This window comes from Carassius auratus, unplaced genomic scaffold (genome assembly GCF_003368295.1).
Source record: "Carassius auratus strain Wakin unplaced genomic scaffold, ASM336829v1 scaf_tig00001591, whole genome shotgun sequence".
Taxonomy (NCBI): Eukaryota; Metazoa; Chordata; class Actinopteri; order Cypriniformes; family Cyprinidae; genus Carassius; species Carassius auratus.
In genome coordinates this window covers 2793375-2865463 of record NW_020523372.1, presented here as the reverse complement: position 1 = coordinate 2865463, position 72089 = coordinate 2793375, and the positions used below count along the sequence as shown (strand labels likewise).

The following is a 72089-nucleotide window of genomic DNA, read 5'->3' as shown; positions in this document are numbered from 1 at the left end:
AACATTACTGATTCAATGTACTGACACTATTGGATGAGAACTAAACAGAGCTCAGCTTTTGCAGAGCTGTTCTAGAGATAACTGTAACTTACACAGTTAATCAACTGAAATCAGTCAACAATGAACCGACTTTAACTGAAAAATGTCTTGTTTGGTATTGTCCTCTTTTTTATTATTATTTTTTTTTTTACTACAGCAAAATTGAATCTTGTTTGCATCATTGAAACCATGTAAACTGTGAATGAATGAATGAATATTATTGAAGAATTTAATGCAATTAAATATTAGTATATGTTTTTCTTTGTTTAATAAGCTGGATAAAATTAGCTATTTGATGCTGTCTTTCACACGTGTGTATAATAATAATGAGTGTGTGCTGCTTCAGTGACACTGATGTGAACATGATCTCTTTACAGGTCAGCACTTTCCCAGATTCACCCTCCACCTGCTCCTTTGAGCCCCTGATGGAGGATCATTGAGCATGTGGCGGTCCACATCCCTCATTGTCTGTCTGAGCTCTTCCATTGGCTACAAACTGTGAGAAACTCCAACAAGCTCAAGCCTCACACATTCATATGGAGATTTGGGAGTATAAATAGAGGATCTGCAGCCGGTGCAGACCAGACTCACTCTGAACAGAGAGATCTACAGCACAGAGATCCAGACATGACACCTACAATCATCTCAGAGGAGCAGCTCCCTCTCAACAACAAGGTACATTCACATCCTACTGACAGCAGCATTACTGCAGCAGCTTTCACTGCTCTTCTTAAATATCATCTTATCTGAAGGACACTTTCCTAATGCTCCTCTGTCTTCATCTGCAGCTGAGAAAGCCAAGGCTGGAGAAGATGCTCAGAGATTGTGTCAACTCAAGCTCAAGTGTCTTCTGGCTCCAGAGTTCATCAAGCAGCAGCTGGATTCAAATCTGGAGAAAGCAGAGATCCTGGAGATGACACTCATCTTCCTGCAGCTCCACAGATCCAGTTCACATGCTGTCAGTCAATGCTTCTCCAGATGTGTCCAAAGATGAGATGAAGACAGAGAGCCAGAGAAGACTGCTGAAGCACTTCCAGAAGCTGCAGACTTCATGTAACAGAAGGGAACACCAGAACACCTTCAGCAAAGAGATGAATATCAACAAGAGCATCATCTGGAGACGCTGGTAGAGCCTTAAACACTCAGACTGAACGTCTGCTCTAGACTCAGTGGACTATTACACTTTCAGTTTCTCTTTTTGAGTCATGGGTTTCATGAGTTCCAGTTCGGAAGAGATATTTGCACTGTTAAGTGCCCTGATGATTCAATCTTCTATGAAGACTTTTCTCTTGTTGAGAAAATGTCCTTTAACTATTTTTTTGTTAAATTACCATGATGGTACACTGTGTTTTAGAAGTGTGTATTAGTCTACAAAGTGCATGAAATTGCAATTTTCACATCCTTTGGGTGTAATTCCTCACCTTTGAGGTGATTCATAATATGACCGTAAAGTCCGATCTGCTTTCTTTTTTGTTTCATGTTGAAACTTATTACATTTTTTTGCAAGTGGCGAAAAGCAATTATAGATTTTTTTTTAATCATATTTGTTGTTTTGAAGAATGATGCATGTCTTATAATAAGTATGACAATTTCTTTAAAATTTGAAAGATTATTATCTAATCTGAACAACATGTTAATCATGTTTTATAAGTGTGGCCAAGATTTGGTCAGTATTTGTAATTAATATTGATGATTGTTTTCAATCGTACTGAGATTTTTATTAAACCCAGCTGGGCTTGTTTTGTGTTTCTGAGGAAATAATATCTAGTTTATGTCTGAAAAGATCTGAAAAGATCATAGATGTATTTTTAAGAGGTTATACCTCATCTTTCTGTCAGTACCATGTACTGTGTTTTTCAACTGCCTTTTGTAAGGGTATTTATTTCTTAAACCGTTGTGAAAATGTTTTCACTGTGTAAGTGAAATGTTGTTTCCTTATGTGAAGGAATGAACTTTTTTAAAATATGAAACTAAAAGGCCATTGAATGTATTTCAGACAATCTGTGGCGAAATAAAACAATCAAAAAAAGTTATTTAGTCTGTTTTCATTATGCATTCATGATTTGGTTATTGGTTATTTGGGGTTTGTTTATCAGGCTGGCCATTACAGCATTCCTGAGTTGTTTTTAACAAGTAAAGAGTTAAAATATCCCCTTTGTAATATTTCCAAAAATATAATTGTTTTTGCTGGAAAAAGAACACCTCAGGTTATCCAAGATGTAGATGAGTTTGTTTCTTCATGAAAACATTTGAAGAAATGTAGTATTACATCACTTGCTCACCAGTGGATCCTCTGCAATGAATTGGTTCCCGTCAGAATGAGAGTATAGACAGCTGATAAAAACATCACAATAATCCACAAGTAATCCACACCACTCCAGTTTTATGAAGTGAAAAGCTGTGTATTTGCAAAAAACAAATGCATCATTAAGTAAGTTTTCACTTTAAAGTGTTGCATCCAGCCTGAGCCTCTATCCATAACATTGCAATCTTTAGTAAAAGTCATCTTGTCTGAATCAGGAGAGAAATATGCACTGATCAAGCTCTACTGGCAACTAAAAACAGACCAAAACAATTCCAAACAATATGTTTGTGGATTTTGATGTGAGACGACAACAGGAGATTTGGCTTGGATTTGGCGACAACTTTTTGACTGTAGCATTATTGTGGGTTATTTATATATATATATTTTTTTTTCTTACAAACTTTTCACTTCATAAGATTTTAATAGATGGACTGGACCCTGTGAACTACTTGTGATGCACATTTTTGACAAATATTCATTTTTGGATGAACTAAGTCCTCCGGGTGTTCATTTTTGAGAGTGAACTTGGCATAAATGAAGTGATATGAATGTGGAATTTATGGTATTCGTCCCCAAAAACTGATCTTTACATTTTAAATAGACTTCTGGGATTTTTCTTTTGGCACTTTGGGTAACGTGAACATTTGACTGACTGGTCAGTTTAGAATAAAAAAAAATGGATTGAGTTTTAAAACCTTTGATACGGATGACAACAAGTCTGTTTTCTCTTGTTTCAGAGGGTTTTGGGATGCTAATGACACTGAGCTGTGATTCTGGGTTGCAGAGCTTTCCCACACTGAACAATGGACATGTGCCTATTCAGATGCTAATGACTGCTTGATCCTATAATACACATTCCCTCGGGAGGCTGTTGAATGCTTGTCATCTAATACCAGATAAACCCCCATTGACCACATGTATATGTATGTGCAGATACAGACATTTAAACATGCTTGTGGATCTTGATGTGACACTAATGGAACTGAACAGTTAAAAGCTGTTTTTTACTTTGTGTGTTTGCATGATTTTACAATGATAAAATAAAAAAAAATATTGGACTTTGTCCCATTTTGTAACCAATTTAACTCTATGTGTAATTCTAAAGTTTTTACATTTTAGAGGTTTAAACTCTGTTGTTGATCCTCAGGTGACCTTATTGGAACTGAAGTTAAAAGTCTTTTTAAGTTTGTGTTTGCATGACTTTTCACTGATATACAGCGGGTAAAATAAGTATTGAACATGTCATTTTTCTCAGTAAATATATTTCTAAAGGTGACATGAAAATTTCACCAGATGTTGGTAACAACCCAAGTAATCCATACATACCAAGAAAACAAATAAATAAGTTCAGAAATGAAGTTGTGTGTAATAATGCGGAAAGTATACTTATTTCACCCGCTGTAATGAACAAAATACTGTCTAATGTGTGATGACAAATAACTTATAAATGTAAATATATTTACAAATCTAAACATTTTTTCAATAGAAAAAAAGTATTATTTCATTTTTTGTCATTCATTATCAAATTATAATATATTCATTATGATAAACTCTAATTTATTTAACTTGATCCAAATTGTTGTGCTTTAATTTCAATAAAAACATCAAGCATTAACTTTTTGACATCCAACCTGTAACATTCAACAAGAAAAAGGAAATGTTTAAAAAGATTTTTAATAAAATTTGAGTCTTGAATGTCTAACAAAAAATAAATAAAAAATGGCATGGCAATAGAGCATGATGTTGAAACTCTAAAAGTTTCATAAAAGGTCACTGACCTTTGACCCGTTCTCTGTAGTTGAGTTCTATTGTCTCTGAGGGTTTGTTTCTCACACTCTATTTATTCACTCTGATTGATTACACAACAATAGATGTCTGTCTACTGAACGTCACATTCATTATGTACGTTAAGTAAAGCTTAAATGTGTAAATAAGGGCAATTTGTTTGAACAATTAAATATTAGATACTGACACTTCCTGTAATATTTTGCTGTCTAATGCAATGTCATTCAGAACCAGACATTAAGTGAGATTTCAGTGATTATACACATTGAGGCATCATAAAAAAATAAAAGAAGCCACATATTTGAGTTGAACTCAGTTTATTTTTCTTTCTGTATAGAAACTATTTCTCATACACATGACTTTCACTGTTGAAAGCATTTTTTTTGAATACAAGTGGCTTCATTAAACTGAAGCTCTGAGAGAAAAACGTCCTCTGGAGGACACTGACTGATCACTTCACAAATGTAAATACATTTGCATAACACATGATTTCAGATTTACAATAAAGTAAATGCAGTTAACATATACAGCAGTATATAGAGTGTGCAGATATAGATTTCTATAATGAAACAATGCTTTAGAGAGTTGTACAATAACCTCCACAGAGGGATTTCATATCCTTTTCAGAACTAGAAAAATACAATATTAATTGTAAAATAAATAAAATTCCTCTTAGAGGACAGTGGCTTACTGATACAGGTTTCATTTTTTTTTTAATTTGCAAAACAAAGAAAAGTGTTTCAACATGAAACAAAAAATAAAGCTTTACAGTCACATATTGCATCACCCCAAAGGTGAAGATTATACCAAAATGATATGATGAAAAATGCAGTTTAATGCACTTAGACTTATTAGTCTAAGGACCTGCAGAAAAATGTCATTATGGCATTTGAAATGCAAGTTATATTTCAAACTAAACATAGTTAAATTATGTTTTATATAAAAATAAAAATAAAATAGAAAAGATAAGTCTTTAGAAAAGACTGAATCAGAGTATTTCTAGTACATCACATGCAGATGTATCTTAAAGTCAGCGTTGTCTAATATAGACGTCAGTAAATGTTCCCCTCTGGAACTCTTGACATGAACTCTTCATAGAAGATTGAATCATCAGAAACACTCAGCAGTACAAACATCTTCCAAACTGGAACTCATGAAACACTTCTCCTCAAAAAGAGAAACTGAAAGTGTAATAGTCCACTGAGTCTAGAGCAGACGTTCAGTCTGAGTGTTTAAGGCTCTACCAGCGTCTCCAGATGATGCTCTTGTTGATATTCATCTCTTTGCTGAAGGTGTTCTGGTGTTCCCTTCTGTTACATGAAGTCTGCAGCTTCTGGAAGTGCTTCAGCAGTCTTCTCTGGCTCTCTGTCTTCATCTCATCTTTGGACACATCTGGAGAAGCATTGACTGACAGCATGTGAACTGGATCTGTGGAGCTGCAGGAAGATGAGTGTCATCTCCAGGATCTCTGCTTTCTCCAGCTTTGAATCCGGCTGCTGCTTGATGAACTCTGGAGCCAGAAGACACTTGAGCTTGAGTTGACACAATCTCTGAGCATCTTCTCCAGCCTTGGCTTTCTCAGCTGCAGATGAAGACAGAGGAGCATTAGGAAAGTGTCCTTCAGATAAGATGATATTTAAGAAGAGCAGTGAAAGCTGCTGCAGTAATGCTGCTGTCAGTAGGATGTGAATGTACCTTGTTGTTGAGAGGGAGCTGCTCCTCTGAGATGATTGTAGGTGTCATGTCTGGATCTCTGTGCTGTAGATCTCTCTGTTCAGAGTGAGTCTGGTCTGAACCGGCTGCAGATCCTCTATTTATACTCCCAAATCTCCATATGAATGTGTGAGGCTTGAGCTTGTTGGAGTTTCTCACAGTCTGTAGCCAATGGAAGAGCTCAGACAGACAATGAGGGATGTGGACCGCCACATGCTCAATGAAACACACAGCTGCTTTCCAAGAGATCTTTAAACTGACTGCAGTCACACACTCCTGAAGCTGCTGGAGTCACAGAGACACATGGTTTCACACACGTCTGTACACATCACATTAAATCACTCACATAATAGAAGTGTGTCGGATCTCACAGGACTAACAGTTCCCAAAGACTGAATCTTTTGTGCTGTATTTTGCACATGATACAAGTTTGGATGGACTGTTATTAAAAACAAACAAAAAACAACAACAAAAAACATTAAATTAAAAACATAATAATGATAATAATAATAAATGAAGAGAGTTCAAAATATAAGTCCAAGATTTAAGATAATATCCAAGTACAATATCAAACATAACAATTTAATAATTAAATATTTTTTTAAAGAATTCATTTTTTTAGGTTAAATAAAAATAGTAACAATTTATTTTATAAAAGCCAATTCAGAATAAAAATGTTAAAACAAATCAAGATTAATAAATTAATAAGATCATAAATCAAAGGTCCATTCAAAGAAAGTCCATACCAAAGATGAAAATTAATATTTAAGAATACATTAAAGAAAGAAATACAAAGTTATTGTATTAAGATCCAGAATAAACATAACAGTTTCAGCAATTCAGTGTTTATGTATTATTGATTATTTACAATGATTACAAACAGTGTAAATCTTTATTTATTTATTTATTTATTTATTTATTTTAATTTTAAATGCCATGGGAAACACTTTTACATTAAAACTACTTTAAATCCCTGAGGTTTTAATTTGTCCATCTCATTATCACATGAATAGGCACACTTCTATTGTTGTGTGTGAGAAACCCTGGAGAACAGAGTCACAGTTCCAGTGTCATTAGCATCTTAAACCCCAACATTAGCTCAAGATTTGACTAACACACACTTTTGGATATTTACATGCATGAGCTTGACAAGCTGGTTTGATGATGTCACTGGTGATGTCATCAGCAGCATGAACAGAATTCCAAAAGTGATAAAAGTAAAAAGTGATGTTTTACATTTTCAATAATACTTTTAATATCCATATTTTCATATTCTCATGCATGAGAATAATTGTGATCAGGAAGTGTTTGATGACAAGCCAGGACATGTCTCTGTGCATCGGGACGTTTCCCTCCAGATGGTTGGTGACATCAGGTTGAAGTCTTCACTAAAGCTTCATTCAGGACTCTGAATGCTTTTGTGCTTCATTGATGTGAACACAGAGAGTCAGTGTGGGAACCTCACATGAGATCTACTCACACTGACCAGCACAAACACACACACATCTGCTTCATCTGGAGCCCATAGTGTGTGTGTGTGTGTGTGAGAGAGAGAGAGGGAGAGAGAGAGAGAGAGAGAGAGAGAGAGAGAGAGAGAGAGAAAGATTTCACAGCAGCAATTATAACACTAAATATCTTCTATAAGAAAACTTGTAGAAATGTTGAACTTCATGCAAATCCACATAAAGAAATCCATAATACTGTAACAACGTGTTTGCCCAAAATAAGAAAATACTTAAAACAGTTAGTTTTTTGTTAATTTAACTTGATTTTGTTATTCAGTATTTGACTTTATGATTCCATAATTCTTTGGGTAACACTTTGTTTTGATAGTCCCTTTAGACGATTCTGTTGACGATATGTAATGTTGCACCTGAAAACTAACCTTCATTAGATTATTAGACTGTCTGCTGAACATCTGCTAACTCTTTATTGTGTTAGTCTCCCAACAGACAAACTACTGAGTATAAATAACTTTGCAAGTAAATGCCAACTTATTTTAACCTTAATCCTACCAGTCCACTAATGCTCTACTAATACTTATAGACAAAAAATCATGTTAAACGGACCATCAAAATAAAGTGAAACTATTTCGTTTCCTCCTGTTTTAAAGTTTAAACTTCTTAAATTGTACCACAATTCGGTTCACCTTCTGTTGTTTTTAAATGCACTCAATGACTCAAGTATGATTTGATGTGACCTAAATAGATATTTTACAGAGTTTACATTAAATAAAATATTGATATATTTTGGTTTAATATTAAACTATGGAATTAAAACTAAAACGCTGCTTTGTTTAAAGCACACAGAGTAACTCAGATCGTAATGTGTAAGAATGCCATGACTTTGATATCATGAGATGCTTAAGTTCAGAGTGATGTACACGTCCTCACTGACTCCATGTGTTTAATGATGAGCGTGTGCTGCTTCAGTGACACTGATGTGAACATGATCTCTTTACAGGTCAGCACTTTCCCAGATTCACCCTCCACCTGCTCCTTTGAGCCCCTGATGGAGGATCATTGAGCATGTGGCGGTCCACATCCCTCATTGTCTGTCTGAGCTCTTCCATTGGCTACAAACTGTGAGAAACTCCAACAAGCTCAGGCCTCACACATTCATATGGAGATTTGGGAGTATAAATAGAGGATCTGCAGCCGGTGCAGACCAGACTCACTCTGAACAGAGAGATCTACAGCACAGAGATCCAGACATGACACCTACAATCATCTCAGAGGAGCAGCTCCCTCTCAACAACAAGGTACATTCACATCCTACTGACAGCAGCATTACTGCAGCAGCTTTCACTGCTCTTCTTAAATATCATCTTATCTGAAGGACACTTTCCTAATGCTCCTCTGTCTTCATCTGCAGCTGAGAAAGCCAAGGCTGGAGAAGATGCTCAGAGATTGTGTCAACTCAAGCTCAAGTGTCTTCTGGCTCCAGAGTTCATCAAGCAGCAGCCGGATTCAAAGCTGGAGAAAGCGGAGATCCTGGAGATGACACTCATCTTCCTGCAGCTCCACAGATCCAGTTCACATGCTGTCAGTCAATGCTTCTCCAGATGTGTCCAAAGATGAGATGAAGACAGAGAGCCAGAGAAGACTGCTGAAGCACTTCCAGAAGCTGCAGACTTCATGTAACAGAAGGGAAAGAGTCCTGCCAGACCAGAACACCTTCAGCAAAGAGATGAATATCAACAAGAGCATCATCTGGAGACGCTGGTAGAGCCTTAAACACTCAGACTGAACGTCTGCTCTAGACTCAGTGGACTATTACACTTTCAGTTTCTCCTTTTGAGGAGAAGTGTTTCATGAGTTCCAGTTTGGAAGATGTTTGTACTGCTGAGTGTTTCTGATGATTCAATCTTCTATGAAGAGTTCATGTCAAGAGTTCCAGAGGGGAACATTTACTGGTGTCTATATTAGACAACACTGACTTTAAGATACATCTGCATGTGATGTAAAGAAACACTGTCTTTATTATTTTAAAGGCCCTTTATTATCTGATAACTACTCAGATATTAATGCTTTATCGTAAAAGCTGAAAAAGAGTGCAATTCTTTGATATTAATTTAATGGCGAGAATCTTCCTCCATTAGTTCTGAATAGTTATATAAATAGCTCAAAATGGGCTCATATTTGATTTAATCTGAGATGATAATCATTAATAAAGTTTGATTCATATTTGATGTTTTTGTCTTTGGTCTATAATAGATCATATTCAGATTTACCCTTTTTTAGGGCTTGTAAACATTAGTTGTAATCTTTCATTGTTCCTTCTGTGAAGGTTTATATTCTCATGAAAATGTTGGCATCTTGTCATTTATCTTTTAAATTGATCATGTGATCATTTGTGTCCTTCTGTGAAGGTGACTGACGTTTTAAAAGACTAAAGCAGATCAGTGAATGTATTTCTGCTGCGAAATAAAACAATCAACTGAACTTCTGGCTCTGATTATTGTCATTGTATCTTAAATCCAAATCCCCCTCTGTTTCCCAAAGTTTTTTCCCACAAAAGCCCATCCAGAAATATCCTGGACAGCCTAATTCAGTAGTTACAATCATTTCTGATTGTAGCTACAAAGATATCTGATTATTAGATATAAAGAAAACAAAAAAATGACCAGGAATCTATATTGTGACTCGATCTACTACATTTTGTCAAACTGAGGATAGTATTAATGCAACAGCAAAATAATCAAAAACATTTCTATTCTCTGAGAACATAAAAACAAAATATATACAGGACTGTATAGAAATGTGTTATTGTGAGAACATTTATATTATTTAATTATTTCTACTCCTTTAAAGATCCTAAAAAAAACAAACATATCACATATTTTATATAGAAATTTGACCAATTATGGTGTGGGAAAACTTCATAATACACAAAAAATAAGACACTGGACGGAAATTGCAGTAAAAAAAAAAAATCCTTACATTTTCAATCTTTTGGACCCATTGTCCGTTATATGATTTTAGATTATTGTTGAATCACAATAATCATAACTGAACAACATTTACTCCCATTAACAGAGTTTTGGTTTAAATGTTTTTAAGTGTTTTTAACAAAAAGAAGAATAAAGTATAAATCACTTACGAACACAATTATTTAAAAAAATATATTGAAGTGTAACTGCCAATAATAATTCATACATTTCATAGAACTTAGCATTGGTGATAACAAAAATATAAAGGTATTATTTCATGCAAGAAGGATAAATCAATATTTAAAAAAACATACAATTTACAAAACATATAAAAAGCATTCATAAGAGAAGGGACAGAGTGGTGAAGAATAAAGGTAAAATATGGGATTTTTTTTTTTTTTTTTTTTTGTATAAAGCATTAACAGGTTACACTAATATTCTAACTCCAAAATCAAAAGAACAGGATTAGTTGTTTTATTTAAAAAAAAATCTTCAGTGTCATGTACAAAGTCAATAAATCTTCAGCATCAGAGGCGTGAGAAAGCTTGTAGGGGTCTGTCCTGCATTAAGACTCATTATCACATGAATAGACACACTTCTGTTGTTGTGTGTGAGAAACTCTGGAGAACAGAGTCACAGTTCCAGTGTCATTAGCATCTTAAACCCCAACACTAGCTCAAGATTTGACTAACACACACAAAAAAACATACAATTTTTTTTTTTATGCATATTACATTTCTTTTTGAATATATGCAAAACATCACTTTTATTTGCTGTTTTAGCAGCAAATATGATTTTAATCACATTTGTGAGATATGTTTGTTTAGATGACAAAAAAGCTTTTAGTCATTTTAGAAGCTGGTAGAGCCTTAAACACTCAGACTGAACGTCTGCTCTAGACTCAGTGGACTATTACACTTTCAGTTTCTCTTTTTGAGGAGAAGTGTTTGACGAGTTCCAGTTTGGAAGATGTTTGTCCTGCTGAGTGTTTCTGATGATTCAATCTTCTATGAAGAGTTCATGTCAAGAGTTCCAGATGGAAACATTTACTGACGTCTATATTAGACAACACTGACTTTTATATCCTTCATTTGATGTGAAGTAAACACTTTCTTTATTGTTTTAAAGGCCATTTATAATCTAAAGTCTACTCTGAAACTAAGGTTTTGCTCTAAAAGCTGATAAAGAGTCAATTTACACAGCACATCTAATATGAAATGTTATAATTTCTTGATATAAATATGGCGCAAGAATATTGCCATTATTACTTTAGTGCTGTTTATATAAAGTAACTCAAAATGGTTGATAATGATTAATATTCTTTGAATCGTATTTTATGTTTTCCACTTTGGTCTATAATAGATCATATTCAGAATCTCTCTATTTGAAGGGTTTGTAAAAGTAAAAAAGGTTTGTTCTCTTAATCTTTTCCCGTACTGTATACAGCTGTGATTGTTCCTTCTGTGAACGTTTATATTCTCATGAAAACTTTGTCATCTTGTCATTCATTGTTTTAATTGATCATGTGATCATATGTGTCCTTCTGAGAAGGGGATGGAAGTTATGAAGTTCAGTGAATGGATTTCTGCTGCAAAATAAAACAATCCACTAAACGTCTGACATCTTCTGTGATTATTGTCATTTTATCAATGATATAGCTATCTTTTCCTTTGTCTTGAATGAAAATAATCTAAAATAACAAAAGTCCCCATCCCACTCTTATGTTGTAACTGGACAACACTTACAACATTTTGACTAATATCCTCACAGCCTCATCAGCAGGGTGCAAGTATGCCTTAGAGATCGTGAAGCATATTTTTATAAACACACTTAAATCAATATTGTTAGTGAAAAGGACTCACCAAAGACTTACAAAGACTAATTGGGAGATAGTCAAATTGTGCAGTCCATTTGTACTCGGAAGTCGGAAATCTGAGTTCCCAATAGGAACTGTTTACTGGAACGCAAAGCAGTGCTTAGTGATGCTTCTAAACCTTCGCCAATCATTTCCTTTGAATCAGTGACTCGGAACACTGTCAAACCGCCAAATTAACATGCTTACAATAAACATATATCTAAATTACGAAATATGCTCTCAATGTCAAATGCAGAAATGTTAATCCATGCCTTTATGCTTTATTGGGTGGTTGTTCTGCACGCTTAATAAACAAACTCCAGCTAGTCCAAAATTCAGTAGCTAGAGCTCTTACTAGAACCAGGAAGTATGACCATATTAGCCCGGTTCTGTCAGAAATGCACTAGCTCCCTATCAAACATCATATAGATTTTAAAATCTTGCTTATTACTTATATAACCCTGAATGGTTAAGCACCTCAGTATTTGAATGAGCTCTTTGAACGGCAATTTGAGAATACCTAGAATATCAATATCAACTGCAGGAGGCAGATCCTTTTCCTATTTGGCGACTAAACTCTGGAATAACCTACCTAACATTGTTCGGGAGGCAGACGCACTCTTGCAGTTTAAATCTAGATTAAAGACCCATCTCTTTAACCTGGTTTACACATGACCAGGGACGTAGATTATGACCAGAAAGCCATACCAGGAAATTCCTAATATGGACAAAAGCGTGCTGTATGAAAACAATTGTTCATTCATCAGATTTCTTTATGAATAGAAAGTTCAGATGAACAGCGTTTATCTGAAATAGAAATCATTTTTAAAATGATGTCTTTATCATCACTTTTGATCATTTTAAATAATCTTTGCTAAATAAAAATATTCATTTCTATAATTTATTTTCCAAAAAAAAAATAAAGATTATACGGACTCTAAGCTTTTGAATGATATAGTGTATAATGTTGCAAAAGCTTTTTTTTTTCACATAAATGCTGATATTTGGATCCTTCTATTTATCAAAGAATACTGAATACTCTTTTGTTTTAAATATTGATAATCAGCAAATCAGTATATTATAATTATTTATGAAGGATGTGACACTGAAGCCTGGAGTAATGATGCTGAAAATACAGCTTTGATCATGGGAATAAAATACATTTAAGAAAACAGTTATTTGAAAAAGTAAAAATATTTCACAATATTACTGCTATTGCTGTTCTTTGGATCAAATAAATGCAGGCTTCGTGAGCTGAAGAGACTTCTTTAAAAACATATATGATAAACAGAATAATTATATATGCTCCTAATATCCAAATCCGTTAAAGGATTTTTAGGCTGCATTAATTAGGTAAACGAGAACCGGGAACACTTCCCATAACACACAAGAAGAATGGCATCTACGCTAATATTTGTCTGTTTCTCTCTTGTTCCAAGGTCACCGTGGCCACCAGATCCAGTCTGTATCCAGATCAGAGGATCACTGCAGTCACCCGGATCCAGTACGTATCCAGACCAGATGGTGGATCAGCACCTAGAAAGGACCTCTACAGCCCTGAAAGACAGCGGAGACCAGGACAACTAGAGCCCCAGATACAGATCCCCTGTAAAGACCTTGTCTCAGAGGACCACCAGGACAAGACCACAGGAAACAGATGATTCTTCTGCACAATCTGACTTTGCTGCAGCCTGGAATTGAACTACTGGTCTCGTCTGGTCAGAGGAGAACTGGCCCCCAACTGAGCCTGGTTTCTCCCAAGGTTTCTTCTGCATTCTGTCACCGACGGAGTTTCGGTTCCTTGCCGCTGTCGCCTCTGGCTTCCTTAGTTGGGGACACTTCATCTACAGCGTTATCGTTGACTTGATTGCAAATGATTGCACAGATACTATTTAAACTGAACTGAGCTGACTGATAACTAAATTTAACTATCATTTTGCATTATTGACATTATCGATCACTGTTTTTCTAATTAATGTTGTTCAGTTGCTTTGACACAATCTTTTTTGTTTAAAGCGCTATATAAATAAAGGTGACTTTACTTGACTTGACAAGGCTTCATAACCCATGGATCATGTGAATTCATTGAGAACACCCCCAGTGTTGAACCATTGAACCAGCATCTACGGTTTTTGACTGATCACAGATTCTTTACATCCATTTGTAGATATTTTAATGAGACATTTGTGCAAAAAATATTTATAAGTAGCGTAGTAGTTAGTATTCACTTATTGGCCACTTATTGACAGTTAAACTCATAGCATCACTAACTCAACATGCTCGAATCAACTGCCTTTCGAGAAGACTTGATTTTATACTCATGACCAAATAAAATATAACTTACGTTTAGTTACATTATGTAGAATTATTTATCTACATTACTTACATTCATGTAATGTATGTATTGACATTAGTGAGTTCTATTACATAATAGCACACATACAGCACTCACTCAGATGATCAGAAAAAAGAGGCAGGATGTCCTTTCTTCTTTTTTTTTATGTAATTATCTATGAAGATTCGGGAGGAGCGCGTCAGATACTTAGCCTAATCATCACAGGTGGACCACAATCAAGTAATCAATCCCACAGTATAAATATCGCTGACTTACCTCTATCCATTGACGGTTTATCAGCATGCTGGTTCGCTTCGTCAGTCACCTTATCACAGACCCAATTTTCGTACCAACGAAGAGCGCTAAACAGGGGATTTATAAGACCCGTTGCTTTTGCCGGACCCGAGATCATTTCTACCCAGCCAAACACGGCCGTTGAGCAGCATTAAGCGTCATCGCGACAGCTGCTATCCTCGCCAAGCCACACATCGTGGCCAATAGACCGTGCAACTCCGAGCTCGTCTTGCTCGATACACGATCGTGCCGCCCGAGACCGAGCTCTCGTAGAGCGCTGGATTGCAGCAGAAAGAATCCAACCACGGCTCAGCCTTTCACCACGGCGTTCCGGCCGAGTGGCAGTGTGAGGCCGCTTCCTCTAGCGGCGCAGACTAATACATTTCCAGGCGAAGACGCTAAAAAACAGGTTCTTCTTTTTCTTCATTGGATTTTTACGGCAGTTCGCATTCAAAGTGTTGCATCTAAAAGCAGTTTTGCGGCTAAAGTTTTGTTAAACTACGTCTTGACGTAGTTCTGTCTTCTTCTAGTAGCGTTTTATGGCGGTTTCGGCAAACCAACGTAAAGGTGCATTACCGCCACCCGCTGATCCGGGGTGTGGATCCCGCATAGATTTGGACTACAGATCCACCGTTCCGTCGGATGATGATGCCACCTTTAACCACGAAGCCAAAGGCATTAGGTTAGATTATCGTAATGCCTTGTTCTCAGGCCTTCCAGCTAAATCGTTGAGCAAGCTTCAGTATTCTGCTGCACGCTTGTACTTCTCCTCGCGAACACATTACCGGTTCTTTCACAATTACACGGGCTTCCCGTAAACGTGAGAATTGATTTTAAAATTTCTATCTTAACATACTAGGCACTTCATGGGACTGCACCTGAGCATCTTTGTGAACTCATCAGTCCTTATATTCCATCACGCTCTCTTCGCTCTACTAACTCTTTCACTTCACCAGCCATAATGTGAGCTAAAGACCATGGGGCAAAGAGCCTTTTCATATGAAGCCCCTAAGCTATGGAATGTACTTCTTCTGCACGTCAGATATGCACCTATGTTGGGTCACAAGTCACATTTATTCAAGACTGTCTGTCTTTAATGAATTGTTGTATTGCTTTTGGTGTTCGTTTCTACAAATAAAATGCATTCTTATTATTATTTTACTATTATTGTTACATTCGCCTTACCGCGCACGTTTAAACCTCGCCGAAATGATACAGACATAATTTCAAAAAAAAAAAAAAAAAAAAAAAAAAAAAAAAAACTTAAGTCTCTGTATAAAAGCGCCTGCTAAATGCTTAATTTAATTTTAAAATTTTAATTTCCATGCAAGTCTCCTGGTAGGACCAAATCATTTAGGGACCTATTTTACCATTCACTGGCGTGATCACTCAAAATTAATCTAAAACGCATCTGCCCTCGTGTTTAGATGCAGGATAGCAAGTGTGAGTAAAATTACCATCGCCTTTTAAGGACCGTAATACAAAAAAACCGGAAAGTAAATCTCTTTAGAAACCACTTGGAAGCGAATAGCACATAACTGCTGTTAACCCATTTGCTGCAAGCATCGCCAACGCCCCCAGTCTACGTTTCATTTTTACAGCACGTTAAACATCACTCTCTTACTTGATCTGGATAAACCGCGCACCAATTGAAGTCCAAAGACTTTGGCTTTTATATTTGACCAATATTTCAATAAAACATAATTCCAGTGATTAATTTTCCATCATGTCAGGAAAACTATTCCTATTCCTGAACGGTAAACGTCAAAGTGTTAGCTCATGGACAAATGTTGATCATGGATCTAGTCAGAAAGAATCATGAACAGAAACATCCTTATTTTGGGTATATAATTTCTGCCTCCATGCCAAAAATGGGGGGTGCCTGGTAAGGGGTTAACGTTACTGCTATAATCATGTCTTTCGGTACAACGCCTTAAAAAGACTAAACATGCTCAATCGTTTCCAAAAAGCCTCTGTTTCCACAGTCCATAATACAACGTGAAAACAGCGTTCCAAACGTATCCGCTCGGGAGTCCGTCTAAAGAGCCCGGAGGCCAAATGAGAGGAAAGATGCTTTTCCAACAGGAACATAATAAGGTGGACAAGGCCTGAGGAATTGTCAAATCAGGCAACAAATTGCTAAGCTGGTAACACAGTAGGCTACCCATCCATTTTTAGCTTGCCCCATCAAATATTACTAACACTTTTTACTCTTCCCACAGCCAACATCTACAGCAGCCGAAGCAAGTAGCCTTTTATGTACCTCCTCACTGCCGCAGCAGTGTCTGCTCCCGCAGAAGCCTTTCCTGTACCTCCCCACCGCCACTGCAGTGTCTGCTCCCGCAGGAGCCTTTCCTGCATCTCCCCACCGCCGCTGCAGTGTCTGCTCCCGCAGGAGCCTTTCCTGTATCTCCCCACCGCCGCTGCAGTGTCTGCTCCCGCAGGAGCCTTTCCTGTACCTCCCCACCGCCACTGCAGTGTCTGCTCCTGCAGGAGCCTTTCCTGTATCTCCCCACCACCGCTGCAGTGTCTGCTCCCGCAGGAGCCTTTCCTGTATCTCCCCACTGCCGCTGCAGTGTCTGCTCCCGCAGGAGCCTTTCCCATATCTCCCCACTGCCGCAACAGTATCTGCTCCCGCAGGAGCCTTTCCCGTTCTCCCCACTGCCGCAGCAGTGTCTGCCCCCGCAGGAGCCTTTCCTATACCTCCTCACTGCCGCGCAGTGTCTGCCCCCGCAGGAGCCTTCCTACACCTCCTCAATGCCGCGCAGTATCTGCTCCCGCAGGAGCCTTTCCTATACCTCCTCACTGCCGCGCAGTGTCTGCTCCCGCAGGAGCCTTTCCTACACCTCCTCACTGCCACGCAGTGTCTGCTCCCGCAGGAGCCTTTCCTACACCTAAATATATATATAAAAAAATAAATAAATAAATAAATAAAAATAAATAAATAAATACCACACATCACCTCTGCCTAAAGGCATGCAATGCATCCGAGCTTGCGGTGATAGCATCATGTATCGACAATAGCCAAGACGATATTAGGCCCATTTTCCAACCAACGTTTTTATAATAATCATTAGGCGGCCTACCTTAAATCGGCTATCAAACTGCTCCGTTATCCCATCTCAGCACTGCATTTCCCGCTCGCCCGTGCTCTCAAAGGATGATGTGAGCCCGTAGGTTAAAAAAAAAAAAAAAAAAAATTCACTGGACAAGCGAGATGACCGTAGTGCCGACTACATGACCTAGCAGTATTTAAATATAGTACTTATACTTAATACCAGTGTATCAGTACGTCCGAAAGTATATATTTTTTGATTCTTGGTGATTCCATAGGCTCTTTTCGTGCACCTGCATGGTCAAAATGGTAAATAGTAAGCTCAGAAAGTATAAAGAATCTTTCTCTTACTCCACCCATGCACGATTACATCGTCGATATGTACCATCGATCTCACGTGCTGACAATGACCACATTGCCGATACATGGCACCTATTTGGGGTACACTGGCACAGGAAATCCAATTTATTTTTGCACTCTTAATTTCGGATACTATGACTGCACCAAGATTTTTTCGGACTCATTATCGGAAGCAGCTCATTGGATTTGCTAAACAATTATTCAAGTAAGCCTCACAGCGTCTACCCTCGTAGACAAATAAATCTTTAGTATCGAACTCCCTGCCAGGCCCTGCAAGAGGGCTCCCGGTTGAACCAACCTTTGCCTTCTCCATTCAACTATCAGCAAAGCTTACTCGTTTGACATCGCAAGTATTACAATCCTGCCAGATGCTTTCCCACTTAATCAATCTTGGACTTTCCATCCGACCACCAGCGAAGCTTACCCGATTAAAATAGGCCGATTAACAAAAAAAAAAAAAAAAAAAAAAAAAACGACATTTACCTATCGAACACCAATGAGTACATTGCAGCCCAAACAATTTTCCCTTCGATGGCAAGATGTACCCATCCAATACCGCAAGTTACGCTTTCGCCGAACACTAACGAGCTCTTCGCAGATAAAACAATCTCAATTTTCCCTCCGATGGCTGGAGAGACTACCCATCTGGTGTCACAATTTTAATAAATATAATAAATAAAAATAAAAATAAATATAGAAAATAAATAAATAAATGATAAATAAAAAGACACCGGATGCTGGCCATAGCCTCCCGACCAGATAACCTTACCTTTTTCAATCCTATGGCCGGCAAGGCTTCTCTCTTCGATGCCAAGAGCTTGAGCTCCCATCGGATGCTGACGAGAGCCTCCTGGCCAGACAACCTCACCTTTTCCATTCTGCGGCCAGCAAGGCTTACCCGTTCGTTGCCAGGAGCTCACACTCCCTTCGGACGTAGGTGAAAGCCCCCGGCTACCTGCTTTTCCATTTCTGTCTTTCGTACGGAGAAGTTTACCCGCCCAACGCATGGAGTCAAGGCTCCCATTGAACGTAGGCGAGAGCTTCCCGGCTAGACAACCTTACCTTTTCCGTCCTTTGGCCAGCGAGGCTTAACCGTTCTATCCGGGAGCTAAGCTCCTGTCGGACGAAGGTAAGAGCCTCCCGGCCGGACAACCTTTTCCGTCCTTCAGCCAGAGAGGTTTACCCGTTCGATTCCTGGAGCTAAGCTCCTATCGGACGTCGGTCTGAGCCTCCTGGCTAGACAACCTGACCTTTTCCACCCTTGGCCAGCGAGGCTTACCCGTCCGATGTGAGTGCTCCCATCGGACGCCGGCGACAGCCTCCTGGCCAGCCAACCACGACCCTACTGTGTGTTTCAGGTTACTAACCTACAAGCAAGCTGCTTAAATGCTGCAAGTACCTAACACACAATAAACTCTCCTTCCTTCCTATGGTCACCAAGGCTAAACCGTCTCTTGCCAGGAGTAGCAAACTCCCTTAAACGCCGACGACAGCCTAACGACCACGCAAACTTACCTTTTCCAACCTACGGCCTGCGAGGCTCACCCAGTTTGTCCCCGCCGGACGCTGGCAAGAGCCTCCTGGCCACCTATCGTTACCTTTTCTGTCCGCCATCCGGAGAGGCTTACCCGTTCGATGCGCGTGCTCCCTTCGGACGCCGGCGAGAGCCTCCCGGTTAGACAACCTTACCTTTTCCTTTTCTATGGTCAGCGAGGCTTACCCGTTCGATGTGTGTGCTCCCTTCGGACGCTGGCGAGAGCCTCCTGGTCAGACTTGCTTTACGTTTCCACCCTACGGTCGGCGAGGCTTACCCGTTCGATGTGTGTGCTCCCTTCGAACGTCGGCAACAGTCTCTCGGCCACACAACTTACCTTTCCATTTGACGGTAGGTGAGGCTTAACCGTCCGACGCCACGAGTCTCGTCCTCTCGCCAAATCCTGCAAAAAAAAAAAAAAAAAGCTACCCTCAGCTACTCTCACATCTTTTAACCCCGTCTGGCGAGGCTTACCCGTTCGATGTTCTGAGTTTGAGGCCCCATCGGATGCTGCGAGAGTCCTCCCAGTCGGGTTTTCCTTTCCAACCCTCCCCGTCCGCCGAGGCTTACCCGTCTGTCGCGTGCGCTCCCTTCAGACGTCTGGCGAGAGTCTCCCGGACGGGCCTATGCTTGCCAGCCGCAAGTGAATCTCATCCAGCCGATGCCGTGAGTCGGGATCTCCCTTCGGATGTTGCCAGAGTCCTCCTTGTCGGCTGGCCCAAAAGCTTTTTATCTGCCTAACTGAGAGGACCCAGACGTCCGTCATCCTGAGTCTCAATCTCCTGTCGGAGGCTTCATGGGCCCTCTCGGTCAGCGTTAGGCCCTTCACCCACTGAATAGCAGGGGCTATCAGCCAGTAGGGCCCGTACGCCGACACCGTGACCTATTCCGGTCGAGGCAACTCGGGTCCTCCCGGTCGGGCACCACAACCACGCCGCTCCTCCTCATCGGCCGGCAGGGCTCACCGATCCAACGCCAAAAAACTCCAGTTGAGCATCGGCCCGAGCCCTACCGACCGGGCGCCAACAACCACGTAGTTCACTAGCTGCAGCTGGTAGGGCCTACTCTCTCAACGCCCAAGTCGCTCCCTCCGGAGTACGTAGGCCCTTCCAGCCTGCCAACGAGATAACTTCTCAGAAACCAAATCAGCCCCCGCCAGTACTCTGCTTTTTGGGGGGCATTCTTTAAACTGGCGGCTGTCCTCCTGTACATTTGCCTTTTTGGGGGGTACTCTAGCTTCGGGCAATTCCCGAGCTCGGAGCCCTTCCCCGGACAGCACGCCAAATACGCATACCATACCTCAGCTAATTATATGTAAGCGTGAACTAGTGAAATGTAATTATCTATGAAGATTCGGGAGGAGCGCGTCAGATACTTAGCCTAATCATCACAGGTGGACCACAATCAAGTAATCAATCCCACAGTATAAATATCGCTGACTTACCTCTATCCATTGACGGTTTATCAGCATCCCTCCTCCACCCCATCTCCTCACTTCAAGTTCACTTTACAATATACGGGGAAGGGGGGGTACTCTAGCTTCGGGCAATTCCCGAGCTCGGAGCCCTTCCCCGGACAGCACGCCAAATACGCATACCATACCTCAGCTAATTATATGTAAGCGTGAACTAGTGAAATATCTTTTGAGTGTAATTCGAAGTGTGTTACACACAGGTGAAGGGCCTGTACAAACCACCCGTAGTAACACACTCTCCTCTATGCACACTGGATACTTTTCACACACACTGCTGTGTGTACATAATTCCACAAAAGACTCAGTAATATATGTTTACATACTCATGCACTACAAATCATCTTGCATTGTTCCTGAGCCAGCTGCTTGACTTATGATGTTTCTCTTTGCACATGTGCAGTATTATGTGAAGCGTACATGTAGAATTTTTTTAGTTTATGCATAGTTAAACACTTTATGAGAATAGAAACACAAATTATGAGATGCATTATTTGTATGCTTGACGAAAGAGATGTGTTTTTAATCTAGATTTAAACAGAGAGAGTGTGTCTGAACCCAGAACATTATCAGGAAGGCTATTCCAGAGTTTGGGAGCCAAATGTGAGAAAGCTCTTCCTCCTTTAGTGGACTTTGCTATCCTAGGAACGACCAAAAGTCCAGTGTTTTGTGACCTTAGGGTGCGTGATGGGTTGTAGCGTGGTAGAAGGCTAGTTAGGTACGCAGGAGCTAAACCATTTAGGGCCTTATAGGTAAGTAATGATAATTTGTAACTGATATGGAACTTAATAGGTAGCCAGTGCAGAGACTGTAAAATTGGGGTAATATGATTATATTTTCTTGACCTCGTAAGGACTCTAGCTGCTGCATTTTGGTCTACCTGTAGCTTGTTTATTGACGAAGCAGGACAACCACCTAGAAGTGCATTACAATATTCCAGTCTAGAGGTCATGAATGCATGAACTAGCTTTTCTGCATCAGAAACAGACAACATGTTTCCTAGCTAGGCAATGTTTCTAAGATGGAAGAATTCAGTTTTTGTAACATGGTAAGTATGATTTTAGCTAATTTGCTGTCTAATATAACACCCAGATTTTTTTTGGTCCACACATGTAGCGGAATGACAATAAAGCTCAACTTGATAAAATACCGATGCTTTGGTTTGAAGTCCTTTCTTGTCTTGTATGTTGCTCATGTTGAGTCTCGATGCTGCTCTGGAAAGAAGCTCACCATGACTGATACTGATTCCTGCTGGTCACAGTGTTCAAGTTCAAGCTCAGTTTTGAATGAAGGGTTGTCAGTGTGAAAGGTAGGTCTTTCATCTTCAGCTTCCATTTATACTCGCATATCTCTTCTCATATTTGTCTTCAAACAATGTAAGGAAGTATGCAGATGAGAATAATTATGATTTGAAAAGTGTTCGATGAAACCTCAATCTCTCCCACTCCAACAGCGCCTCCTGCTGGCACAGAATCAATTTGCAGACATATGGTATAAATAAATTCAACTGTATAACAGTTTCACTGCAATTCATGTCGTAATGTTAATATTAAATAACAATAAAACAATACATACGCACTTATCTGTACATGGTAAATGCAGTTATTTTTAAGCAGTTGTAGACATCCTATCTAAAAGGTGATTTAGCCAAAGAAAACAAAATTTTGAAATCCACGTGACTTGCATCTGATCGCTAAAATAATCACATAATACGATCTCAGTTAAAAACTTGGTATTTTAATCGTCTAAGGTACATATACTCATCACAGACAAAAACTAAGTACTATTAAGTGCTCTAGCCTCTATGGTACATATTCGTATTCTGCCACCATGGTATAAACAGCATTTAACTCAAACATTTTAACACAAGTATAAATATTCCCAAAACACCACTCTCCCTTTCAAAATGTTTGAACCCACCTGGTTTTCAGGTGATTTTATGAGTAAATGCAAATGTTGAAAGTCCACATTCATGACAGCTGATGCCTGAGAATCAGCACACACACACACACACACACACACACTTTGGTTATAAACACAAATGCAATAACTGCTCAAGTGTCTCAGGACCCTTGATGGTATATAAAGGTTATTATGTAAACCATAATAACCTTGGTGTAAAGGCTCAATATATAAATACAAAAATGCAAAACTGACAAATATGGCGTGTACAGGTAAGGCATAGCTACAAGTGCATGCTGGCAGATCCTTAATGGAAAAAAAAAGACTAATTACGAAGTACTGTTCTACTCAAATTCAAGTTACAGAATGCTGAGTATAAAAGGTCTACTATCACTCTTCAGTTGTCAGGCAGGATTGGCTGAAGTTAATTAGCAGTCTGCACAAATCAAATGTAAAAGTTGTGCAGTAAGAACAAACAGGTCGCACGGGAATAAATGAACAATAACTGCATATAATTTATGACACATGCAGATTCATACGATGTCATTCTTTTGTAGGAGCCTGAGTTATATGTTTTTGAAAGTGACAATCTGTGGCTTATATAACATCAGAGATGGACGTGCATTTCTAGACCCACTACATTTCATTTTCAAGTCAAGGTGATCAAAAACAATAATTATCAAACCGTTTTCAACCTCTTCTTGAGGTCACACAATCATGTTCCTATTTCTCTACAAGGATGCCATGACAGTAAATGTAAACATTCTGTCTGCAACATGGAAAAAGAATCAATTATAAAGACAGCTGTAGTAACGACATATGCTAATACATGCTCCAAAATGCATTTAAAAATGGAATGAAAGAGATAGTGACACTGAGTACAATAATCTAGTTAGCACAGTCTCTCCTAAAGGCCAAGGCCTGCAGACCAGGTCCAATGACACGATGCCATGTGTAGAGTTCATACTGGCCAGGACAAGGCCGAGGTTTATTTTCAAGGGCAGTGGTGCAGGTTCTGGCTGGATGAGTATCAGTGGCAGGATCCACAGCAGCTCAGCTCAGCTCAGCTGCTCCAGGTAGACAGAGAGCAGAGGCTGCGGCGGGAGGAACTCTTCCTGTTTGTTGACCACCTCAGTCTGCCGAGCACCATCACAGTCAGAGCCTGCAGAAGACCACACACAAAACACTTCATTACACCTGGTTTTCTCCCATTGTAGAAACCAGAGGGGTTTATTTTTTGTACTTTTGGGATACTATTACTTTTTATATTTTGTGTTGTGCTTGCATCATTTTTAGGTTTTCTTTCAAGTCTACATAGTTTTTCTGGTTGCACTTTATTTTACAGTACGTGTACTTACATGTACTTAAAGTGTACTTACAGTGTACTTATCTAAGAAAGTTCTCGTAATGGAAGGTAACTATATGGGGTAAGGTTAGGTTCAGGTAGGTTTAGTGTTCCTGTTGTCAGAGCACTGCGCTATCAAGCGCAGGGTTGGGGGTTCGATTCCCCGGGAAATGTTAATTTAATTTAATTTAGGTTCAGGGTAAGTACCTAGTTATTACATAGTTATTGTAATTACTATAATAAATACCTAGTATGTACATGAGGAACAGGACTGTAAAATAAAGTACTACCGTTTTTCTTAATTCAGTTTTAGTTTGTTTGAAACTCTAAAAACTCAACATAAGTTTGTACATGTAGACCGATTTGAAAATATTGTTAATTAGATGACAAAAGTTAGCATTTTTGTTTTGTACGGTATTAGTGGTAACATCAACGAAAGAAACGTGTGCTAGCAGATTATAAATTAATTTTGATTTTAATTAAACCACAACAAGTTTTAAGTATATAAGTGACAATAACTTTAAATGCTTAAGAACCTTAACAAATCAAAAATTCACAATAGCCTCATGAGAAAAAAAAACATATATGTGACCCTGGACCATAAAACCGAAAAAAAAAAAAAAAAAAATCTTAATAAATAAGCTTTCCATTGATGTGTGGTTTATTAGGATCTGACAATATTTGGCCGAGAGGTGATGTTTGGCATACAAGAAAAATCGATCATTTTAACCCACTCAATGTTTTTTGGCTATTGCTACAAATATACACCAGTCACTTAAGACCGGTTTTGTTGCCCAGGGTCACATATTTCCAATGTTTGAATAATGTATAAGTTCACTCACTAGCAGAGGTCAGGTCCATGTACTGGCAGATGGCATGAAGCAGCAGTCGCTCGTAACTGAAGAAACACAGATACATCTGAATCAAAACGTGCCATTCTATTCATACACTCACACTGCAACTTCTTTCCATTTCTGAACCACCATTTCGAGCATGCATGTATACAGTACTAGTTAGTGGCGGTCTGAATTAGTCTGTGGAAGTGAAAGATGCATTAACTGTGGTAGCCTGTGCACCTGTTGCTGAGTTTGGTTATGTAAATTGAGTGTGGATCTGCCACGAAGAATCCCAGCAGATCCGACTCCAGACCCTCCAACACTCCCTTGAACAGAGGAAATGGATGAACAGATATCAGACAGAAAAAAAGAATAGGACAGGACAGGAGAAAGTGATCTAGAGGGATTACTTGTTACAAGACGAAAGACAAAGATCGAGCAAATGACAAAGAGAGTCACCATGGGAATCTGTCTGCGTCTCAGCGTGGCACGCAGCCGCCGATCGATTCTCTGAAAACACTCCTGAGCACTGAAGGCAGGATTTACTGCACGACGAAAAGGAGAATGACCGTCACTAATATGTCATGTGTAATAAGAAATAATCTGCCCACCATTGAATTAATAAAGATGAAGTTTGTCATTTTTCACATTGACAGACACAAAAACTGTGGCACTAGTGAAACATCTGGAATACTTGATGAAAAGCAATATCGTCTAAACATCATACTATTCTAAAAGTATGATTTATTCATTTGTCAAGCAAGCACTGTAGAGCTTCGGTTAATCATAAATGATGTGCTCTGTGTATGTGTGTGGGTCAGTATTATATAAAGTGATCGTGTCTCTTCAGAAGACTTGGATAAAATGGTTCAATTCATATGGATTACTTCTACGATTTGAATGCATGAAGATTTTGGTTGCACAGACTTTGAAAGAATGGACACAAATGATTAGAGAATATTAAAAAGATCTTCATTTGTGATCCAAAGATAAACGAAAGTCACATGGGTTTGAAATGACATGAGAGTGAGTTTTTGGGTTCAAATGTCAATATGATGAACTGATATTAAATGTAAAAGTGAACATCTTGAAGAACTAAAAGGTGAACTGAAGTGCCTGAGTGCGGTTTAGATCCAAGGGGACTAAAGTAAAAGACCATGTGAAGTAGAAAGGCCTCTCTGGCTTTCTTTTACATCATTAGACGTGTGTTGTTCAACTGTCAGACCTTCTCTTTGGTCTTTATGGCTCTTGTCCGAGTGGGTCCTCTGGGCCTCCTCCTCCAGCAGAGCCAAAAGTCGCTCTTGCTCCTCCCCAGAACGATTCATAAAATCACTCCAGTACTGAGAGACATGAGAGAGACATTTAAAGGTAAAACATCCCCTAACTCAGAGCAGTTGAAGAACCCCGCTTTACCTCCACATAGTCTCCATTGGTGCAGGCTTCAGTGAAGATGGTGGGCAAAGCGGTTTCATGTCCTTCACCTTCCTCTTTAGAGCACTCGTCCCGTTCCAAAAGATTGTCCAGAAAACGAGCTACCCCGAAGCAGTTAAAAATGATGGTTCCAAAACATTACAAAAGCTTTACTCCGTAACAAATAGAATGTATATTTTTTTAATCACCAGATTTGTATGTTTGCATTCTTTCATCTAAGGCAACACTGGATTCATGAGTTCATGCCTTCCCTGGGAATTGAACCCATGATGTTAGCGCCGCTAGCATCATGTTCAAACTATAAACAAGATGTAGTCACTTTCTCTGCATTTACTAACATTTGATATTTAAAATTTAAGGTACTCTACTAATTGCAATAGAAATCTGCGTATTCGGGAGTTTCGTGTGATAGGCTATGGCTTTTTATATTGGGGTTTTTCAACTGATTCGTAAAATAATCACCTGTGGTAAAACATGACTTCACAATACTTGGTTTTGTTGTACAACATAAAATGCAAACATACTTATGTAGTAATATTATTATTATTTTTCTTTCAGTATGGGTGTGTATAATTTATATCACAGAGCAAAATGACTAGACAACATCCATTTCTACTTACTATAGAACTAACCCATAAATAAATAAAAAACCATAGAAAAATCTAATTAAGGTAACTTGGCGAAAATATCTTTTTCGTATACTCTGTATAGCATATGTCTCTTCATAAGACTTGGATTAAACCGCTCTATTCATATGGATCGACTCTATAGACAATAGACCTCTTACTTCCTGAAATATTGTTAATGTTTCAGAACCTTAATGCCAGAATTTTAAGCTACGAGTGCCATGTTACAAGCATTTTTGGTTAAACATTTGCTGTGTAGTAAATAATGAATAAAGTAGTTTAAAATAATATTCAAATAAACATGAATAATACAAGGAAGAATTAAAAATGAAAGCAAACCGTACTGTTTTCCTGTCGTCTCAGACTCTTCTTGCCCTTGGCTCTGGGAGTGAGGTCAGAGTTACGAATGGCCTGGTTAATAAAAAACTGCTTCTTTTTGGCTGGAGAAGCACGCTTTGCAGGAGAGCTGGGTAGAGACGAGCAGCGCGGCTCATTCAGGCTGCAAGACAAACAGATATCAGATATGTGCTCTGTATTAAACCATTCTCTCCAATGTCACTAACATGACAGAAACGTCCCATAACCTACTCTGCCCAGTTCTCTCTTTCATTTATAAAAGCTCAGGATTTGGCCAACAGTAGTTGATGGGATATTGGTCTAAATTACAAATATATAAATATATAAACAGTGCATTTGTACTAAACAGCTAAAGATCCTGCACATGCTAAATTAATGTGTCATATCTATTAGTTGTGATAAGACTACACTTCCTTCAGCTGAGAGCCACTCGTCTGCTTTATTTATAGCTCTAGCTACAGTCCAAATGCATTACCATGAAAACAGGACACAGCTCATCTCTGCAAAAACATATGCATTTATTGATTTTGTCTTATGAGTTTTATGGTGTATTAGATATTTTTTAATCGTTCAGTGAAGACGAATAAGACATTATGGCAAACATTTAGACTAAATAATCTGCATATAACGAATTATGGTTTGTGTTCTAACAGTTTATAGAGATATTCCAGTTATTTCCCGTTTGATTAGTTCAACCATAACCTTGCAGCTGTTTTTCTGTAAATAATGAGCTGTCACTTAGCCATCCATTTAAATGACATTAACACTCATTACACCGCGAACACAGTTTTACACAAATACATCAATTATTTCAATAATGCAGAACAGTGAACGCAAAGATGACTTGAAAGACGTGTCTGGTGTTTGTTATTTATATTTGGCGAATGAGCTTTACCGGTTAACAAAAACAACTGACGTGAATGTGCGGAAACAAATCAGGTCATTAGCTACCGGCAAAAAAATGAATAAAAATACACTTACATTAAATCCTGTTCCTCATTGCTATTGCTATTTAACAAAACCATCTCACAGACTTCTCACAACAGCACGACAGAGACAAAAAAACAATGAAATTTAGAGGGAGAAAAGGTCCAGATCAGCAGGCGTAAAACGAGACGGCTAATGGCTAATGCTAGTGGAAATGGGCGGAGCTTGGGAGACCCAGCAGCCTTGACAACCATTTCAGCCAATAAATAGCCAATTTGACAAGTTGTGTATTATATTACATGAGAAATCTTAATATTGATAGAGATATGACCATTTAAAAGAAAGTGTGCGTAACATCTTGTAAGTGTTAACCACTTTCACAACAGTTAATTCTAAATAGTTTTGAGGTGTTACAATTAAACTCCTCAATATACTATTTCAATATGGTCATAAAAGTCACATAATAATTACAAAAGAAAAAAAATATATATTACTAATATGCAACCTTGAAAATGAACTACTTTTCTAAATTCAGTTGCTGTGTTAATTGATTAGAAATTGCATTAATAATGACATCAGTGTACTTTTTAACCCAATGCAGCGTTTTTATAAACAATGTGCACACACCAAGCATCTGCATGGTACCCAGCTATTTATTAATACATATATAGAGATTTGCATAATAATATTATAAATTATAAATATTCCAGCATTTTAACATCCAGCATCATGCACATAAGGAAGATTACAAACTTAACATTCAAACTTTACTTTACTCATTTCATACATAATATTTCTGGGTTGTACATACAATAAATACTACATAAAAAGAGCTACATATCAAGCATTGTAACAATCATTGCAGTGAATAGACACAGTGATAACCCAGACTACAAGATTAGAACTGTTTTAAGTGCATCAGAAAAGAAATGAAAAATTCAAAAGATAAATAAACCTTATACCAAAAATCAGGAAATAAATAAAAACACAAGGCGGCAGATTTTGTGTCTGATAACATCTCTGCACTGCACATTTGACCTCGACATACATGTAGAAATAAAGAGGTTTGCTATAATGTAAAATATTCTGAAAAAAAAATAAAAAATCATATCCAAACTGGGTTGCACAAAGCAAATACCATATGGAAGTGAAACGGACTTCAAGAAAATATGCATCATTTTATGCATTAAAGAGGTCTGGGATAGTGTTCCTGCCAAAACACATACACAATGTCATGTGTTATCTTCAAGTTTCAGAGTAAGGTCTAGACCAGGGGGGTCAAAGTCAATATCTGGAGGGCCGGAGCCCTGCATAGTTTAGATTCAAACCCTAATTAAACACACCTGATTCAACTAATCAAGTCTTTAAGGCTTATGTTTTTTTAAAGCGGGAACCAAACTCTGAAGGGCTCCAGCCCTCCAGGAATTGAGTTTGACACCCCTGAGCTAGACATACATTCAACGAGGAACTGCAGGATTACCAGGAGAGCCAATCTGAATGAATAATTGATTGCTTTTAAAATAATTCCATTTGATTTTTGAAAACCACAATTGAACAAGGCACCAAATGACTCACTGGTGATCCACATCATGACTGTTCAGTTCCAAACGTCTTTGACTTCTTACACTTTGCTTTCCTGTGTTTTGCTTCCGACAATAAACAACGTGGATGGGTCTTTTTTCCCAGGAGTCTGGTCCTCGAGGGGGTTTGATCCATTAGCTGCCTCACCAACAGGTTCCATCCGGATCTGCTGCTGCTGTCCTGAGACCGATGGACTGTTTGATTTGCTCCTTTTGGTCTTTGAACCAGTGAATGCAGACTCAGGGGTTTGTACTGAGCGAGTTGCTTGATCTGTAGAGGGCGTTGTTAAAGAGTGTGGTGTGGAAGATCTGCTGGAAATCTTGAGTTTGAGGTCTGTGGGCCGTTGAGGTCTGTTGGCTTGATTCGCCACGGATCCTCCACCATTTATCATGACTTCCCTGAGCTCTTCATCATCTGTCTGCTCTTTAGCAAAGTTAACAAACACCTGCAGGAGGAAAACACTCTTAGTTCTGAGTAACAAGCTCAAGAGTCACAAGAATCTAAGGGCCAAACGGCAAATTTGCACAGTTCAAAAACAGCGCCGATGGCCATGGAAATCTCTGTGGATGATTTAATGACAACACGCAAATTAAAGAACACAGATCGACCATATCGAGCAACGCAATATACAGAACGCAACCCAAATTAGCATCGTTGCAAATAAGCAGAGCGACACAGGTGCAAAATAGTTGAAGACAGGCTTTTTTGGGCGTGAAATAATGACGCAAATATCGGTAATTTGACAAGCGCAAACGTTAGTAAAGTGCGTTGCTCATTCATTTTAATACTCTCCTCCCATAAATTTTGCATCTGAAAAGGAAACTCCCTCAAACACATATTCAATAAATTAAGGCGCAAAAATAACTGTCCATGCATTGTCAGCGCTAACTCTTTAATGTGGGTCTTTAGTAAATCCTGACAAAACTATTTTATAGCCAATGGTTTGCGCTGGTGAAAACTGTTAGTCAATCTACCCCTAAAAATGGGATCACACTGGCAAAATGAGTTGTTTATTAGCATGCCTATTATTAACATATTAGCTGATTTTTTGTGCTTATAAAGCACATATTCTGCATGATCATATTCTACCTCCCTAATCCTGCCCAATAGATGAATCTAACAACTACCTTACTAATATTAATTTGCAGCAAATTAGGACTTTATGGATGTAAAAGTCATAGTTATTTGCTTGTAAATTGATTTTAGTCAATTAGACAAAATAAAGTTGGTTAATAGTGGGAATTGGACATTAAAATAAAGTGTGGAATTGTGGAAAAAAGCTAATTTCAGACTAAATAAAAAAAAAAAAATGTTGTGCTTTTATGTATTAGAGAATTGTGTTGTTATCTTAGCAATGTGCTAAAGCAAAATTCTACAGAAATCAATAGTGAGTCAAATCTGTTAAGGAGAGCTATTTGTCAGATTATCGTTTATGCCATGATAGTATGCTTCTTAGAAACTAGCTGCCTATATAGACAGCAAGGCAGTACACTAGGGTTTGGAATAGAGTCGCAGCACTGTTCTCTTACTTGATCCAGCGTAGTCTGTGACACCGAGTAGTCAACTATCCCCAGCTCCTCATAATTATTCGACAGAAGCTCAAAGACACAAGCGAGTGAACAGGCTTGTGATGGCAGCTGGTACTGGAGAACATTCTGGTGTCTCTCCTTCAGCTGGATGCCCGGGAAGGAGCTCTGGATGAAGGCGTCCACCGGACATGGTTCTGTAGATGGGCTGGACAAACGGAGGATTATTGTGTAACCGTCTCCGAACCTAGAAGAAAAAGACAAAAAGGATGCAAATGAAAACATATTTAGTATCACATATTAGGACTTGAATAGTATTATATAACAGTTTTGCAGAATACAGTATTTTTTCTGCTAAAATGCATTATACTGTACAACCAGAGCACTTTGTTCCTAATTTTTCATCCTATAAGGCAATTTAAGCTCTCTTTTTTTAATATCCATAGAGTGCAACCGCTGGATACCAGAAGTTAAATATCCCATTCATTTTCTCCACATGGGAACTGATTTTGAATGATTAAAGCTTTTGCAGAGAAATCTCCTAAACTTAGAGGAAAAAGGCAAAAGACCCAAAAGTACACTCCTATTAGGCAGACAGTTTGCCTTACCCACTTTAATATCTGCATATTTAGCAATACAAGTCCAATATTGTTGACACACACACAATCTGGTTAGCTTCTCTTGTAGGTCTTTATACGGTACAAACCATATTTTCTATCGCCCCACACTAACCCTACACATAAACCTACCCATCACAGGAAACTTTCTCCATTTTTTTCTTTCTTTTTAACCTTACTGTTAAAATTCACAATCTCTGTATCTGACTTTATTTTTATCTGACTACAAAGATTACTGTTTTTAAAAAAGTATGTGATATACAGAGTATACTGAACCGCATGAAGTTAGTGTTACCTGTTCTTCAGGTGCTGAACTGAACCCAGACACTGGAACCTGCCGTTCACCATGATGGCCATTCGGGTGCACAGAGCCTCACACTCTTCCATACTGCAAAGACAGCAGAACCACCAATTCAGCCACACACAGAGGCTTTATACCTTATATTTATCACAATTTTATTAGAGAACAAAATGTTGCATCAGCATCTGTACATATCAGTCAGATGGTCTTTTCCGGTCTGAGTGGGCAGATCCCAGTCTAAGGGATCTGTTGTAACTACATGTATGAAACTAGAAGTGTCCTCTACCTGTGGGAGGTGAGAACGACGGATCGTCCCTCTTTGATCACATTTAGGATGCAGTTCCAGAGGAAGCGCTTGGCCTTTGGGTCCATCCCAGTTGTTGGCTCATCCTGAAAATCACAGATGAGAGTGGAAATACACAGTTTACAGCCACATAATACAGGACCAAGTAATATTTAGTAAAACTACCTCACAAGTGTGATAGTAGAAACATACCAGGAAGATGACAGGCGCAGCTCCAATGAGGGAAATGGCGGTGGACAGTTTGCGCTTGTTTCCTCCGCTGTAGCCCCCAGCCTCTCGCTCAGCATACTGACTCAGACCAAGCTTCTGCACTCCCAACTGTGCCACCTACAGGACAGGCATTAAAAAACACTTCAAGTAACTAGTCCTTACAGGATTTTTGCAGGATTTTTTCAGATTTTTGTGGCCTACAGTTTTTTAGTGGCTTTTCTCAAAACCTGTATTTTAAAATGTTGAAATGTTAAATAAAAAACAAAGAAGCAAACAAAAAAAGCCTTCTTCACACTTCCCGTGTCTCTGGCTTCGTAACTTACGTAACTAACATTAACTTTACCCTGCGTTGACGTAATTTCTGATATTTGTGAAAAAGGCTCATTAGCTGAGGCATGTTCTTTCTATTTACTCTTGCTATCAGGAACTATTTTTTAGCTGAAAGACAGCATTTAATGAACTTACATACATTTTAAAAAAGATATTTTTTATTTTGTGGTAACCGTTTTATAAAAGCTTTGCGTTGTGCCCTTCAGCCGTGATTTATTAAAAAATAGGCACATTTAGGTAGATTGGGCGTGCATTTCCTAAAAAAATAAAAAGTAATCCACTGTGTCTTCACTGTGTCGGCTCAGATGTCAGGAGTAAATGATGACTGCTATGTTCATTATTACATCCAACAACAGAACACCTCAATCGCTTAGGAGACATTTCTGTCTACACCTGCTCAGGCATTGAAACAGTAGTGGACTGATGACAGCTCACTCAGGGCCGGTCCAAGGTAAGAGGTAAGGGAAGATTTATAGGCAGTTCTGACTGGTTTTTAACTGGTTGATAATAAAAAAAAAATTCACTCAGAGTGTTGGAGAGCATAAGCGATTTACAGTGTGATGATGCACAGGCACAAACAGAAGTTTAACGATTGATTCAAAGTGGGCTTCGGCTGAATGCATGTTTCCATGACATTAGATGACATGTCTAGGCCCAAATTCTGCTTGAAATCTGAAGCAATCTTGAAAAATTGCAATCTCTGAATTATTTGGAGTTTGTTTGATTTAGCGTTACATTCAGCGATCGCAGAATCGCTAATTCCAAGAGGGACTGAGTAACTTCAGTCTTTGTGGCCCAAACACCAGAGCGATATCAAAGAACTAGCGAAGAGAAATGTTGACTATATAGACAACTTACAATGCCTGCGTCTGGGCCAGAAAACTGTGCTTGAACATAACGCAATATCTATGGCATTTAGAACAGGTCTTACAGCCCTACTTACCAAATGATGTGGAGCCAACTATGGAATTAAACTATATATATATATATATATATATTAGTGCTGTCAATCGATTAAAAAAAATTAACTAATTAATCGCACAATTTTCTAAAATTAATCGCGATTAATCGCGATTAATCGCAATTAAAAGACTGAAACTTTTTGGATATGTAAATGTAAAATGTAAATAATTAATGTAAACTCAAGACAAAGAAACTATTTAAATTCAAAATATGATTGTTTATTGGAATTTTTGTTTAACTTGTAACACAGATTTTCTCATGTAAACAACATACCTGCAATAACCCATCAATATCCTCCAAATTAACTGTTGGCTTGAAAGCCATTACAGAAATAAAAACACAGGCATGTAAGTACCATTTGAATTTCAAAACAATCAATGCCAATAAAAAACAAACATGATTTCCATGTTGAATTCTAAGTGGACTGCAAAAAAATTCCAAAGTATAGTCATTGCCAGTGCTTTAAGTGGGCCAGTACGCACAGGTACTCAGTACCGCCACTTCCAAATATAGCTCTTGAGCGTACCGCCACCTCTCCGTGCGGCCAGAACGTGCTTGTAGCGTACCGGTACGCTCATTTGGACATCTGTTTTAATAGAGGTTTTAATCTTTTACCTGCACTGCCGATTTTCAGAGCGCCCTTCACAATGCAAGCTTCCTAATTCATCCCACCCAGAGCAGAAACTACATTACCCATTCACCCTTAAGTTATACAAGTGAATAGCGCATGTGTTGCTTTTCCCACTGTTAAGTGTCAACAACTCAACGTGGCCGGAGAAGGTGTGTGAAACTCGTTGTAAGTTATACTAAAGCAAAATCTTGAGTATTTATTGTCTGATAAACATTAAAAACTGTCTGCGGAGGTTGAGTCGTCCTGCAGCCCCCGCTGGCTGCTCATTGGCTGCAGCATCTTTTTTCTAAGTTCTAAAAAAAATACCGTAGACGGCAAGGCACAAATTTAGATATTCATTTATCTAATTAATCTATAGCCTATGCACAAAGACAATATGGTCTTTTTGTCCCCTTTTTGTTTTAAAGCTTGATGAAGAGAGAGAGAGCGCAAGTTGCTGCAGCTGCGAGGAGGACAGTGATGCACGCGCACAGGAGTGATTGACAGTTCGCGGCACTGTGTACAAAAAAATACTCCGCTACACAATTATTTCGTTATTTTTCGTTTAAGCTTATTAACGTTAGCGTTACAGAAAGGTCTGATTTACGCACTGTTACAGTCATTGTTTTTTTTTTTAAACAATGACATATGAGTTCATGATTTTAATGTTGCTGTTTCTTGTGGCAGACTAAATGAAGAGTAGGCTAATGTTTCTTGTGGCAGACTGAAGAGTAATCCGGCAGAGTTTTATACTGAAACTTTCCGTCTAAAAGTCCTTCCTTGGTCTTATCCATATTTCTTTGCACGTTGAACACACATAGGCCACAACTGGAAATAAAAAAAACTGCAACCGCGTTAATTGCGTTATTTTTTTTTAACGCGTTAAATATTTCAAATTAATCGAATGCGTTAACGCGCTAATTTTGACAGCACTAATATATATATATATATATATATATATATATATATATATATATTTAGAAGAGTTTGTTTCTAGATCGGAGCGGATCTGGAGAAATGTAACACTATATTGCATCCTCGCCAAAGGATCCTCTGCAGTGAATGGTTGCCATCAGAAAGAGAGTCTAGGTATATTTAAGATTAAGTATTTAATGTGTCGTGACAGATCGCTGTAGTGCCTCTGTACAAGCGTCATGTGAACTAATCACATCTTCCTCTTTACTAGTTATTGCACAAAATAAACATGAATGAACATCAGAAGGTATCTTGTTTCAATCATGGAAAATATATCAAGTACATTTTAATTTTTTGGTTGATTCCTTTAAAGGAACAGGTTGTAGGACCGGCCACTAGAGGGCGCACTATTAAAACAATAACAATCGCGTGGTTTGATGACGCTAAGGAGGAGCCTGGAATGATGGGATTTGGTGTCTTCTACCCAACCGCTGACGACCATCAATCAGACGGAAAGATAAATCATGGATTTAACGCGAGTTCAACGATTTGCGTTAGTAGATTACATACAAAGTCAATGCAAAGACGTGATCAGACTACGGATCAGATGCGTCCTCGTGCGGGTCTAGAGACGCGATGCCCCGCGTTTTGCGTCTATGCCCCATAATACTAATCTTGTTGATCGTTATAATAGCATACGTTTTCTGTAAAGATACGAATCAAAATAACTCACCTGTCGAGTAAAACACAAGCGAGATCGGCATCTCTTTCTAGTTGAAGTTTGTCGCGAAGCTACTTCCGCCTTTGTGACACTGTTGTCATGTGGTTTCTACGTCAGTAAAGGCAGTAATAAAGGGTAACTAACGTCATTGACAGGCGACTGCACTGTCCCGTGTCACTTTTTAAAATGTGAATTTTCTCATGATTTACAAGTAGTTGAAAACATTAGAGATATTGTTAGTAATCAGCTGGACAAAATATTTAACACTAGCCTAGTGGTTTTTGGATATTTTACTCCAAATATCTTACACATTGTACCTTTAAGTCCTGAGGGTCTATTTGAAACAAGCTAGGAATTTAGTATTAAAAGCATGCTTGATATTTAGTATGATGTTCTCAGACTGCATTTTAATATAATAATAATAAACCATGATAATATTTTTGAAGCATCCTGTACCTTTGCAACATGAGCCTCAGGCACTCCTCTGAGGCGTGCGTAGAACTCTAGGTGCTCTCGTCCCGTCAGCAGGTCACTGATGGCATCAAACTGGGGACAGTAGCCCATCAGCTGATGAACCTTCTGCATTTCTGTAAGAACGCTGAATAAAACAAAAGCTTGGTAATGTTAGGGTGTTGGGATTAGTTGCCAGGATGTAGTAATAGTAATTAATTAGAAAATATTGCTATAATGTGTATCACATATTTTTGCATGACTAGGGTCTAACCTGTGGTTGCTAAGAAATGCTTCTCCGTAAGTGATGTGGGTGTCTCCTGTTAGCATGCGAAAGGTTGAGGTTTTCCCAGCCCCGTTAACACCAAGAAGCCCAAAACACTGCAATGGTAAAACAAAGAAATACTTAGCGCTAGTATGTATTTCCAAGAGAGGTCTGTAATATGCATCTCTGGTTACCTCTCCCCGAGGAATGCCCAAGCAAAGCCGGTTCACTGCTGGCTTCCTGCCTGCCTGGTATACCTACAGACACCAAAAGTCAGGTTTAACCCTTGAGTAGATAACGTTTTACAGCTGTTTGTGTGGTATTTGGTGTACCTTGCTAAGGTCTTTGAGGATGAGAACGTCTCCCACAGCTCTACCACTCTTGACACGATCTCGCTCTCTCGCCACATCCTCATCCTCCGTGCCCAGGGGGGGCAGCACAAAGCCAGACCATCGGCTGAAGGGAAAATATTTATTTATTTATTAGGAACAACTACACAGCTGTATGTATGTTAATGTATTCGATATCACAATTCAAGCATACAAATGTACCTCAAATTAACAAAGAATTTATACTGCAGGAGAACAGTGAAGATGAAAAACACAATTCCTTCCATCGCCATTGCAAACAGGTTCTTCCCGACAAAATCCCAGGATAAAGGATCCAGATTCTGTTTGGTTCCTGTTGTAATCCAAAAACAGGGTACATGACGATTTAAATCTCACAGTTGCCCATGCCTACTGCAGAACTATTCGTTTATCAGTGACAGAGCTCTTCGTAAAATTACCCAGTCGCTGAAACGCATCTGCCATGGCTTGGTTCTTGGCCATGTCAATGAGACCTCGGCCCAGACAGAAGTGAGGGAAGATCAGAAAGACCTTCTTCAGGATCCTGTTAACCTCGTTCAAATGCTGAGTACAACATAAAAATAAAATAGATTTTATTTCTTACATTTGACTTTTTTTGTTATTTACCGTATTTACCGGACTATAAGTCGCACTTCTTTTCATAGTTTGGCTGGTCCTGCGACTCATAGTCAGGAGCGACTTATTTATCAAAATTAATTTGACATGAACCAAGAGAAATGAACCAAGAGAAAACATTACCGTCTCCAGGCGCGAGAGGGCGCTCTATGCTGCTCTGTGCTCCTGTAGTCTACACTGAAGACATATAGCCCTCTCGCGGCTGTAGACGGTAATGTTTTCTCTTGGTTCTTGGTTCCAAATAAATGCGACTTATAGTCCAGTGCGACTTATATATGGTTTTTTTCCTCGTCATGACGTATTTTTGGACTGATGCGACTTATACTCAGGTGCGACTTATAGTCAGAAAAATACAGTATTCAAGCTTTTTTATTGAATGCTATTTTTGTTTTTTTACATTCCGTGAAGCAAAATAGCTGTAAACTATCATTCTTTTTGTAAATTCTGTAAATTTTTTTTTTTTTTAACTAAGGAGCCAGGAACAGGATGCACATGGGTTAATCATGGTAAGCAGTTGGTATGGTCTGCATCCCTCACCTCGTCAATAAAGAGCTCCAGGACAAAGGTGGCAACGCTTCCATTGATGCCGATAAAGAGGTTGATGGAGGTGAGGACCACGTAGGCAGTGCTAGGGACGGAGAAGATGAAGGAGGCTGGGTACATGAGTGGAGTGATAGACCAGCTGCAACAGACACAAACAAAGTGGTGGATCAACATGGTTGACCAAGGAGGTTTAGACGGTTAAGCAGGACCATGCTGGGGACCACCGAAACAAAACAAGGAAGGTTAGTAAATGCACTAATGTGCTGGCGAGTCATTAACTGAACCAGTAAATCTCCAGTGATGTAATCATTTCTCACCCATACAGCAAGAGTAAGAGCACCAGTGCAGGCAGATTCTTCTCAGATACATATGACTCCTGCTGGAAGCTGATGAAGATGAAGACCACCATAGTGGCTGGTACAGTATAGTTCAGCTGCAAACGCAAGAAACACTAAATCAGTTTTAATCACCATTTTAAGTTATTTCTCAGCCACATCAAACCTGCAGAACTGACCATGTCCCATACGTAGTTGGTGGTCCAGTACAGGATGGGCTTCACTCCGCTGACAAACTGGAGGTGTTTTGATTTACTCACCCGTTCCTCAATAAGGAACAGGACGAAGCTGGCAGGAACAAATGACATGGCGAAAATAACACAAATGGACACCAGAACGTCCACTGAGGTGGTCATCCTGCAGAGACCAGAGAGAAAGAAAAGCATTGACAGATTTTTCACTAAACAATTATTTCCAATTTTCCAAGACCTCGATTAAATACTTTCTTTAATCACTCAGATGTTAAATTGGTGTAGACAGTGCATGCAAGTCAGACTACAACAGTAGAAATATATTCTTGATCTCACATACAATTCTCGCATTTTGCCCCCTAGTTAAACATTGCATATGCATACGATCAGACTAAACTATTTTCCATTGGAAACAAATGAGCTCTGGTCTGTCGTTGTTGGAGATGTGAAAAGGCAAAGGCAGCTTTAGTGGATTTCTCTCAGCAGACACTGATTACATACAGGGCCATCTCTGTCAGCTGCTCCTTGGTGAGGTTGAGCGGGTGATTGTAGGCTGTCATTCCATATTTACGTCTTTCCATGTCAGGTGGCAGGTTGGCACGAAGGAGACCATTGTTCATGATATTCACGAATGATGCCATGGCATGCCATCCTTTATTATTAAACCAGACCTGAGAGAGAGAACATATCACAGCCAAATGAAGAGATCAGGAGCTTGAGCTTGAGAGGTCACTCACATGTGTCTTACTCACCTTCACGTTATTTTGGCTGGTGAGTCCCGCAAGGACATCTGGTAGTCTGTGAAGGAGCTGATCTAAAGAGCCATTCTGCAAAAGAAAATGTGTGAATATGTGATAAGTATTGTCTATGACAATGTTGTTTTTACGATGGGCAACCTGACAATAATCAAGCGTGTCACTGTCTTTGCATGAACCTAACAAAAAAAACACCTTGAGAGTGCACACTTTAACTGCATGAAAAAAATTTACGACACAATATTGTCTATCATTAAAAAAACACTATATATTTTTTCAATTCATATCATTATTTATGCAATTTTAAAATTAATTGCAGTGTAAATACATTTATGCCACCTTTGAGTTGCATTCTGTCAGTCTGTACAAATACATCTAGATGCCACTTCAGATGCCACTTCTGTGTCACCAAATTGATTTTATTGGTAACAGTCCTATAGTGTCGTCTTATTGTAACTGAATTTATTGATTAAATGTAAGAATTTTATATGAAAGATGATGCAAATATCACCCCTTACTAGAAAAATGCATTAACCACTGCACAGAATTTGAAGAACCAGCCAAAAAGTGAGGTGGCATACCTCTATAATGTTGTAGCGTCTCCTGATAGCCAAAACAGACTCCTCCAGGTAATGTGGCTCATCCACAGCTTGAGAGCTTTTTGCTCCGAGAGAGAAACCTCCATATCTGCGACAGGTAAGCAGAATTGATATGAACACGGAATTGAAAGGAAATTAAATATTGAATGTTTGGATTCCGATGGCAATCAGCTCACCTAAATTCATTTACCCATTTTTTCGTCTTCAAACTGTGTGTGAGAGAAAAAAATACACATCTCTGCTGTCAAAACAGATATTTTTATTTTATTACTGAGCGGTTTAAGAAATAAATGAAAGAGGAACCTTTTCTTCAGAATCTGGGGATATGTTTTGATGAGGTAGTCAGAAATGTTGCGACCAGTCAGATTTTGCAGGAAATCACCTGTCATTGATTTCATCTACAATGGGAAAAGGTGGTAGTTTTAGTACAAAAACAAAAACACAAAAATAATTAAAAAAACAGCTAAAATTATTCCATTTAAATATGTGTTTTTAACTTGCCATGTCCACTAATAAGCAAAATTATATTTTCAAGATTCATTTATTAAACATTTCTCTTTTTTCTCTTGGTTTCTAAGTTCTTTTTCTCAAATGTGTTTTTTACTGTGCAGACCAATAAATGTAAAAGTCAAATCATTATAATAACAATAATTATTATTATTATTAACAATGACGGTATATTTCTGGGAACACAACATACAGCACATGAAGTTACACTCATTCAAAGGTTTGGGGTCAGAAAGAATATTATTTAAGAATTAATACTTTTATTCAGATATTTAATGAATTACATTTATCAAAGTGAAATTTAAAAAAAAAAAATCAACATTGTTACAAAATATTATTTTAAATGAATTCTGTTCTCTTTCTATTCATATAATACAGTACTGTGCAAAAAGTATTTTCACCAACAAAAAATGGTTTTAAGTCAGTTATTTCTGTCTTTTGCTGTAGTGTGTCAGTAGGAAATATCCATTTACATTTACAATATTTTTTTATAATTATAACAGTCCAGTGGGATTTCTGTTTGCACAAGGAGTCTGACAACAGCCAGTGCTCCACACAGAGATCTGATCTCATCATCATCCAGTCAAAAATCTTCTTTTAAAAACAACAAGTTAAATGTTACAGACCCACAACGTTTGAGTGTATTGTATATTATGAATGAACACAAGGATGGAGGACAGACCTGAGGAGGGGGGATTCCCCCTGCCCCCTCCGGACAGTCCGGCAGCATCCTGCGGATATCCTCGGTGCTGCACTCGCAGTCAGGGGACGGCTTCTCTACAGTCCAGTTGCCTTTTTGAAAGAGTTGCCACATGCTGAAGGGAATCTGGGGCCGGACAAACTTTATTTCACCTTCCTCTGAACACTCAGTGTCTCTGAAAAAGCACACAATTAAACATCACAATACACTGATTAAATAGTTGGGCTACACTATTAATCCAATGAAATTAATCGTGATTGTCTTATGCATTTAGTAAGTGAAGCCGGTTCTGTGATTAGCAGTAAATCACCTGCTTTCAGGTGGAGCAGCATGTCCTACACAGAGCCGTAGTTCTCTGACAAGCAAAATTGCGTTCATAATCACAGACGATATAATCATAGGATTATGAAATCGACCAAATACTTCGCAATTATGACAGCTGTTTGCTTATTCTTCTCAGTGAACTACAGCTCTGTGTAGTAAATGCTGCTCCATCTGAGAGCCCATGAAAATACCACATTTAATAACGGCATATTTGGATTTTCAGCATGAGAGCGCCCTCTGGCCTTTGGATGGAGATTTACTGCTGATCACAGGACTGTGCTTCACTGAAACATACGCATGACAATTGCAGCTTCTGCCTGATCGCAATTTATTGCCTTTGAGATTTAATTTTGTTTAATTGTGCAGCCCTATTAAACAGGCTAGTTTATTTGCTTATGACAGGGATCCTACCCGCTCGGCTCCATACATCTGGTCCCAAACCCAGGTGGGTTCAGCAGGGCGTCCAGGAGGTTCTGTATGGCTGGATTCTGTGGGGCATCATTGCTTTATGGGAAAGAGAAAATAAGCGATCTGAAGGTGACAGCAGGATTTTTCTTGAATTTTTTCTCACCATCCCTGAATGTGTACCTGAAGAAGGTGAACTGCTCTCCGTACATCCATGGCTGGAGCTCCAGGGGTGGATATTTCCCAAAGGGTGGGACAATGAGACTGAAGAGCAGAGCGATAAGGACAAACACCGCAGGAAGAACAATCTGCAAACACACATTGTCTTCATAAAAAAATAGACCATTGTTTGATAATGTTTTTGAAAGAAATCTCTTATGCTTAACAAAGCTACATTTATTTAATCAAAAATACAATAAAAACAATAATATTGTGACATTTTACTCCAGTCTTTAGTGTCACATGATCCAAGAACAGCATTCATTTAAAAATTTTCGTAACATTCGAAATGTCTTTACTATCAATTTTGAGCAATTTACTTGTAGTTAATTTCATTATTATTGAAAAAGAAAACTTTGTTTTTGAACGGTCGTGTATTTGACATTATATACTTTTATATACATTACATACTTTTGTTAAATTGAAATTATAATATATATATATATATATATATATATATATATATATATATATATATATATATATATATATATATATATATACATTTAAATACATTTCTTTCTGATGACTCAATATGTACTGACCAAAATAATTAAAATTGTTGTTGACAGATTTAAGCCGATAACTATTTGCGTGGTTTGGCATGTTTTAAATTCTATACTATTTTGTCTAAATAAATGATAAAAATCAAAAACATAGTCTTAAATACCATAATTTCGGAATTTAGGATTAAAATTTTTTGTATATTTACATTTAAGACTTTTTTTATTTATCTTTTAAAAGATATGCATTAAGTGATGCTTAGATGACAGCAAAGGTAATTAAATATTCAACAGCCATCAGAAAGTGGACTCAAAAAACTCGGAAGACAAGGAACAAAATGCTGAATATTACTATAACCTTACATATTACTTCTAAGTGCCAAGTTACTTAGAATTAACTGCTGTCAAAGCAGACAATATATATATATATATATATTTTTTTTTTTTCATTTGTAATAACCTGTACTATTGAATAATGCACTATAATACCAAGAACATGTATATGGTTAATGCAATAAGACACACACACACACACACACATACTTATTAGTTGATAATTTCAAAAAGATCATAGTAACTGATCTTTCAGTTCTGTGTACCTGAGCAAGAATGCCTCTGCGACTGCGAAGGGCATACTTCAGTCTTTTGGTGAAAAGCGCTCGAAGCTGCTGACATGTGAGGAAGCAGCCTGTTAGAGGAGCATTGCCCCCCTGACCGTCCCCACTCAGCGGTTCTGTCTCCCGGGCCTCTGTGTGCCAGAGAAAGAGCTTCTGGTTAATGACATCTCTTTACAGCTGTTCTGACCTGCGGTGCTACTGTCAACAATGACTACAGTCAGTTTTGTTTTATACCTCTCCTGATTGGCTGTTTTCGTCCTGCCAGCGAAGCAGAGAGAAGAGCAAAAAATAAATAAATAAAATCTTCTTTTAAATTCCTTACAAAACCACGCCTCACACTTCGGATCTTTTTTCGCCATTCATGATTTCAATTGAAATCACTGTTTCAGTTCGTCCCAACTTGCATAATATCCTTTCGAAACATGATTTATCCCATTTCATCTTCTTTTATTGAACATACACCTACACAAATATGCTACTATTGCATATTGTTATGGGATGCAGGGATCAGCTGCATAAAACATAGCCACTGCGTTAAAACTATGTCAAAACTGTCTTAAGAAATATGCTGTCATTATATGTTTTCCTTTTTGGATTCAAATTAGACCAGTCTATTTTTATTTTTTATCTTTTGATCCCTAACCTAATCGAAGCTTCTTTTTTTTTGCAACCGGGCAGAGATTTAATCTCATTGGCTCAGTGGGCATAAAATGAATTTGTTTACCTGTGTCTCTATCCACAGACGGCGCCCCCTGGTGGACTGGAGACGCTGCTGGCTCCTCAGGGTCTGCATCTACACCCGTCTCCTCAGCCACACGCAAAAAGATCTAACATATACAAGCAAAGCTAAATATTACAGTCTAGAAAAGCCCCTTCTGCCTCCACATGGCGAGAAGACAGCCATTAGGATAAACACTTTCTACTTAGTACTGGTTTATTATTAGCTAATGTTAGAACCTACAAAGGCTTAAGAGGGATTTTCTCTCTTGGCGCCAGATTAGGAAAATTACTGGCCCTAGACAGACCTGTATACCCGAGAGGGGTAAATCCTTTTACAGTAAGAATGAATCAATGGAGACGACAAGCTCATGTTTCAGGACCATCTCACCTCTTCTAACGTGGTGTCTGACAGTCCATAACTGACCACACCAAACTCGCCCTGCCGCTTGTTCAGTTCCTTCAAAAAGAGGGCGAGACTGCCGTCCTCTGAGGCTGCATGGGGCAAGTTGATGACCGCCTCTCTGCCAATGTCCTCCACCAGCTGAGTTTCAGGGATGTACTGCTGTGCAAGAGCCATAAGGGCGGCAACATCTAAAACAGGAAGGTATGAGAGCCCACAGATCAGGGATGGGCAACACAGACCCAAGAGATCCACTTTCCTGCAGAGTTTAATGCCAACCCTAATTAAAAACACCTAAAGAAGCTAACAGTAGTTTTCCGGATTACTAGAAAATTACAGGCACTAGAGTCTGATTATGGTTAGAGTTAAACTCTGCAGGATCCTGAGGGCCAGAGTCACTCAGCCCTGTCTTAGAAAATACAGAGGCCTGGATTTAAACAGCATTACAACATGAGATGCAAACAACCTAGTGAGCCAAAGCTGGACCTACCAAATCCATTCTCTTCACTGCCCAGTCCTGTGTCATCACTTACTGAGGAATCGCTGTCCTGAAACACAGAGACCTTTATGTTATTTTAATATTATGAAGAAAAGCAGTGTGTAACTGGTGTACAACTGTCAGGGTATTTTCACACTGGCTTGTTTTTGGAGAATTTACTTTGGAACCTGGAGCCGGATTCATTAAACATTCTTAAGAAGATTTTCGTGAATCTGGCCCCTGGTGTTTTTTCTCCCTTTGCTTGATTCAAGCATATGTGAACTTGGCAATCACACTTGGATCTGCACCAAAACAATTGGTCTGTTTTGGAACAAATGATCTACAAAGCTCTCAAGGTACTCAATATCAAATGGTATATCTGCTCTTCATGTGGGGCATCTCACCTTGGTAGCTGCAGTTAAAGGGAGTTTGCCAGTGCTGGCGCTGCTGGGCATACTATGCATCTCTCTCTTGACCAGCGTAAGGTAGTATCCAGTACCAAGATGAGCCTTGAGGAAGAGCGGCGTTCCACAGCAGCACAGCTTCCCCTGGGAAATGATTGCAATGCGGTCACCGAGGAGGTCAGCCTCATCCATGTAATGTGTGGACAGAATGATGGTGCGGCCTGAAAACCAAAGGGCATTTAGTCTAACAGCTGACAAACCAGTAGGTATAGTCATTTTTCAAATAGCAAAGCTTTAAAAGACCTTGACGGTACTTGAGCAGAAGGTCCCAGATCCCACGGCGGGAGTAAGGGTCCACACCAGCTGTGGGCTCATCCAAGACCACAACCTTTGACCCGCCTATGAAAGCGATCGCAACTGACAGTTTCCTTTGCATGCCACCTGACAAGAAAGACAAAAAAAGTCCCAAGTAAAGCAGAGAGGTCACAGTTGAGAGAACACCATAAACGACATTGAACACCTGAATGGGTTTCAAATACGAAAAGTCAAACCCAAAATTATTCAGACACCAGATATCATAATTTTTACTGAAGTGAGTATCGCAAAATAAAATAAAATGTGCATTATTATACCCCAAAATCCTTCAAACAGTGGACTACCGGTTAAACTGATAAACATTTGGGACCAAAAATGATTCAAACACTTTGACCTGACCATGTTTTGCTTTCATTTCTAATGCAACCTTTCTACACCAGACCGAACACAATTAAGCATTGCTTGGTAACTGGTTGACCTAAATTGGCGTTGTCTTATTGTGTACTTAAATTTAACAGCTGACAGCTATTCAACCTAATTGATTACATACCTTTCAATCAAAGTTATCTGACAGTATCAAGATGAAGTTAACCCGAGTTCTTGTCATATTTTATAACCATTATCGATTCGAAACTATAGCGAATTATGTGAGAACGTTTTAAAGGTGTCTGAATACATTTTTGTTTGACTGTATTTGTTAATCTACCTGAAAGGTTTTTGGTCTGCTCGTGTCGTTTGTGCTGTAAGCCCACATCCTCCAGAAGTGAATCCATCTCCTTCTTCACTTCCTTCAGACTCATGCCCTTCATTCGACCATAGAACCACACATGCTCCTCCACCGTCAGACTTCAGTGACACAGAGGAGGACACCAATAATGTTAAACATGCAGAATAGGTTAGCATGAAAGTATTAGTTTGACTCATATGGCAACACAAATGTTAATATTTATAAAATGTATAAAAACTATTGTTGTACCATGTCAATAATGTTGGTTATTATATTATATCAACATTATATTATTGTATCAACCAGTGCTTTTATTGCCATAGAATAATAATTCATTAATAATTATTATCTCAAAAGCAAAAATAATACACTAATTTGATTTCACCACAGTGCATGTAAAATTATGACGATATCACTTTTTAATTTTTTGTTGACTGGTGCCATACATGTCAAAAAGGACGTTGTGCTGGGGACAAACTCCCAGAGTCCTGCGGATCATGTCCATATCTGTGCGAATGTCCATTCCCTTCACGTATATCGTACCAGCAGTGGGAGGAAACAGTCCTGTTAGAATGGACCTGTGAGTCAAATCATCAGGGAAGCATTGAATGAGACAAAGATTTTAAAGTAAATCAAACATATTTAATATTTTTTTTAACGATTCGTTAAGCTCTCACATAGTGGTCGTCTTGCCAGCTCCATTATGACCCAGAAAGGATGTTATTTGTCCCTCATAGAACTTTATGTTCAGGTGATTGACAGCAAGCTTGGCCCCTTTTTTATAAATCTTCACTAAGTTTCTTATGGAAACTCCCAGAATTAGGTTTGTCGGCTCAGCTTCAATCCGATCTGTAATCAACATTGCAAAAACATGCTGTACACATGACACAGACACTGAAAACTTGTGTATTTCAAACATTGTCACTTATAGTTTGATGCGCTTACCATCGGGTTCATCTCTCGGAGCAGGAGGAACAGGTAACCCCACTTCTAAAGGTACCCCACCCCAGTAATTCAGCTGGAAGATAAAATACCACGGTCTGGGGACCCCATACTGCCCTGTTAAACACATGCAATTATTGTCAGATTTTCACATACAGATAAAATCAACAAAATGAGTGTGTTTATCACTTAAGTTTAATAAACCAAGTTATAAAAAAAACTGTATTTGACATGTACCAACATGTTACTGAGACTGTATTAAATAATAATGCCATGGTACTTTGATGCTGCATTATATGTGAAAACTTCAGCGACACACTTTCACACAAATTTCCTCCGTTTTCGCTTAGTAAATACCTTTATGTTTCTAAACTAAAACAGTGAAACAGGAATGCCTTCGGTCAAAACTTGGGGTTTTATTGCGTTGTCTTTTTATTATTCATTTGCATTTAACTTATTTATTTATAATAAACTCATTTTTGATAACTTTGAGACATGCGATGTACGCAACCACTAAAATGGTTGGGTCAGTAATGATTTAATACCTTTATAGCAAACAGGCATTAAATTGATCAAAAGCGACAGTATCATGACTTTTTTAATGTGTATTCCTGTTTCAAATAAATTCTGTTCCTTTCAACTTTCTATGCATCCTGAAACAAAAGTGCCACAAAGAGCACAGTTTTCAATATTTATAATAATAGAAAATGTTTCTCGGGCACCAAATCAGCATATTAGAATGATTTCTGAAGAATTATGTGACGCGAAGACTGGCGTAATGATAATGAAAATACAGCTTTGCATCACAGGAATCGACTACACTTTAAATATTTAGAAATATAGTTATTATCATTGAGAAATCCATAGAAGTTAAGATATCAAAGGAAGACTTTTGCGTTTGCTCACAGAAAGATGCTTTACCTGGAAAAACAGCTTCAATGTACCAAGTGGCCAGTGCATAGATGACGGCATCTGCGTACAGCATCACAATGGAGACGGTGAAGTTGTAGCTGTCTCCCTCCAAAGGGCTGGATCTCAAGTTGAACCACTGGATCCCCACACCTTGTTCTTCATACTGCGAGAAATACTCACAGCCAAAACCAAAGGCTACTGGAGACAGGAAGCTCTACAGGGCAATAATAAAGCATTACTTCAAACATCTGAATGACAGGGTTTATTACTAACAGACAGATATGCAAGTTGTTTTCTAATAATCTTCCCCTACGTTCCTGGGGAAGCAGATGAAAGCTCTCACCGCTAAGATCCTGTGTGTGCTGGTCAGATGTTCCCTCCAGGCCACACACAGCACATACGGCAGGTACAGAGTGAAGTAAATGAGTCCTCCACATGCTGCAGCCAGGTTAGCTCGCGAGAAGAACGTGCTGATGAGGAAGCAAAGCATGATGGTGGCTGTAGCAAATGCAGCCAGGAAGAAGAACACAACAGCAGGGTCACTGTAGGGTAAGATATCGCCCCACTGCAGGAAACAGAAGAGTCACAAACTTCAAAAAGGGTATGGTTATCTCAAAAAATCTTTTGATGAATAAGAGCACAAAAACAAGTGTTTTGGGCTCAGGAGAGCTGTGACTTTGTTCGCACACTACCAGAGTTCACCTTAAGGGCGGCGATAAGCAGTCCAGCACTGAACAGGAAGGGCAGGTAACTGCTGATGAACCAGCTGAGCCACAACATCCCAGAGCTCAGACCCATGATACGCATCGTCTCCTTCAGACGAGCCTCTTTCTCAAAGACCACGCCCTTTATGATCATAGCCACTGAATAGATCCACGCCAGAGTCATAAACAGAGGCAGAGAACGATTCAGGACGCGTATAAACCTAAGACAAGAGGATAGAGACGGTTGGCCTAAATTACATTTTTGTAAGAATAACAAAAGAGAACAAAGAGAAAACATTACCGTCTCCAGCCGCGAGAGGGCGCTCTATGCTGCTCTGTGCTCCTGTAGTCTACACTGAAAACATATAGCGCCCTCTCGCGGCTGGAGACGGTAATGTTTTCTCTGGGTTCTAAATAAATGTGACTTATAGTCCAGTGCGACTCATATATGTTTTTTTTCCTCATCATGACATATTTTTGGACTGATGTGACTTATACTCAGGTGCGACTTATAGTCTGAAAAATACGGTAATAACATTTTCGTACACCTTTGACTACATGCACTACTGTCTTCTGTTTGGAGTCTGTATGATTTTGTAACGTTTCTGAAGGAAGTCTCTTATCAAGGATCTTATTATGTATGCTCATCAAGGATTCATAAAGGCTGCATTTATTTGATCAAAACTAAAGTAAAAACGGCACTGATTTAATTATCAAGAAAAATTACTTATTATTATCAGTATTAAAAACCACTGTGCTGCTTTATATTTTTGTGCAAACTGTCTTTGTTGAATAGAAAGTTCAAAAGAACAGGATTTATTTGAAATAGAAATCTTTTGTAACATTATAAATAAACCTGTAGCTCAATTGGTAGAGCACTGCCTGAACGCACTGTAAGTCACTTGGGATAAAAGCGTCTGCTAAATGCATAAATTTAATTTAATTTAATTTAATTTAATTTAATTTAATTTAATTTAATTTAATTTAAATTAATTTAATTTAATTTAATTTAATTATAAATGCCTTTACTGTCACAGTAGACCATTTTAGGGACAAAAAGCTTTAATTTATTCGAAATTGTAATGTTCCTCATCATTACCTTTTATGAGTTCTAAAATTAATTTTAAACAAACACCAACGTTTCTTTTGAGAACGTACAATATGGCGTTTTACAACCTCAACAAATCTTTGTGCTATAAAAAGTTAATAATAATTATTATTATTAGAAATGAATGCCTGTTAATATTAGTCTCATAATAATATAATGTTAAAATAATGTTAATAATAAACATACCAAAAAATAAAAAAAACATATTAATGGATATGGCACAAAGTTACTGTACATTGTGGAATAACATCATGTGGTGTGAAACAGAGCGGTGTAACTCACACGTCATCAACAAAGCAGGGGTAGGGCATCTGCTGCACATATATGCCCATTTTCGCCTCTTTACCGGTGAGCAAACGTGTCACAGCTCTCTCAACTAAATCCTGTACATAAATAAAACCACCCCACACATAGCGGAGGTCACTGAACGGTTCAGCAGCCGGGCCTGGATCCCAAAATCTGTCACATGACAAAACACCATATCAGCTCCATTAATCAAGTGACAATGGAAGCCATACAAAAATCAATTTCTCCTGTAAACTTAAGTTTGTGTGTGGACTTTCAGCGTACTTGTCTTTGATCTTGTTCGTGCGGGTTACATCATCTATGTCCATGCGGATCTTGTATTTGACATGAGACGGCAGAGAGGACGATGAAGGCTCTGGAAGGAGGAAGACGATTCCGGCCCAAAACTGACGATCTTCCAGCAGCTCCAGGGCTCGTTCGACCATCTCACCCTCCGTGGCCAGACCCTCCATTTTATTCAGAGAGAAGCACTGGGACAATAGAGGGAGTACAGTAGATAAACGACAGCCAACACAAAAGATGTTGACAATATATGACAATCACCGGCCTGGCTCTAAAGCATCTTAGATCCACTGAAAGTACAAATCTTTGTCCATCACACTCCTGTTTCGATTAATAACATAGCTTTCAACCTAATGTTTATGTGTCACAGCTGATACATATTTTCAGTAATGCAAATATATGAATTATTCATTAAAAATGGAACAGGTTGTCTACATTGTTCATTTTCAAAGTGCAAAAACATCTGGTTATTTATTACTGGATCATTCATGAAAGTGAAGGGAGCACTATGTAAATAATTCATTCACCATCTGGCTATACTTAATGTATCTTATAATACATTGTATGCCAATATTAATTGCAAAACTTGAAAGTAAATATACATTGAATAGTATATGCAACTCTTTGTGGTGGATTTTATTAAATAATGAGTTTTAAATGGACCTTTAAAGTTGTCTCTTCCTCATAAACTTTCATTGCTATTCCCCCATTTTGTATTGTTTGTTATATGCCATTTTTTATGAATTAAATAAATCAGTAAAGATATTTTGTTTGTTTCATTATGCTTTCTGTTCTGTTTTTACCGTTTTTCTCATATATATTAGTTTTGTCTACTTTTAATGTATGAGTGTATATGAAAAACAGTTAAATGCAATAAATCATCCAACAAAGGACAAGGAAAATTGTTTAATATATTAATTATAACAATAATTAATAAGGACAGTGCATTTAGTAATATATTAAAACTTACATTTAAAGCAAAATAATACTCATCAAAAGTTTTTGGTATTTATTAATATTTTGACTTAGCATTTATGTTTTATATTTTTAGTTTTCATTTAAAAAAATGTTTTAAGTGTTTTGTATATATAGCTTTAATGTATTCTTATTTCAGAACTTTTTTTAAATTATTTTCTTTTAATAATCATACTTTAATTTATTTCACGTTTCAACCTTAATATCCAACGTTTTATTTTTAGTTAAAGTATTATTTTCACATACATAAAGGTATGAAGTATGTACTTTAAGTGTGTAGTCTGCAAATTAAGCCATATACCTCCAATGCCCTTCCTTCAAACCAATCAGGTACTATGTAAATACTACGTAAGCTGGTCGTAACATAAGCTGCAGATTGCAAGTACCTTAGTGAGTTCTGAGAGAGTGTGGAAGGTGTTGTTTAAATCCTGGTACAGATCCAGCCAGGTGGGTGGAGCGCCATCTCTGCGAGGTGTATCTGGGTCAGGCGTTGAGAGGAAACGGGAAATGCGAGAGGCCGTCCACAAAGTGTTCTCAAGTTGTAGATTCACAACTACTGCCACCTCAGGCCTTCTCAGAAGATCCTGCAGGAGCCGAATTTCTAAACTGCTCTCCATGAAGGTTTTGATTCTGGGACCCACTTCCTGCCACGCCTCCTGCATGTCATTCAGAATCTGGAAGTCCTGAAAAGTTCTGTTTACCTAAAGGAACAAGAATTTCAGGGAAGTTCCAAAGACATCCCATTTCTAGAAACAGACATAATGCATAAAGGATGAGGGGCTGAGCGGAAGGGGTCTGTACCTCTGACATGACCGAACGGGTGACTGGAGTGTCTGGTGTGTAGAGCAGCTTTCCAACGAACAGTGGTTTGATGCTTCGCCACACAATCCGTGAGAGAGGGTTCGACTCCAGACTTCCAATCAGGTTTTCACAGAACGGAGCTAAAAGTTACAAAAAGGTACATAGCTTGCTAAGGATTCGATGTCAAAAAAACATCTATAGGATGTAGAGTTTCCCTGGTGCCCACACATCTGTGAGGGTGCAAACAAGTCTCCATTCATTTGTGCATGTAACTAAATTAATATTTACGTACTTTAAAAAATAAAATGTTGTGATTCATTAAATTTTTTAAGCATTTTAAAAAGATTCTCCATTGAAACGAATGACTCACAATTAAAAAAGCCAGGTTTTAAGATTGATGCACATGCATAGGAAGGATTTGTATTTGATGCATGGTAAATACAAGTGAATCGTTACATCGCTATAAATAAATCGAATGCGATTTTCATGTGCATCTCATCAATAAAAAAAAAAAAAGCTCCTGTAATTTGAAGTATGTCTCCAGCATGTGCGTTCAGATCAGGGTTGCCAGGTTTTCACAACAAATCCTGCCCAGTTGCTTCTTAAAACTAGTCCAAAACTAGCCCACTCGCGTTTCCGGGAGGTTCCGCGATAAAAATTGCTTCACGGGGTTAAAATATACATTTTTTGGAAGGGTTGCCCTGGTAAAATTCGCATTTTAGGGGCTAAATATCACGTTATTGGTATTGGGGTTGCTTCAAACCGCGAACATGAAAAACAATCGCAGACTTGGCAACACTGGTTCAGGTGTAGCGGCAGTTACTGCACAGAGCCTTAGTCTACCGACAACTAACACAAAATCGCTTTCAAAATCGACAAAGAATCGCCTGCGCTTTTAACATCGATTTTGTGTAGATTGTCAGTGAATTACGGCTGTGTAGTAAATGCCAACCAGTGTTGCCAAGTCTGTGGTTGTTTTTCATGTCCGCGGGTCAAAGCGACCCCAAAACAAATAACGTGATATTTATATACTTTTTTATATTTTAACCCCGGGAAGCATTTTTTTATCGGGGAACCTTCTGGAAACGCGATTGGGCTAGTTTTGGACTAGTTTTGAGCAGCAACTGCAGCAGGATTTGTTGTGAAAACCTGGCAACCCTGATCTGAATGCACATGCTGGGGATGTACTTCTAATAACAGGAGCGTCTTTACTGATAAGATCAAAGATGTGCATGAAAATCGCATTCGATTTTTTTGCACAGCCCTAAGTCAAACACGTCTTACTGGTGCTGTTGTCGTTTTCAAGGTCTGTCGCCTCTGATGCATTTCTGCCCAGGAAAGATTTGATGTCCTGATCTTCATACCAGTTGAATGAAGGGATTCTCTCTCCCCCTGCCTCTGGGTGTCCACACATGATTCTGGAGAAGGCACGAAAGCTCTCGCGTGGCAGTGCGGAGCGGTTTTCAGGTGTCAGTAGCCTCATCTCTGAGTTCAGCTCTGAGAAACTGGACAGAGAAGAGATCTGAGGGAGAAGATAGAAAAGGAGTCATTACAGTGATGTGAAAATGGACCTCTAACCTATATGCATCATTAAGTGTATTAAAATGACGTATTATTTATGTATCATGTACACTAAGCAGTTTCATAGTTATTGTGAGAACTGGCATTAATAGAACTCAAAACTACTCACGTCATCCATAACTGATGCTAGTTCCCGAGACACAGAGGAAACAACCCGACTGATGAGACGGAGATCAGCCGCATTTGCCTGCAGTCTGTCTCTCTGCAAGGAATTAACATGAAAAACACAATTTGAATATAAAATCTGAGATCATTTTTTAGCAATTTACAATTATGAAATAAAAAATACGGATCACTCAAACTGACACTATTTGTCCAATCAAACTAGAATGAGAATGTCCCTTCTCCTAATGCCAAAAACATCTGTGTCATTTCTAAGATGTGAAAGTTATGGTATATTTTAAAAAGGAAATGCCCTTTTGATATTTTTTATTAGCGTATTAGTGATGGGCGCTTTTGAAAACAGTGCTCATTGAAATTTCTAAACCTTTGAATCTTTCATTTGAAAGAAGTGGTTCAGATCCTCTAGAAAACTTGACAAGTCATGTAATTTCAGCATAATACAGTTTCAAATATGTCTAGTTCAGTTATGAACTCAAAATGCCGCAGGCTGATAAGTTCTTTACATTCAGTCTGTTAGCAATCACATATTAACTACACGAAGCAGCCTGACTGGTGTCTGCTGATTCTTTAGCCTGATTCTGTAGATTGGTTGCTCAGCATTTAAATATTCTGGTTCAGTGTTTGCCTGTAAGAAGGTCCTACAGCATGCAAGAAACCCTCCACCTCCTCCAGCACCACCTGTCTAGATCTGCTTTGGGATTTATGAGTGTCTGTTCATGCAGCAGCAACATACTGTATCTTACATGCACACAGGTGTGTTTGTGTATCTCTTGGCTGTGACAAATCCATATCTGTTTTAACGTTGCCATATCCATTCACAAGCTAAAAATATTTTGAGAGTTGCCATGATTGAAATAGATTTAACTGATCCCAGGACATCATTACATGTGCTCTTGTTGCATTTACAGCACCTTGACCAGCCTGTATGTTTCCAGCTTTTCGTAATAGAGAATAATTATGCAAAGCAAATTGGTTCAGTCGATTTGTTTTGTAAAGCTGTGTTTCTCCCTTCACTACGCGGAATAAATATGGAAGGCTGGAACATAAACTCACTAACCGTGAGGATCTTGCTGACGTCCAGCTGTGAGAGGAAGATCTGCTCGGCCTTCTGCATAATATTTGAAGGCACAGCACACAGCACCCTTTGCAGGTCAGGGAAAGAATCTCTTTTGTCAACAGTGAGGTACCGACCCAAGAGAGAAGCATTACAGACGATGTCTGACAGACGCATGCCTCCACCTGCTAATGCAACCTGGAGAACAAAAGAGGCACAATTAAGAATGTGTTGAAACAGATTAGGCGGCAGATCTTTTGTCACATATATGATGAGTATAACAGATTATCAAAAATGTAGGGCAGGCACTCCGTTCTGTCCATCCTTTGTTGATTAAACTTTGGGATGTGGGTGTTAGACACAAAGACAGCAGCAGATGAATGCAAGCTTGCATGGGTGGGTTTAAGCAGACTAAATAAGTTCAGCATACATTGTCGAAGAGGAGTCTGGGGTCTCACTGGGTTATGATTTTTTTAAAATGAAACGATTCATCAATAGCATGCAGTTTCATTCCATGCCTAATTGAAAAAAAGTTTGTTTCTCACCACTTGAAGGTTCAATCGTGCCCGCAGTAATTGATCAACAGATGCTGAAGGGATGCTGGTGTTTGTCCGCAGGAAGGAGGAGAAGCTTTCATTGGCTCTGAGATACTCTCTTACAGGTAGATCTTCAAGAGAGAAAAAACATAGAACATGTTGCATGCTTTTCAAAATGTTTCCTCTTACGCAGCTAACTACAACTGAGATAATGAATCTCACATGGGATTTTGAAGTTCTACAGTGAGATATTTGATTAACATGTCATACTCGGCCAAGCTTCTGGTCTTTCTCCGAGTCTCTGGATTGTCTGTGACAGGTCCTGTAAGTTGGAGAGTACTGTCCGGTTACCACTGATTGTCAGGACAGTTCTGATATCCACGAAAAGCCGAGATAGTCTGAGAATGAGAGATTAAAGCCCCATCAATGGCCAAGGCCAGAGAAAAGTAAAGTCTTGATAAATTGTCTGAAACACAGAAAGGCATCTCACATGGAGTTTTCAAAGTTGCTCACTCGCCCGGGTGTCTCTCCTGCCGTGGGGTGATGAAAACAGGGATTGTTGACATTGCAGATGATGCCCTGAAACCATGCCAGCGTGCCTGCTGAAGGAAGGGCCTTGTTGGGAAAATGACCTGAAATAATAATATATATATTAAAAAAAAAGACCAGCCAAATATAATTTTATTGCGAAACATTGATACATAAAGAGATTTAAATAAATGTAAACTGTTGCCTTAACCTATTTCGGAAATGTATTAACGCAGAACACATTTTTGTGTTTAAAAATGTGAGATACATGGCAATGGTATATAAAACAAAAATACATTTATAGTGTTGCATTATTCCCCAGCTAGCTGATGAACGATAAAAACATTGACACCCAATCAGAATCATTCTAAGATGATGATTATAAAAAAATGTATTCGCAGAACAAATAAATAAAAATGGTTGACAAATATGTCTGTGAATAGTGTGTTTCTACGATGGCATCAGTATTAAAAACCATTACGTTTTGCTTGAAGCTGCATCCATATCAATAAGTGTCAGTATAAAGTGCACAAACATTGCACAAAAATACTTAGTGCACCTTTAATGTTGGAATAAAACAGAAGTGTGAACATATTTCTGTCACTATTTTAACGAGTGGGTTAAACTGTTTCTCACACTACAAAAAAAAAAAAAGTGTGAGACTTGTTTTTGTTGACTGGGATTTGATTAGATCATTGGATTGTTGTTTGTGGTGTGTGTGTGTAATTAACCAATGAAATCAACCCATGGCTTCCAAGCTGGTATATGACTATTTAAGTAACGAGGGAAAAATACACTAACCATCTTTAAATTTTAGCCTTATTATATAAATATGTAACATTTCACTTAAAAATGTCCTTGTCATTATGACTGAACTTTCTTCAGGCAAGCCATCAAAAAGGTCATGATTTAGTATAAACAATGTCACAAGGGCTCAACAATGTCCTGATTTTCACTGTAGCTAATCAGCTTTGCCTCCCTGCCACCTGCCAAATAGGGAAGGCAACGTTCATGCACACAGGGCACCACTTACACTGGCTCTGTTTATACGGTGGGTGAGACTGCCGGACAGCAATGAGGATGAGGAAGAGGAAGAGCGGCCACAGGAGTTCAATAATCAATTGCACCTGTAAGAAGAAAGAAGAAGGCTTGATGTTTGACAACATCTCTCAGTGTAGACAGACTGCACAGTGTCTGACAGAGTGTGTATGTGTGCTGAGGCTAGGTTAATGTTACCACACCTTGTTTCTCCTGCGGTATGTGAAGTTTTTCCACAGCAGCAGGTAGAGCTGTGTTCCAATGGCCATGATGGATAGCACAAAACTACACAGCCATGGCAACCGAAGAAACCTACAACAACAAAACATGCTACTCTTCCACCATGCAAACACAATGAATTTTAATATTGCTCACTCTGAGCCAAAAAGACATTCAACTCAATAAAGGGCCTTCTTCTGATAAAACACAGAGGGTCTTCTGCATGCAATTAAAGTTAGTGGTTAAAAAATGACAAGCACTATACTCCATATGGATTGTGTTCTATATTGCAAGATTTCTGAATCTAAACGGTTGCTTTGCATAACGGAATAAACAAACTTTAAGATATTATTCTATGAAAATGTCCTGTTGTTGTTCTCATAATATGCAAATTTGGAGCTTTTGTAACTTGTTACAACTAGGAGTGTTACGATTCACTCGTTTTATCGATGCATCGATTACAAACCCTGATGATGCATTTTTACAAAATGCATTTAGATGTTAATCACATTGTGCGAGCTGTCTCTCAAATACCGGTTTATATACATGTTGCTGTTGAGTGGGCTGACATTTTTGACACACCCACCAAACAAGACAACGTTGCATGTCGTTCAGACCGGAAATCGTGTGAACTTGCCCATGATCTCTTCAGATTTGACTGTCACTTCCTGTTCTTAAAATCCTCATTATTCTAATTGGCTTACAGAGAGTCAAGACAAATAAATCCCACCAAACTGGGCACAGAAAATAAAGCACGAGTTTGTGTCTAGACAATAAAAAAATAAAATAAAATAAAAATAAGACTAATATTATTATGGTCTGCCTCTATTTGGACAAAATACAACGCTGATTTTACGTACAGAACTATAAATGGTTTATAACTGACCTTCACAACTGACAAACACCCATTGTGTAAGTCAATTAATTATTATTTTTAAAAGACTTAATTCAATGTTTTTAATAGAACTCATTTCACTAATTGTCCTGAGAGTGTGTAATAACAGAATATATTTTATAGCTTATAATAATTTGTCACAAGTATAATCCGTTCATTGTAGGTCAAATAATGTCGAATGATTCACACTGCCGCTATCAATATTTATAACCAACACAGTAATCACACATGCAATGCTGTTACCTTTCGTTTTAGCCAAAGCGTCCACTGCTTCATGAATGTAGCCGGTGTTACGAGACCACTTTGAGGAAGCGCAGCGATGGGCGGGACTTCCATTCAAAACATTGACGCCACAGTGAGCTCGTAACCAATCAAGAGCGCTGCACTCTGGACATGTAGCCAATCATTTGCTCTGTTTTCATTTTAGCGCCCGCCCACTTAGGCTTTACATAAACCCTGCGTAGTTTCCGGCACGTGAGCCGTGAGGACGTCACAGTTTAAAATTCTGCACATATCCTATCAGAATTTATCCTGTTCTCTCATATTATATATATATATATATATATATATATTAGGGATGCACCGAAATGAAAATTCTTGGCCGAAACCGAAAACCGAAAAAGAGAAAACCAAGGCCGAAAACCGAAACCGAAACACCGAAATAAATTATGACAATTATTAGTACCATTGCATTTATTGCTATGACCGTGTACTAACTTTACTAAAATTAAGACATTGCAATTGCATAAATTAATATTAAAGTTTCAAAGATAATTACAATTACATAACTTATTTAAAAAAAAAAACATAAAAATACATAATTACAAATGATGCAAATATTTATTAAGCACATTGCAACAATGCACAGTATAAAATAAAATTCAAACTAAAAATTTAGCCCACTCATGTGTATATTTAATAATAATGTACAGGCCTACTGGCCTGCAGAAAGGTTTTAAAATGAACAGTTCTCTCATAAAAACAAAGTGCATTTAGGTGAAGTGCATTTGAAATGTTTTTATGTAGGACTAGAAAGTGCATTACTTCTCCAGTAGGTAAGACTGTTATCACTTCTGGGGATGGGGACTTCAGACAGATAACCATCTAGCTGTTGAGCAGTTGAGCTTGTCATCTGCCTGACATTTGAGAAATATTTGAGAGAGTGTATTTAAATAGGGCCAGGGCATAAATAAACATTTTTATCAAATTAAAGCAGAAATCTAGCAGAAAATCTAGCATAAATATGGCTACAATCTGATATTATGTATGTATATATGTTTGTGTGTGTGTGTATAAGAACAAAATAGCCAACGTATTATTATTATTTGAGCCACTTTCTTGCAGAATTCCACTGAACATATCAGACAACGATGGTGTGCATGCCACTCATCTGGTGCAGAGACCAGTCTTTTTTTCTGCGCTCTGATCGGTCTCCTGCACTTGGCGCTTCTCCGTCTCCACGCGGGTTCTCCGCATCCAGCGCGGCCTGGATCATTTCTCGTGTGCGCTGCCTTATTTCCGCATCCAATGGTCATTATAACGCGGATCAAGCACATTCGCGATGAAGTGCAGAGGATCCGAGAAGATCTCAGTGAGACGTGTGCTAACAGACTTTATAAGACTGTACTTTTCATTGTTTTTACTTCGTGGTCCGTCTTAATCTCTTTGTTAGGAGACGCTTTAGTGCTGCGAATAAAGGAGTAAGAAGAGAGAGAATGTTCTCACTGGTGTTAAGTGAATGTCGTGTGGAGCTCGTGGTCTTTGCTATGCAGGTGCACGTGCAGGTCGCGGTTTCTGTTTGCGTCATCACAACATTTCGGCCGTGTTGTTTCGGTGATAAAAGTCTATCGGCCGAAAACCAAAAAGGCCATTTTCGGCCGAAAATTTTCGGTGGCCGAAATTTCGGTGCATCCCTAATATATATATATATATACACATTTTATTATACAAGTTTACTTCCCCTCTCTTAAACACAAGACAAGGGAAAAAACTGTCTTTATGTAATATCTTTAATAAACATCCATTACAGCAGTTATTAAAATATACCTCTCTCTACAGTTAAAAACAAACAAACTCAGGCATAGGTCCATTAAATGATTTTTTTACAGGCACTAATTCTTGAGCTCTGTAAAGAGCATGTAAACCATTTAAAAACACTGAACATTAAATCTGTACTGCGATACAGCAGAAATGCTGGAAGCTTGAGATGGAAGGATCGAGGTGATTCAAGATTCATTTTCAGTGTGGATTCTAATGCATAGTCATTCAAACACAAGGCTTGTTTTCAGGCACCTTGGCTAAGCAGAGAGAGCAAACACAAATATACACACATCAACCAGCAGTTAAATAAGCAGCTCTAAAACAGCTTTAAAATGGAGGTCCGTGACCTGATCTCTATACATTCTTACACTGTTCAGCTTTAATGCATCTGCTAAAAGGCAGGGTTGAAATAAAAGCATTCTTCTACACTTCAGTCAAATGTTCAGTGGCAAATTTGCATGTGACCAACAGAATCTGAGAGGACCCGCCTCCTAAAGGAACACGGGCTGATCCAGGCCTGTCAGGAGACGGTACGTTGATGTCGGCATAGTCTTCAGATGAATCTGTTACAAATAAGAGAAAAACAATTATGACTACTGTAAACTTGACATGATAGATGCCACTATCTATTTTCTAATTGTATGTTCCATATGATTGCAATCTCATAAAACTTTTAGTGTGTAAAAGACAAGACTGGTGATGTATGGTGATTTCTCCAATCATTTAATCAGCTTGAACACACCCCTGCAAGCTCAAGTTCATCTGTCTCCATTTTTGAGTGCATTGCTCACATCTCATAATCAGCAACGATGCACACAACCAGGTCACTGTCCTACATTTTTTATTTTTAGATTATCTGTTACATTCGCATACACATTACAACATGGAAAAGAAGGTATGTTTTTATTTGTTGTTAAAGGGATAGTTCACCCTCATGTTGTTCCAAACGTAAGACCTTCGTTCATCTTCAGAACACAAATTACGATATTTTTGATGAAATCCGAGAGCTTTCTAACCCTCCATAGACAGCAATGTAACTACTACGTTCAAGGCCCAGAAAGATAGTAAGGTATAAAGTGGGCAATATGTTTAAAGTGACTGCAATTATAAAGTGAAATCCACTTGTCTTACCTCTCCTACAGCACTGGACAGGATCTGGATGATCTTCTCATGAGGTGTAGCTACGACACTCTGTCCATTGATCTCAATGATACGGTGACCAACTCGAATGCCACCCCGCTCAGCTATTCCACCCCGCATTAAACTGCAAATCTATTGCAGAAATCACATTGATTTAATGTCAGACACTCAGTACAGTTGCACAAACATAAGGCGCGTTTCCATTACCATTCAAATTGCGCAAATTGAACTTGCGAATTGAAAATACACCTAATGAAAACGCGTAAATTTAGCAAAAACACCCAAATATTGCAAAAAAGTTTTCAGGGTGGTTTTCAGACAATGTGAGGAAAAAATGAATAATTTGTTAATTCGCATTGTGTTTATTCCAGCTGTATCACGCATGTTTCTGAAGCGGCTCTCTGTGTTGCTTCTGTGAAGATACTCTCATACACCTCCTTTGAATAATTATAGCCAAACTCAGTCAAACTCCCACCAAAATCCATTGCCATGACTTATCACGAAAGGCAAAAGATTGTGTTTTAGTCTTGTAATGTTTCATCCTTTTTATCGACGTTTATAAAATAATCGCCAAAGTTTTGCTCAAATCTGTAATGGAAATGCACCTATATTGTCATAAATAAGTAGTAAACAGCAGCTTACAATGCCATCTTCCACGCTGAAGCCCAGCTGATACTTGGGGTCCGGACGCTTAATGATCGCACTGGTGACAGGTGGACAGTGAACGATGCTGAGCTTTATTATCGACAGATTCTTTAAATCCTAGAGAATATGATAAATCAACATTTTGGCACGAGATGCAGAGAAATTATTAACTTTAATTTTAATTTCTGGCTGGTCTTACTCGTATAATACTTTGGCAGGTGGCGATGGGGAGGCCCACCAGACTGGTGCCATTAACGGACATGATGCGGTCGCCGATGCTCAGCTCTCCAGAGCGCTCTGCAGGACCACCGTGCAGCAGATTGGCTAAAACCACAGTCGGCAAGATGGAGCCCCAACCAGACTCCACGATCGCGACTCCTAAGATCTCTCCAGGCTTTTTTGATATGTACACCTGAAAATAAAAAGAGGTGAATGGGTTTCTTCATGTTATCTAGCCATTGAAAGCAAGAACGTTCAGCACAGATCCACATAGAGGGGAAGACATCCTCACCTCTCTGATGTTTTCAGAGCGAGAAAAGTGAACCAGGTCTCCGTTATAAAGTTCTTGAGTGCCGAGATAATCGCTGTACTCGCCTGGCCTCAGATCGCTAGCTTTTATTCCGTTAACATACAGAAACTGCTGATATGCAACACCAAAAGCCTGGCCGATGGCCTGTGCGATGATCTGAGCCTAAAGTAGACACAAATAAGAATAAGAAACTATGAAATGTAGATCAAATAATACCCCCCAAAAAACATATTTCTAAGTAAATGCATAATAAAAAACCCTATTATAATGACAATGGAACATTTTTATTTCATCCAATGCAAAACTAATTTTTAACAAGGTGGACGTCACACAGAAAGATCTGCAGAAAACACTCGCATCGTCTGAAGAAAACACATGGCAGATCATCCAGCACTTCTTCAGTGGTGCTGAAGAGCTAGCCGTCGAATCTGCTGATTTGCGATTGGCTGGCTTCCTGCGGGCCATCAGAACTACAATGTCCCCAATGTCTGCGATGTATGAAATCATTTGCAGAGCATGGTCCATCATGGCCTCCTGGAAGCATGAGAGAAGTCAGCCACACATCAAAGACGACAGCACTCACAGAACGTAAGAAGAACTGTCAGGTTCATCATTTGTCTAACCTGTGTGTCAGCACTCAGCACTTTGATTCTCTGTGTAGAAATGAACAGATCAACCCCGGTCATAGGCTGAGACTCTCCTTCAGGTGCCTAGATAGACATGCAAATATATATCAAATGGTGCATTAGCCATGTTAAAACTGACAAACTAAAATTGTAGAATTTCTAAAGAAAAATATGAGTAAAGGTTTTTTTCGTGTAAAACTCGTCAAGATAATGAAAGAGTTTGGGCTGTTCCTTAGTGGTCCAAGACAAACTTTTTAATAGGTTGAAAATTAAAAACCATCATTCCAAGTCATTCCAATCTCACACGACTCACATTTTCGAAACACAAAATAAGATATTATACAAATTAAGAAACCTAAAAGCTTTCGGTCAATCCTTTAGTATCCAGGTAACCAAAACTCTGAAGATCCAAAATGTCGTACAGTCAATCTGTACAAATTGAGCAGTTTAATTTAAGTTTCTTGAAGACAAATAAACACTGTCAACATGTAATATTATTCAATTATTATTTATTTTAAATGTATAACTCAACTGGGCATGCATATATAATCCTTATTGTTGATTCCTGTCATTTCACTTGACAACATTTTGTTAAATTTGATCTATAAATCAATAATATTCTTCCACCTTGATGCGATCCACAGCTTCCTGTGCCTGAGCCATCCGGGCATTGGTGGAGGGATTTTTCTCAGACTGCAATTGTGTAGATCCAAGATATTTAGCTCCAAAGATCACCCCATCCAGGAGGTCTTCAGGATCACATGGTCCAGGCACTTAGAACAACAGAAGATGACATTATCAACTATATCACGAGAGCTGTGAAAGCACAAGCTGTAAATACTTCTACACTAAACTTCATACCATTCTTATAAGCTGGCTGTGTTTCAGCTTCCTGTTAAAAGACAAAAGAAAATGAATGACAACACAAACAACTTAACTCTTTGGTTCCTCCTGTTCCTCCTTCCTGTTTCATTCAACTCAAAAAGTTGGAATATCCTAGTACTTTCACTTGAGAAAAGTACATTAAAAATATAAACATAAAAATAACAACATCATACGTGATTCCTGAAGTTTAAGTGATAAAATCTGCTCTACAGAAACGTATGGAAACAGGTCACAGAATAAAATTAAATTGAAATAATTGGACCTTTTTATCTCACAATTCTAACTTTATTTAAACTCCAAGTTTATATATATTAAATAATGAGATAAGATATCGTCATTCAGACTTTTTTTCACAGAAAAGAGATATTGACTCTGCATTGTAAGAAAAAAAAAGTCAGAAGAGTTATGAGATATAAGTTGTCAGAAACTTGAAATTGGAGAAATGCAGTTGGAATTGTGTGCAACAGATAATCAATTCTGAGAACTTATTTCTGTGTATAACAAACTGCGAGATGTAAATTTAATTTTTTCACAGAATTATGAGAAATAATGTCAGAATGTGAGATAACCAGTTCTTTGGAAATGGACTTCCATAGAAAACAACAGTGTAAACTACTTTAAATGAGCTTTTCTGTCAAGCAATGGGACACTTCTGTGGTGAAAGATGTGAAGCAGTAAACACAGCCTAACTAACTACAATCCAAAAGGACTAAAACCTGACCAGATCATTGTTTGGAGAGCTGGACTGATCCGCGCTCAGGCCTTCAGCCGGCGTCCACTGCTCCTCCTCTGTGATTCCTGAGACCAGCAGCTCATCTTGCAGGTGTCTGTGCCAAGCGTCCTCACTGTGAGATATGGAGATCATCTCATCTGCATCACTGCTCTGCCTTCTGAGCCCTGACTGATGTCCGGGGGTCACCAGGGGCGTGTGAACCAATGCTGGGGCGGTTCTGGGCTCTTCAGGCTCTGGCTCCTCTAGCAGCTGAAGCAGATCTTTCTGATACTCGTGTGAAAAGAGCAAAGCCTCATTGATGTTTCTATCTGCATCTGCACATGCCGACTGGACATTGAACTCAAGATCTTGGAAGAAGGAAGCAGCTCCCTCCGCTGGAGTATACGAATTGTGTGGAGCGTCGTGATTGGCTACTTCATCAGGTGTGCAGTGGGTGGGATTAGTTGATGATGGATGAAAAAGATGGAGCTGGGTGAGGAGACTCTGAATGTGCGAGTGGTCAATATCATGTTTCCCACTTTTTTCTTCAATCTTCTCTCTTTTCATTTCTTGATTCCTCACTTTTCGATCTCTGTCCTTGACATAATTTTCTTCTGTTTCTCGCTGCTCGTCCTGCTGTTGAAAAACACAAATTTCAGGCTTGTTCTCACTCATTTCTGGAGCCAAATGCTCTTCGGTTTTGTCAGAAGCTTCACTGGAGTCCTGAGCTCCATGATCACTTGGTGCAGACACTGTGTCTTCATTAAACCCCGTGTTGAAAGATCCAGAAGCCTCAAAATCTCCCACCGAACAGTTTTCAAGTTCTACAACTGAACCGGCTTCGCTGGAAGAGTCGGACCTCCAGTCCAGCGGTGGGGGCTCGATGGGGTTAAAGGAATCTAGATCCTCCAACTCAGGGTTCTGCCAATTTTCACTGTGTGAATTTGAGAGTTCCGGAGGATTAGTTGAGTAATCAAAACCATTAGAGGTCCAGTTTGCATCAGGCTGGGAATTCTGTTCTGACTCCAAACCCCCACTGTAGAGAAAATCATCTGCCATTTCTACTGGTGATACTTTGCCTCATCCAGTGACTTCTGAGCTTCCCTTAAGATGCTTAATAACCATTCATCTTTCAAGAAGAGCACTGATCCATGTAAAACGACCTAAATAACAGAATATCAAAGTGTAAGATTAAAACAAAGTAGAGCTGTGTGTCATCAGCATAGCATAGCCAAGTTAGAAGAAACCAATGTGTGTGTATGATGGGACCCAGTGATGTAGTGCATATGGAGAAGAGGAGAGGTCCTATAACTGATCCCTGGGGAGCCCCAATGACCAGTTGATGTGCTTTTCTAGTGACTATACATACTGTTCCAGTAAAATATTTAATCATACCATCTCGATCTTTATTATTATTATTTTCACCATTTTATAATTATAGTAAAGTCTTCAAAAACATGACAAAATACACCAGGTACTATGAGAATCCAGGAACTACCATTGTATATGAATGCGGTATTCATTGCTTAGTTCTCTTCAAAGTATCAGGCAGTCACTGTACCATGGTACAACCTCTGTATTTTTTGGTAAGGTCAATTTATAACGAGTTCTACAAAGATAAGATACGGATAATGAAAGATTTGTGTACTTGAGTAACTTTGATGGTTCAAAGAGCAACATGACACTGTTTATACATACAAGCATCATGAGAGAGCGACAAGTAGAAATAAGATTTTTGTGAACACATGATCCAAACACACAAAAAAGAAAAATCCGTACATTAACTTTGCTGTTATTTAATATGACGGCTTACCTTTTCTCTAGATCTTCATGTCTCACGCAAATCCTGGCAGTCGCTTAAAAAGCTGGAGATTGAAAACGGTCCAAAGGACGTCGTGTTTCAGTGAGAAATTCCTACAAAAGAACGGGATTCATTTTGTAAAGAACGGATAACTTTTACTCGGTTTTCACTGTGTTATTGTGCGACTCCACAGAACTTCAACGTAGTTCAGAACATCTGCACTGCGCATGCGCACCAGCTCAAGGCATGACCAATCAATCGTATAATCAAACTAGGAGAGCAGAGAATGTCTATTTGAATCCTTATAAAAATGACTCAAAAAAATATAAACGAGAAAGTAAAGGCTTTTACACATTTTGAAGAATCGTTGTTACGCCTGAAACATTCATATTAGTATACAAATTGTACATTTCTACAACTCCATTTATTTATTTACAAATATATTAAATTATTTTTTTCATTATTCACCTGTGTACCCTGTATAAATTGCACATTATTAAACATAATAATTAATTATTATATAACACATAATGATTACAGACATTAAATCAACACAGTCACTGTTTTGTATGAGTAAAGCCATTCAGTGCTGCTCTAGAAACATGCTCCTTCATCACCAGAGCTCATCTGTAGAAGGCCTTTCAGTGAGGGAACAGTCCAGCCGAGACCTCCCAAACTGCTCAGGATACTGAACACTTCCCCTCGGATCTGTGCTCGGCAGCATCCTGAGAAAACACTTCCTCGCCGACAGTCAGACACAAAGAGCCAATCTGTGTTCGTGCAGTGAATATGGAAACATTAACATTTAGACTTAAGGGTCATGCTTTTAAAAATGAACACCCAGCTGCTCTCAGCTGAACCTGACCTTTGTCATGTCTGTGCTTTTCTCTTAAGAATCAGGATGGAGCTGATGGATCTAAACACAAAGACTTGCTGTTTACCAAAAACAAACACACATTGCACAGTACAGGGTTATTAGTGTTAACTACGACTAAAATCTAAAACCTCATTTTCATTTTCTGTAGTTTAACATAAAATTAATATTGAAATAAAATTTCAGTGCATCCGAAATCACATGCCGTCTGAGTAGGTAGGGTAGATTAGAGTTATATGGGACACTGACTAATGTGGGACACCTAAGCTTCATTGCTTTTACAACACTAAAGTGAACATGATTGGTGCTGAATTCAAGCAGGGGTGTCAAGTTATTGAAATCATTTGACTTTCTGGAAATTATGTCAGAAATGTGGCCAAGAAAATCAACAAACGGGAAGTACCTCTTGTAAAGTTTACTGAAATGACAATGAATGAATGTTAAGGGTATAAATCTGTTCTAAATAAAACAATGTTCTAAATTGTTATCAAATTACTTTTGCGATGAATTTATACATCAAATTTTGCAATAATATTCTTAAAATGTGTTAAGAATATTTTCTATTTAAAGAAACCTTTGTTGTCCCACTTTAGAAAAGGATGTTTCAAAAATGGGACAGCATGCTTTGACTAATGTGGTACAGTCAAATATGCTATGTTATTCAACTGATAAAATGTGCATTAAGAAGGTTAAATGCCATATGTGTAATTTTGACAATTTTGGGGCTTATGATGCAGCAATATTATTTTTTTAAGATCCAGATTCACAATTTTAGCGACTAGAGGACAATGGGATCCTGGACCATGATGAGTCCATGACTGCCCAGGACTGCTTATTTCTGTTGTGAAGTGTTTTTACTATTACAATTTGATTAACACAAGCTTTTTGAAAAAAAAAAGAACAACATTTTGTTTTAGAAGTTTATACAAGTTAAATAACATTCCAATTAAATAACATTTAAAGGCATTCCATGTTCCAAATTTCATATCTTCTCAAAAAATTGTTTATTTAATTATTTTGCTATCTTTATTAAGTTCAATTTTATATTTTTGACTTCATTACAATGGTTAGTTTTATTTTTGTAAATAATGAAATAATAAATTATTTTAAATACTATAAGATTTATGTTACGAAATTGTATTTAACATTCCGTAAATAAACTTAACTAACATAAAATAATTAGGTTACTTTTTTTTTTTCTTTTTTTTTTTTTACTTTTGAAGACAATAAACTGTAGGCCTAATAAATTAATTAAGCAAACATGGGTATGCACATTTAGCCAGGAGTGTCAAATCTGAAGTTGACTTTGTAAATAAAATTGACCATTTATAAGCCAAAACATAGTGTCCCAGATTTGAGCATGAGCTGTCCCACATTATAAAATCCACAAATTCTTAAACACACAAGCAGCACTACTATATGTGTCATTTCCCCTTTAATTTCAATTTCTGAAAAATCTATTTCTGATTTAGATAGGGAACATCTATTTCATAATGATATATCATGATGTATAATTTTGGCTTCATAATGAAATATGATGCACAAGTCAATATGGCTAAAAGTGTCCCACATTACCCTAATCCACCCTACTACATTTGTCAAAACATTTATTTAAAATTTAATATGTTCAGTAAAAGTGTGTGTGCCTGTAATATGATTGCACTTCTGAGTGAATATCATCAATGCTGCCATATTGAAGGGTCGTTCCTAGTCTTGCGTAGCCAGACCCTCAGTCTGACGGCTGAAGGTCTGGAATTCAAGGCAGCTTTCATTGGCCAAGGCCCGCCCATAAGGCCTCAATGCAATGCCTATTATTTACACAAATAAAAAAAGTTAAGGTGCAATGTTAAAGCAATGGCTTGTTTTAAAGTGGTTCTCATCATATCTATATGAAAGGTCCTTTGCGGTGGAGCTAAGAAGCTCTATTTCATCTTCACTGTTTATTTCCTCTGGGGTTCCTCAGGGCTCATGTCTCTGTCCTCTGTTGTTCTCTAGAAAGATGCTTCCTTTGGGTTTCATCAGTCAAAAATGGAATGTGGCTTATCATTGTTATGATAATGACATCCAGATGTATTTGCCCCTATATGTAACAATGATTTTGGGTGTTTGGACGAAATTATTTTTGGCCCCCCAAGAAAGCCAAACAGCTTTCTGTACATCAAGGCCCCTTAGCCACTAATATCAGCACTCAAGTAAGAAACATTGTTGTAATCTTTGACTCGGAGTTGAAGTTTGATAGACAAGTGCTGTTGTTAAAAGTAGCTTCTACCAATTGCGAATTATTGCAGAATTGAAGAGAATTCTGTCTTTTAAGGACATGGAAACTGTGATTCATGCTTTTATTTCATCCAGATTGGATTATTGTAACTTGTTATATTTAGGGTTGTGTAAGAATCTCTCTCACGGCTGCAGCTAGACTGTTGACTGGCACAAGGAAGTGGTCCAGCATTTCTCTGATCCTGGCTTCCCGCTGATTTTAGAGTCCAATATAAAGTTTTAATGGTGTGCTCCAAGTACATTTCATGTCTGTTACAGCAGCACTATGTTGCTAGACCTCTAGATCATCACAGAGTTTGCTCTTACATGTTTCCAGATCACGGTTGAAAACCAAAGGTGATCGAGCCTTTACTGTGGCAGCCATATCTTAGTCTCCCATTGCACATTAGATAATGTGACTCATTAAATCAATGTTGAAAACACACCTTTACTCCATTGCATGTTGCCTCTAGCTTTTGGGACACCGATCAGTGATGTATATTGTTGTGTATTGTCTGCTTGAGTATATTTTTAGACATTTAAAGCACTTTTGGTCAACTGCGTTTGTTTTAAAAAAACTCAAGTCATTTCAAAGACTGAATTTCACACAGAAACAAGGAAACAAAGGATAATTTGCCTGCACTTAGTGTGGGAAGAGTTTGATTCAAAAAGGACATCTAAATGATCACACGAGAATTCAGACTGGAGAAAAAATGGTTGGACGCACTCAGTGTGGAGGAAGATTCAGATAAATCCTCAGCTCTCTCATGCTGGAGTGAGATCAGTCAGCTGTGAACAGTGTGATAAAACATTTGCTTAAGCTTAAAAACACATCTTTAAGTTCATGTAGCAGTGAAGCCTCACTTTTGCTCTGTTTGTGGAAAGAGTTTTACACATCTGTAAAATTTACAAGTTCATGAGAGGATTCATACTGAAGTGAAACCTCATATGTGCTTCGACTGTGGAAAGACCTTTACTACAACGGGCAGCTTAAAAACACACCAGAGAATTCACACTGGAGAGAAACCTTACAAGTGCTCACACTGTAACAAGAGTTTCACTGATTCAGCAGCTTTGAAAAAACATGAGACAGTTCACACTGGAGAAAAGCCATTCCAGTGCTCTTCAAGTGGGAGGAGATTCACAGAATCATCTACAGGCTCATAACAAACAGCACTGCTTGTTTAAGTGATGGATAAATATACTTCAGATTCAATATGAAACAGCTTATTCTTATATAAATATATTTAGAAGGGCAATCCTTCTCATTATATAATCTCTGACACACAAATACACACTGAGAAAGATAAAAAATTAAATGTGATCTGTGTAATTTAGCAGTGAAATACTTGTTTTACAACTGCTACTAGTTAAAATAGGCCTAAGCATAGAATTTAAGATAAATTATATGTTTATACCTTATATTGTTGACAAACAATTTGGTAAACCATGATGTT

At 38.4% G+C, this 72089-nt stretch overlaps 3 protein-coding genes, 1 long non-coding RNA gene and 2 pseudogenes across 4 annotated transcripts; 2 read left to right on the top strand and 4 right to left on the bottom strand.

The window, feature by feature from the left end:
* Positions 1 to 558: 558 nt before the first annotated feature.
* On the top strand, positions 559 to 2068 carry LOC113069436 (uncharacterized). Its single transcript, XR_003279721.1, has 2 exons — positions 559 to 714; positions 828 to 2068. It is a non-coding gene; the product is annotated as an uncharacterized LOC113069436 (long non-coding RNA).
* A 2366-nt stretch (positions 2069 to 4434) lies between these two features.
* Positions 4435 to 5872, bottom strand: LOC113069351 (transcription factor HES-5-like; annotated as a pseudogene).
* Positions 5873 to 8540: 2668 nt separating this feature from the next.
* Positions 8541 to 9786, top strand: LOC113069434 (transcription factor HES-5-like; annotated as a pseudogene).
* Positions 9787 to 22895: 13109 nt separating this feature from the next.
* LOC113069429 (R3H domain-containing protein 4-like) lies at positions 22896 to 28826 on the bottom strand. Its single transcript, XM_026242529.1, has 8 exons — positions 28657 to 28826; positions 27663 to 27817; positions 26675 to 26793; positions 26487 to 26601; positions 25721 to 25806; positions 25502 to 25587; positions 25268 to 25323; positions 22896 to 24242 (listed from the first exon to the last, which is right to left on the bottom strand). Exons 1-8 carry the CDS (start codon positions 28698 to 28700, stop codon positions 24139 to 24141), a joined length of 765 nt encoding a protein of 254 aa, XP_026098314.1. The 5' UTR covers positions 28701 to 28826; the 3' UTR covers positions 22896 to 24138.
* Positions 28827 to 30223: 1397 nt separating this feature from the next.
* Positions 30224 to 59589, bottom strand: abca7 (ATP-binding cassette, sub-family A (ABC1), member 7). Its single transcript, XM_026242528.1, has 49 exons — positions 59368 to 59589; positions 58214 to 58322; positions 58006 to 58099; positions 56935 to 57076; positions 56715 to 56842; positions 56454 to 56575; positions 55912 to 56106; positions 54841 to 54933; positions 54435 to 54672; positions 53151 to 53290; positions 52736 to 53050; positions 51357 to 51562; positions 51069 to 51245; positions 49677 to 49899; positions 49318 to 49539; positions 48984 to 49188; positions 48066 to 48179; positions 47798 to 47969; positions 47567 to 47698; positions 47100 to 47239; positions 46382 to 46519; positions 46079 to 46299; positions 45687 to 45744; positions 45185 to 45387; positions 44801 to 44903; positions 44311 to 44334; positions 44059 to 44207; positions 42921 to 43045; positions 42744 to 42836; positions 41991 to 42183; positions 41105 to 41199; positions 40978 to 41010; positions 40784 to 40889; positions 40200 to 40274; positions 39949 to 40118; positions 39436 to 39613; positions 39239 to 39354; positions 38916 to 39060; positions 38183 to 38306; positions 37947 to 38076; positions 37728 to 37851; positions 37590 to 37652; positions 37405 to 37511; positions 37137 to 37278; positions 33124 to 33258; positions 32914 to 33017; positions 32622 to 32714; positions 31713 to 31956; positions 30224 to 30628 (listed from the first exon to the last, which is right to left on the bottom strand). The coding sequence occupies exons 2-49, from the start codon at positions 58277 to 58279 to the stop codon at positions 30224 to 30226; spliced, it is 7020 nt and encodes a 2339-aa protein (XP_026098313.1). The 5' UTR covers positions 58280 to 58322; positions 59368 to 59589.
* Positions 59590 to 61115: 1526 nt separating this feature from the next.
* Positions 61116 to 67748, bottom strand: LOC113069427 (amyloid-beta A4 precursor protein-binding family A member 3). Its single transcript, XM_026242527.1, has 11 exons — positions 67515 to 67748; positions 65711 to 66864; positions 64966 to 64996; positions 64732 to 64877; positions 64102 to 64188; positions 63836 to 64012; positions 63461 to 63640; positions 63149 to 63361; positions 62947 to 63066; positions 62296 to 62436; positions 61116 to 61727 (listed from the first exon to the last, which is right to left on the bottom strand). The coding sequence occupies exons 2-11, from the start codon at positions 66758 to 66760 to the stop codon at positions 61656 to 61658; spliced, it is 2217 nt and encodes a 738-aa protein (XP_026098312.1). The 5' UTR covers positions 66761 to 66864; positions 67515 to 67748; the 3' UTR covers positions 61116 to 61655.
* Positions 67749 to 72089: the final 4341 nt, after the last annotated feature.

Coding starts and splice junctions, on each gene's coding strand:
- LOC113069429 (XM_026242529.1), bottom strand. CDS start 28,700: ATGGTTTTGTTAAATAGCAATAGCAATGAGGAACAGGATTTAAT. Junction 25,807..26,486: donor CCATAAAGACCAAAGAGAAG/GTCTGACAGTTG, acceptor TTCGTCGTGCAG/TAAATCCTGCCTTCAGTGCT. Junction 25,324..25,501: donor ATAACCAAACTCAGCAACAG/GTGCACAGGCTA, acceptor GTGTTTCTTCAG/TTACGAGCGACTGCTGCTTC.
- LOC113069427 (XM_026242527.1), bottom strand. CDS start 66,760: ATGGCAGATGATTTTCTCTACAGTGGGGGTTTGGAGTCAGAACAGAAT. Junction 63,067..63,148: donor CCTGCCAAAGTATTATACGA/GTAAGACCAGCC, acceptor CATATTCTCTAG/GATTTAAAGAATCTGTCGAT. Junction 62,437..62,946: donor TCAGCGTGGAAGATGGCATT/GTAAGCTGCTGT, acceptor TTTCTGCAATAG/ATTTGCAGTTTAATGCGGGG.
- abca7 (XM_026242528.1), bottom strand. CDS start 58,279: ATGGCCATTGGAACACAGCTCTACCTGCTGCTGTGGAAAAACTTCACA. Junction 56,107..56,453: donor CACGATTGAACCTTCAAGTG/GTGAGAAACAAA, acceptor TTTGTTCTCCAG/GTTGCATTAGCAGGTGGAGG. Junction 39,061..39,238: donor CTCTTACTCTTGCTGTATGG/GTGAGAAATGAT, acceptor TGTCTGTTGCAG/CTGGTCTATCACTCCACTCA.